At 42.0% G+C, this 72089-nt stretch overlaps 1 protein-coding gene across 1 annotated transcript; it reads right to left on the minus strand.

Moving 5' to 3' along the window:
• Positions 1 to 28427: 28427 nt before the first annotated feature.
• On the minus strand, positions 28428 to 46192 carry LOC132644055 (probable sulfate transporter 3.5). The gene is made up of 5 exons (XM_060360603.1): positions 45926 to 46192; positions 44929 to 45206; positions 44654 to 44844; positions 28749 to 28831; positions 28428 to 28441 (listed from the first exon to the last, which is right to left on the minus strand). The coding sequence occupies exons 1-5, from the start codon at positions 45984 to 45986 to the stop codon at positions 28428 to 28430; spliced, it is 627 nt and encodes a 208-aa protein (XP_060216586.1). The 5' UTR covers positions 45987 to 46192.
• Positions 46193 to 72089: the final 25897 nt, after the last annotated feature.

A 72089-nucleotide genomic window follows, 5' to 3' on the forward strand; every position in this document is an offset into this window, starting at 1 on the left:
CCGAATTCAACTCGCAAATCCGCCAAAATCTACAAATTGGTCAAGTTTACCAAACATGATTAGTGCCTTTAGAATTGAATTCTTAAATGATACTTGGCTACCGAAATTTCGGCAGCACTTCCCCTGTAAACTACTCCATCCCACCAAGTTCAACTTGGCCAATTTCAATCAACAACAATCCGGGAATTCGACCCAGCCAAACTAACAACACAATATCAACGACCATACTAAAAATTTCCATATTCATTCCAAGTTAAATTGTAACAACTCAATCAATATACTACTTCCTTCAAAACCTTCCAACTCCAATAAGAACATTAACAACATTATAATTCATATACCAACAACACCACACTAACAACATTATCTTCCATATATTCAAGAACATTATTTTCAATTTACATAATCTCTAAAGCAAGTCTCCAACTACCATGATTTCTCTAAGATCATTAAGCTTTTCATTAGCAATCTAGAATCCACAATCAACACAATTTCACTCCTTAACCATTAAATCCTTATTTTACATCATGGAACATACCATAACAACAATTACAATACTAAGTAAAATTAATTCACCACACCTTTCCATAACCCACACCATTCGGCCAACACACCCCATATACATATTTTCATGAATTTCCATATTTTATACACTTTACAACAATAACCAACACACAATATAACACAACACAACACACAACACACACACACGGCTTGACTATGCAAGTCACGGCCACACACATACACACTTCCATCACATAAATTTCATCCATTTTCATACACCACCACATACTTACTCATCCACAACACATAAGAAAAATTTCAAACCTCACCTTTTTACTTTGAACCTTCACTTGGATTACTATTGAAGACTTGTCAAGCTTTGTATTTTCCTTGCTCCAAAGAACTCATCACTATGTTAAGAACCCTTCAAGGAATTGTTTAGCTAGAAGAGGTAGATTTTTGATGAAAAATTCCCAAAGTTCTTGTTGCTCTTGTTATGGCCGAAATGGCCTTTGAAGTGTTTCTCTCTCTCTCTTATTCTTCAAGACTCTTGAAATTTCTAGAGAATTATGACAAATAAAGATGACGTAGTCATCTTTTAAATTTGTTCATTAAAGCCCCATGTGGGCTTAAGCCCACTACTAGGTGGATGGCCAAACATGGCCCAATTAGCCAAGCCCATTTTTTTTGTGTGTTTTGCACTTCATGAAAATTTATTTTTTTCCAAATTCCAAATTTACCCTTCGTCTTCCTCCGTATATCCACGAGTCATATTGCAAATTTCCCTTTATGCCCTTGACCTTCCTCATTATTTCCACTTCTAAATTTTTCATAAGCAACTCATATGCCAAACAAAATAAAATATGGCCTTGCTTGTTGTCTTCCCGCAATTGTCTTGAATTATCCGATTGCACAAAATGCGGGATATAACATCCTCCCCCCCTTTAGAACATTCGTCCTCGAATGTTAAACGGCCTCATAGTGTATTATAGTACTTCGGGGAGGTCTCTTTCGTAGATATCTCACATGTCGCTTAGCATGTCCATTTTAGGAGCTTAGATTGCCTTTATGTCGCAGGCCAATTGAGCTAGCTCCGAACGCTGGCTCTGCGCCAACAAGTCCCTTTTGTTGGTTCTTGAATCGTCATAGTCCATTTTAGGTCCAACATGTTCTCCCCTCCTTTATTAAGAGGGCCTACACACGCCTATGCCCTTTAAGCAATCGTTGTCTTCCGCGATCTTTTACAGTCGTAATTCCCTCTGCATAGGGTTTGTCACATTTATCCCCTTGTTAGATATGTTCCCGTATATCATCGCATTAGGCCGTTCTAGCCTTGTGGGTGCGGCATCGGTCTTACCCGGTGACATCCATACTCATACCCTTCATTACGTCCTTTGAATTTCATTCAGCTAGCACATTCTATGCATCGCGACACTGCTTGTTAGGGTTCTACAGTCACAGATAAGATGTCATGTTCGTATATACCTTTCCACCATTATTTTTTTTTTCTTTACAATCACTTCCAAACACTAATCAACTTTCTTTAATCCTGAAGCTCTGTCATGCTTTCTCTTCTTCTGCTAGTCTAGTCTGTCTCAGCTTACATGACTTCTGTAGGGTTTCTAATCACTCCACACACTCTCATTTACATTGGGCTACCTAATTTCACATTCGTCTCTTGTTTCCACATTTATGAAATTTTCAGCATTTTTTTCCCAGGGGGTCACCCATCTTGATATTGCTCTCACCCTAGCACGCTTAACCTTCAAACTTTGGTGCATTTTAGTGCGTGAATGCTGGTATAATTATATCGACTGCCCCGCACTACCTATATCACCTAATATGGGACAAGTTGGGGTCTTAGCAGTTTTCAAAACGTCTGCGTAACACATCTTTTCTTTTAATTAAATTCTAACCTCCGCAGTCCCCAGTATTCGTCTTTTTTCCTATGTGTATGGCTAATTTTTGTCCTAAATCTCCACATTCCCAGTAGTGCCGAAAACACCTTAGTCGCAACAGGCATAGACATCCCAGCTCGTTTGATTTAGCTCAGGTTTCCCCTCCCTAATATGTTCAGCGATTTAGGGTGCGATATCTGACACGTAGAACCTGGATCAATCGATACTTGTACATTGTAGAAAAATACTGATAATATACCTGGAACGACATCAGGGGATGGCTCAGGATCCTGTCGGCCAGCTAGTGCATAGGTATGATGCTGGGGTCCACTCGAACTTTGTGTTCCTTCTCGGCCTCTTTCGATGCCTACAGCTATCTGGAACCTTTGCATTGGAGGGTGCGCCAATGATTGTGAGTCGCGTGTTACCTCCGTGGGCTGAACCCTCCCTCTGTCACGGCGAAATGGGCAGTCGCGCATATAATGACCTGAGTTAGCACAAGTATAACAAATACCCAAACCCGCGCGACACGGCCCTGCATGGAATCTACGGCACTGAGGGCAGCGTGATACGGGTGGTCTCCACTGATTAAGCTCACCGCCACACTGTGAACCCAAAACTCCATAGCCCTGACCTGATCCGGCGGGCTGAGTTTGGTCTCTGTCGTACCTCCGTGGGCAATCACGCATCAAATGGTCAGCCCGACCACACACAAAACAGGCACCTGTATCTAAGTAACACTGCCCAGAGTGTGGCCTGCCACATCGCGCGCACCGCGGTGGGGGTAGCCCCGTGCTACTAACGTTGGCTCTATGCCGGGGCCCCGAAACCCGAGCACTATGATCTGGTCCTGAACACCCCGACTGCTGCGGTGCCTGCCTCCTTCTATACTCACTTCTCGTTCCGGAAGGTCTAGCCTTTTTTCTGCGATCCTTATTACCAGAATCTATGCCTTGTTGTTGGGCTTGAGTAGCTACTATCTGAGTTAGCAGAAGGATGGCCCGTCTCATCTCCTGAAGTGAAGCATCAGGTAGGGGAGCGGGGAGTGCTGAAACTGGAATGGAAATCCCTTCTTGCTCCCCTAATGTCTGCGGAGTGCGATCAGCACGAGAGGGGGCCTTACTATGAGATTCGCCTTCTTCAATATTTACCGGTGACTCCCATTCAGTCCGCCTTTCCGCTACCGTCTTGCCCTTCTCGGCGGCTGTCGCTTTCATCTTCGCAGGTATCGCTGAAAATATAACACCGGATTAGGAAGAAGGAAAAACCCTTACTATAGCTCTATCGCACGATCTAGAATGCAAAGAAGGTCATATTTCCTAAATGCCCCGCAGCCTCCTGCCTATAAGTGTGGCGCGCTACACACCCATAACCAGGACTCTACTGGACACGGCTCGTAGACAAACCCCTAGGACCGAACTGCTCTGATACCACTTCTGTCACGACCCGACTAGGGGCCGTGACGAGTACCCGGTACTTGTGCCGAGCACCCCTTATCTTGTCTCATATCCTTATTACTAAGTGGGCCGTATGACCTATACCATTTGTTTTTGTTACTTAACATTAACATTAGTAGCATAGTTATGAACCTAGGCGAACAACCTTTACTAACACATCATACATCGACTAGGACTTCTAAAAGTACAAAACATTTAACTGTACACATCTGTCTACAAGCCTCTAGACATAATACACATATACACAAGAAGGGCCGAGCACTGTCACGCCCGAATATATATATATATACACAAAATAGTACCAATAAACAGTGGCTCCAGAACAACTGGAGCACTCTCTATGAACCGCTGGTGGAGCTTCTAAGAACCGGATCCGTTTACCTGCTTACCTGCGCGGCATGAAACGCAGCGTCCACAAGAAGGGACGTCAGTACGAATAGTGTACCGAGTATGTAAGGCATGAAAATAGTAAAGAGAGGAATATAAATTGCAACCAATACATAATGAAATCATAGGACATATAGAGCGATAATAGAGTAACCTGTACATGTATGTTCCACCCAGGGCAGATGCCATGCATGCTAAGCTGTCTTTAAAAAAACATTTCGTGTTCATATATGAAAATAAAACATAATATATATTGCCGAGGCGTCGGCAGCCGATCCATTTAACCATGAATGTGTGTAAATATCCTGCGTCCGGGATGATATCAAGTCAAATACGGCTACATGTACCGTGTGTAACCCCGCGTCTATAGCGCTCTGCCCTGCTCCCTTCTTCCCCGTGTACATATACATATATACATATATACCATAGCATGCAAGCGATCCCAAAAATAAGCTATAACGTTATCGGAGTGACGTAAGGTCGGTAGCCTCCGATTACATTATGAAATCGTCATGGTCGTCAGGTCTTACCTTAAGGGAACAGCAATTATAAGGCGAGACTATCCATAAAGGATAACATCATGAGAGAACATAGAACAGGATCATAAGGTATCGTTTCATGTACTTTGGAATCTTTAATCATGGAATCATCATTGTCGTATTCATCATATGAACATTTCCTTCCCTGACATCATCCATGTCATTGTAGAACATACTCATCGTAATTGACAAAAAAACTTACTTTGCCACAGACTTTGTTTTGGGAAAATGCGGGCGTTTGGAAAACTTTTTGAGCTATTGGGGAGAAGATCATACCTTAGGGTCAATAGATTAGTTAAACAACTATTGTTTAGTAGTCGGAATAGTAATCTAAAAGTTCCCCTTGATTATAGTACGGAAATAAGCTAAATGGAACAATAGGAGGGAATTTGGGAATAGTGGGCCCACCTCGGGTCAACCGGGGTGGCGTATCCAAATTGCATATAATAAGGTTCATGGAGTCACTTATGAAGGTTTTATCAAAATCCGGTTTCATTTGGCAAGTTATAGAAGTAGGGGCCATTGTTTCAACAAGATATGAAAAATTTAAGTCAATTATATTGAATGAAAAAGGGTTAATTTCAATCTCGGGTTTCTAGGAATAGGATCATCCCCGAAGTTTGTATTCAAACCTATTATGTCTAAGACATGCCGAAGAAGGAAAGTGAGACCTTACATACCTCTTTCCGCTCCTTTGGCTATCCCGAATTCAACTCGCAAATCCGCCAAAATCTACAAATTGGTCAAGTTTACCAAACATGATTAGTGCCTTTAGAATTGAATTCTTAAATGATACTTGGCTACCGAAATTTCGGCAGCACTTCCCCTGTAAACTACTCCATCCCACCAAGTTCAACTTGGCCAATTTCAATCAACAACAATCCGGGAATTCGACCCGGCCAAACTAACAACACAATATCAACGACCATACTAAAAATTTCCATATTCATTCCAAGTTAAATTGTAACAACTCAATCAATATACTACTTCCTTCAAAACCTTCCAACTCCAATAAGAACATTAACAACATTATAATTCATATACCAACAACACCACACTAACAACATTATCTTCCATACATTCAAGAACATTATTTTCAATTTACATAATCTCTAAAGCAAGTCTCCAACTACCATGATTTCTCTAAGATCATTAAGCTTTTCATTAGCAACCTAGAATCCACAATCAACACAATTTCACTCCTTAACCATTAAATCCTTATTTTACATCATGGAACATACCATAACAACAATTACAATACTAAGTAAAATTAATTCACCACACCTTTCCATAACCCACACCATTCGGCCAACACACCCCATATACATATTTTCATGAATTTCCATATTTTCTACACTTTACAACAATAACCAACACACAACATAACACAACACAACACACAACACACACACACGGCTTGACTATGCAAGTCACGGCCACACACATACACACTTCCATCACATAAATTTCATCCATTTTCATACAGCACCACATACTTACGCATCCACAACACATAAGAAAAAGTTCAAACCTCACCTTTTTACTTTGAACCTTCACTTGGATTACTATTGAAGACTTGTCAAGCTTTGTATTTTCCTTGCTCCAAAGAACTCTTCACTATGTTAAGCACCCTTCAAGGAATTGTTTAGCTATAAGAGGTAGATTTTTGATGAAAAATTTCCAAAGTTCTTGTTGCTCTTGTTATGGCCGAAATGGCCTTTGAAGTGTTTCTCTCTCTCTCTTATTCTTCAAGACTCTTGAAATTTCTAGAGAATTATGACAAATAAGGATGACTTAGTCATCTTTTAAATTTGTTCATTAAATCCCCATGTGGGCTTAAGCCCACTACTAGGTGGATGGCCAAACATGGCCCAATTAGCCAAGCCCATTTTTTTTTTGTGTTTTGCACTTCATGAAAATTTATTTTTTTCCAAATTCCAAATTTACCCTTCGTCTTCCTCCGTATATCCATGAGTCATATTGCAAATTTCCCTTTATGCCCTTGACCTTCCTCATTATTTCCACTTCTAAATTTTTCATAAGCAACTCATATGCCAAACAAAATAAAATATGGCCTTGCTTGTGGTCTTCCCGCAATTGTCTTGAATTATCCGATTGCACAAAATGCGGGATTTAAGAATCATGAACTTCTAGCTTTTGAAAACAAGGAGGTTATGGAAACATTTATGGAATCATATATAGGAATCATGCCTTCAAAAGAAAGGGACAGGCCTTAACATACCTGTTCAGCCTCCAATTATCTACACTTATTCGTCCGAGCTCGCAAGTCTACACTTAAGAGGATTCACACAATCGTTAAACTCATCGTAGTATATTTGTGCTAAGCTTTCAAGTCAAACTATTTTATATCCTGCTGAAAATCGGGCAGCATCTCCCCTGTTTATATGCCTAGCCCGGAATCTCAATTCAGAAACCAACAACAACAACAACAATACCAATATCAATAACATCATTTCCAACACCAATATGTACCATAAAAGAGCCCACACACTGTTTTCCAACTTCCATAACTAACCAACTTACTACACAATTATTTAACGACTTTGTCTCCGAGAATAAGCCTTAAATAATACCAAAAGAGAAAGAGTCATACCTTACTCTTATTGAAGTAGCATATCCCCAATATTCGCTTTCAATCCATGTCATAATCCATCGCAAAACAAGACTACAATCACAACCACGCGCTATCCGGACCTAAACTAATATTCCGTCACTTGAAAATTGCTCAATTTTTTTTATATTCTCACACCCTCAGCTATTGTTCGGGAATTTTCTAGGCAAATATGATAAAAAAAAAAAAAGGGGTTACTACCCTTTATAGAAGGGTAGAATTCGGGTCGAGTCACTATAGCATTGTACTGTAGCAGTACTGTAGAAAGTCGGTACTATAGCACGCGTTTTTGCTCTGTTAGACGAACTTGTAACATCCATAATTCTCTACTCCGATATCCTATCGATGAGTGATTTGTTGCGTTGGAAACTAGACTCGACGAACTTCATTTTAGGCTTTTGAAACACCTTAAAACACTTCATATGCTAAGAGATATTCTTCCCTCAATTTGGACCAAAATCTTCTCATGAAACTTTACGCGTCCTTTCTCCAAAATCGTACTACTCCATTTCTTCCACTCATTTCCTTATAAAACCTTCCGGTATACCTTATATACATCCTTCACTTATTAAATAAACTTAATAATGCTTGCTCCTTATATTCCAAAGTGGTTTTACTTAACCCTAACTCAATGTACTTATGTTTCAAATTTGATAAGTGCTCTTCGAAGATACGGGGTGTAACATCCTCCCCCCCTTAAAAACATTCATCCTCGAATGTTGTAGTTTACAACCCACAACATCTCCGTTGGTTCGTTTCCTTCCTCTTAGAATCCGATCGCCATATTTTTATACTATACATTGGTCAGTTTCTTCCCGTGCTCTTAAATCTTTCATGGGACTCATCTATCCACTCCATCACCTCTTTGTTCTTATGTACATAATCAGATATCAACTCGTATCCCGCGCTCGCTCTATTTTCTTTATCGTAGTCTTGATTTAACATGCCATATCCCTCGTCATCTTGCAAGTACTTTGGTAATCATGCCATTTTTTCGTCCTTGTCTCCCATCTAATGGGTAGGTCCCAATTGCAGAGCCCTTTTTGTTCGTCACCCTTTCCATCGTTCTCTGTAAAATTATTTTGAAGACCTTTCTCCCTCTCTTTATTACTCTTTGGAATATGCCGAGCCTGGAAATCATATCTCACGTTCGCATGAAGTATTTCTTAATCTATCGTAATTCTTTTTTCATACCTGCTTGTGGTTTTCTTATCTTTAATTCATTTATGCTCCTTCTTAATACATTCTTGATATGCCATTACGTCCCTAGTCTTAGCCTCTTTAAGCTAACATCCTTCTTTCTTTAGACTTTTGATAATGATACACCTCCTTTCAGAATTAGATCTGCTCTTCCCCCCTTTTTAAGGGTGTTCTGACACACTAATAACTCCCGAGTACCGGTAGTCATTGGCCAACCCTAACAATCTTCCAACTCGGTTGGTCTCTCATAATACCAGAGTTCTCTCATCGTATAGCTTGACTTATTTTTGTTTCTGCTAGTCTAGGGTTTTGCATTTAAACGAAGCGTTATGCATTACAGATCCACTCTCGCTGCCTTCATTAAGGCCTTTCTACTTCCACCTTTTATTCACTTAGCTCACTTATCCGAAATTTTTCTTGACTACTTATTTCCGTCCCACCTATGCGTTGTAGTTCTTCTAACCCTACACATTCATCTTTTGTTTCCATACTACCACACTTTATTCCTTTCGCATGCCTACCTTCGAATCTCATTCAAATCGTCCCTTGCCTTGCCCATCATCCCTCTTGGAAACTTCACTCTCCCTCGTTCCTTACACTTAAGACATTCTAATCCTTTTACTTTCTATATACTCACTTTCTTCCTTTTCCTGGCGTTATGGCATTAGGACTTTCCAATTCTAACATGTAGTGAAAATAGCATCAACTTACCTTGTAGCATTTGTTACTTGAACTTCTCTACCCTGTGCGATTAATGCCTTTAGTATATAGCAACGCCGGTTGCTGGGACACACATACCAATTTGGCGCGATCACATATGGGATATCATACCTATACATATATGTGGTTACTAACCCCTCACTTACAAAGTACCTCCAAATACTATTCGAACTCATCCTAATTCTAGAGCTGTGATGCACCTTCTTTCTCACCACCGATCTAGTCCGCCTTGTCCTTCGCGACCACTTGAGGTTTCCAACCACTCCGCATACTCCAATTTCCCTTAGGCTACTCTAGCTTCTCATCTGCCCTTATCTTTGAATTTGTAAGACTTTTAGTACACTTCCCAGGGGGGTCACCCATCCTAGTATTACTCTCACCCGAGCACGCTTAACCTTGCAGTGCTAATGAGATCCGGTGCGTTACTGATGGTATGATCGCATCCACCCTATTGCGTGACCTTTATCACATAACCTAGAACAAGCTGAAATTCTAACGGATTTCGATAAATTTTCGTAGTGCATATCCCTCCAGATTAAAAGGATTCCTTACTCTTCTGACGAAGCAAATGCTATTTTAACCATTAGAACTCCCAATGACAAGCCATCAATCAACACATACAACTGCTTTCCATTCCTAAATTTTAAGATTCCTTATAGCGGTAAAACTTCTTAGCCGCAGTTATCTATAAGTACATTAGTTATCGGTGCCTTCAAAACATCCATTTGTCAACTATCAATGGTATCCTACAATAGTTGTACGCACATAAGAAGTTCCAATAAAAGACTCATATACCTGTAGCCGACCTGTCCTCCTCTCGGTCTGGAGGGCTGTAGAGTGAAGTATCCTCCTCATCGTGCTTGCACCATTCTGTTAGCCATCTCATCATGGTGATTTTTTGTATGGTTCTATGTTACATACTCTCGCAATTGATATAACTAGCAGCTTGAAATTTCACGAGGGTTCATTGTCACCAGCTCGTTTCGACCAACGCGATATCCTTGAATCCTTTTCTTGCGATCTTATCTCCATCTACTTTTATGGCTTCTCCTTGCATTTCCTTAGCTCATCTTGCTTCATAACTCCCTATTACTTTTCAATTGCCCCATTGTCGGGTGTCATAATTCCTTCAATACCTTAGTCAGTCCTTGTGCTCGAACTCAAGCTTGCTTGTTTCCACCCTTAAAGGTTTTACCTTATAGTGTTTTATTTTATTGCCATTCTCGATCGAAATTTATGGGGATACTCGAAGTAGTGATGTGCCCAACTATCTGTCCAGCTGGAATGGTACTTTTGATTCCAATAACTGATGCCCGATGTCCATTTGTGGCGTCATCTTTATTTTGTTATCCATATCAACATGTCCTATACTTTCCCTTTAATCAATCTGTAGCAATCATAGACGTATAATCTTTGTAATCTCTTAAATCCTTGGTCCTGGTGCTTAACTTTTAGGAAAATTTTGACAGAGTTTCCCCTATACTTCTTGCTATCCAAACCCTGCCCGCAGCCCAGAAAATATATGCAATGCCTCACAGGGTCAAATATATACATGCGTAACACACCTTAGCCTCACAGGGCTCTCAATATCGAACAGAAATGCAAAGATGACAAAACTTACCTCATGCGTCACAACTCGGAATATGCTTGAACTTTTATCAATCGCCCTTGTATATTTCCCTGGTCACTTTCGCTTCCATTCGTTGGCTATACATTTCAATAATACTCGCAACATTCTTACCATATATGACTTATAATCCTTTTTACCATTACTTACCTCTGTACTGTTTCCTTCAATTTCTGTCGTCTGCAATCTTACAACTGAACTTATCATTAAATTATACATGTAACTAATTCCACCTGCTTTACTGTACAATCAGCTTATCTTGACAATGACCAATTTATTCTCATAGAAGATGCACGTCTTGATGACATAATTTCAACAAAGTGACTTACCTCTGTAATCCTAATATTATCATCCTCTTCCTTTATCAACATCATTCTTCCGCTGAAATCAAGGGTTAGTACAAGAAATTTCATTTCCAATGACTTGGCTCTCCCACATGATCTAAGATGAGAAAATAAGGTCAATCATTCCTAAATGCCTTGCAGCCTTCTGTTTATAAATGTGGCCGGCTTCACACCCATAAACAGGACTCTGCTAGACGCGGCTTGCAGAAAACCATAGGACAGAACTGCTCTGATACTAATTTGTCACACCCCACCCTTGGTAAGGCGTGATTGGCACCCGGCACCTTACGGTAACTGAGCGAACCAACTTATAACTTGTATTCTCTATGTCTCGAATGACAAAATAAGGCCAAGACTAGATATGAACATAATATCATGTATAAATATATGTCCAATGGACCCACGATGCCAATAGAACGACCGACAGAACATAACGAAGCTATGCACAGGAACTATCTGCAAAGCCTCTATGAACATAACTGAAGTATACAAGTCGGGACAAGGCCCCCAACATGCCTTGAATAAAAATCATACAACATATATACATCCAGATTCGGCAGCGCTCCAGGAAGAAGTGGAGCTCACTAATCGTAACTGGTTCCTGAAGGCAGCCTACGATGAAAGATCCTCGTCTTGCCTATCTACACCTGTGGCTATGAACGCAGCGTCCACAAGAAGGGACGTCAGTATGAACGATGTACTAAGTACGTAAGGAATGAATAACAACATAATAGGAAATATAGAACATAACATGAAATAAACATAACCTGTATATCTTATTGCCTCATAAGGCAGATACCATGCATGCTTAGCTTACTTTTAAAAAAGCATTCCTCATATATATACACAAATAATAATGCTGTGGAACGTGCAGCCCGATCCATAAATAAATAATAGTGTTGTGGAACGTGCAGCCCGATCCATAAATATTTTTATATTGCTGCGGAACGTGCAGCCCGATCCATATATCATATCATCATCTTGCATATATATTGCCGCGGAACGAACGGCACGATCCATTTATCCCATATATCCGGCGTCAGGCCATCCCGCGTCCGGGACGATATCTAGCTGATCAGGTGGCTATGCGTATATAACACCTCGCCCTTTTTCCATAACCCCATATATACATATACGTACATATATATATATATACATATATACACATTTACATACATTCATACATACATACATACATATATATATATATATATATATATATATATATATATATATATATATATATATATATATATATTATAACATAAGTAGCATGCATGAGAGCCCAAAGAATGGTATGACTCTATCGTAGAGACGTAAGGTCGGTAACCTCCGATTATATTATGAAATAATCACCATCGCGTTATCTCACCTTGAAGGAACAATTATAATAAGGTGAGATCAACAACAATGAATAAAATCCAGAAAATCATGAAATAACTCAACATTCTAATAATAACATTGAAATCATCAAGTTGGAACCTTTAAACATAAAATCATAATTATCATTGTAATCATCATAGAAAAATTCTCATCTTTAACATCATGAGATGCTTTAAGAATCATGAACTTTTAGCTTTTGAAAACAAGGAGGTTATGGAAACATTTATGGAATCATACATAGGAATCATGCCTTTAAAAGAAAGGGACGAGCCTTAACATACCTGTTCAGCCTCCAATTATCTACACTTATTCGTCTGAGCTCGCAATTCTACATTCAAGAGGATTCAAGCAATCGTTAGACTCATCGTAGTATATTTTTGCTAAGCTTTCAAGTCAAACTATTTTATATCCTGCTGAAAATCGGGCAGCATCTCCCCTGTTTATATGCCTAGCTCGGAATCTAAATTCAACAACCAACAAGAACAACAACAATATCAACATCAATAACATCATTTCCAACACCAATATGTACCATAAAACAGCCCACACGCTGTTTTCCATCTTCCATAACTAACCAACTTACTACACAATTATTTAATGACTTTGTCTCCGAGAATAAGCCTCAAATAATACCAAATGAGAAAGATTCATACCTTACTCTTGTTGAAGTAGCAATATCCCCGATATCCCCTTTGAATCCACGTAGAAATCCACCGCAAAACAAGACTATAATCACAACCACGCGCTATCCGGACCTAAACTAATATTCTATCACTTGAAAATTGCTCATTCTTTTGATATTCTCACACCCTCAGCTATTTTTCTGAAATTTTCTAGGAAAATCTGATTAAAAAAAAGGGGTTATTACCCTTTATATAAGGGTCAAATTCGGGTCGAGTCACAGTAGCAATATTGTAGCACGCGTTTCTACTCTGTCAGCCGAACTTGTAACGTCCATAATTCTCTACTCCGATGTCCTATCGAGGAGCGGTTTGTTGCGTTGATAACTAGACTCGATTAAATTCATTTTAGGCGTTTGAAACATCTTAAAACACATCATATGCTAAGAGATATTCTTCCCTAAAATTGGACAAAAATCTTCTCACGAAACTTTACGCGTCCTTTGTCCAAAGTCGTGCTACTCCATTTCTTCTACTCATTTCCTTATAAATCTTCCGGTATACCTTAAATGCATCCTTCACTCATTAAATATACTTAATAATGCTTGCTCTTTATATTCCAAAGTGGTTTTACTTAACCCTAACTCAACGTACTTATGTTTCAAATTTGATAAGTGCTCTTCGAAGATACGGGGTGTAACAACTCTACTCTTAGAAGTATTAGGAGTACTTCAGTCTTTGATGTTCATGTACCCCATTTATGAGTAATCCTTCTGTTCATGGGTCCAGTCTTATGTAGCCAGTTTTGTTCATACAGTTTATTCATGCATACATTCATTATATATTTATGTACATTAACCCGTGACTAGAAGGTGTTATATACACACACATATCAGGTGTTATATATGTACACATATCAGGCATTATATACACGAATATTAGATATATGTAAACTATGAGAAGAGATATAGGCGTTATATACGCATTACTACTATGATAATGATATTGATTATGGCCACAGAAGAGCCAATATGATATGACGAGATGCCATAGAGGCTTACAGGCATTATATACGCACATACATCATGCGTTATATACGCACTCATATAGATGCACAACCATTATTGATAGGTATGAGCATGCATATTGTGTGCCCACAGAGGCATTGCCAGTTACACAGATTTATGCAGATTTAGGTACATACTAGTTCATATAAGTTCATGCAGCCAATCATTTGAGTTATGAGTTCAGATCTTATCCATGATTCTTATGTTTATATGTTATTCTTATGCCTTACATACTCAGTACATTATCCGTACTAACTCCCCATTGCTGCGGGGGCTGCGTTCGTGCCCGCAGGTACAGGGAGACAGACAGGTGGTCCTGCTCAGTAAGACCTCTAGATCTAGCAGTGGTCAGTACGCTCCATTTGATCCGGAGCTACAGTCAGTTTTGGTATGCTGCTTTTTGGATGTATATACATATGGGTATAACGGGGCCCTGTCCCGTCCTTTCTACAGCTTTATTCCAGTAGAGGTCTGTAGACAGTTGTATATAGTAGTAAGATGATGTAGCCTTATCAGCTTCTATTCTTTTGTGTACAGTATGTGTAGCAGCCTAGCTGGCTTGTACTGTTCTTCCGCATGTTGTGTGTATATATATGTTGATTGTACAGAGTTCTGATGTTTCCATTTTACGAGATTAGTTTAAGCCATTTATGGGCTTTTGATGTTCAGTATGTTTTAGTTATGTGTTTAGAGGTGTTTGGTCGCTAGAGGTCAGACTCCCGTCACGACTCATCAGTTTGGGTCGTGACAGAAGTGGTATCAGAGCAGTTTCATCCTAGGGTTGTCTACTGACTGTTTCTAGTAGAGTCTTATTTTTGGGTGTGTTGTGCACCACACTTATAAACAGGAGGTTACAGGACATTTAGGATAATGTCGTTATTTCTCTCTTAGATTGTGCGATAGAGGCCTGTGTTAAGTGTTCGCTTCTGATGAATTGTTCTGATTCCAGCGATGCCCCGCAAGAAAGCTACAGCTGCCCAGAAGGGCAAGAGAGCGGCCGGTGAGGCCACTAGTCGTACTCGACAGGCCACGAGGGCCCAGGATGAGATTCAGAGTGAGGGGTCATCTGAGACCTCGCATACCCCGCCTCCAGCACCAGCCCCAGTTCCTCTGCCGGATGCAGAGGCCCAGGATGTACAGGATGTCGTATGGTTGTTAACCAGATTAGTAGCCACCCAGGCATAGCGACAGGGAGTTGGTGTTGACTCAGCAGATAGGACCAGTACTTTGAGGGTTAAGACCTTCCTCGGGTTAGGTCCTCCTGACTTTTCTGTGGTGAAGCAAAATATGGACCCCCAGGATTTCATTGATGGTATGCAGAGGACCTTGAGGATTATGCATGCGGATGAGGTAGAGTCAGTGGTGTTGGCTTCATATAGACTCTGGGATATTTCGATACAGTGGTGTCGGGCATGGGAGTTATCTAGGGGAGAAAACGCTCCTCCAGTAGTGTGGCGAGAGTTCTCAAATGTTTTTCTTCGCCATTATCTACCTCCAAAGGTCTGACGGGCCTGAACAGACAGGTTCCTACGTATTGAGCAGGGCAGTATGAATGTGCAAGATTATTGTGTACACTTCAATTCCTTGTCTAGATATGCCCCATCTATGGTGGCGGAGATGGAGGACAGAGTTCATCGCTTCGTGATTGGGCTAGGGCCACACATGATAGATGAGTGCACGACTGCTGCATTACAGCTAGGCATGGACATCTCCCGTAGACAGACGTATGCACAGAATTTGGAGGATCGTAAATGCCAGCGGAGGATAGAGCGTGAGCGTGAGCGTGACCGGAGCCGTTGTAAGAGGGCTAGATCTTTTGATATGGTTGGTGATTTCAGGGGAGGACAGAGGCATTAGCATCCCAGATATTCTTATCAGCCGGCAGGGAGTGCACCTCCGCGGTTTCTAGGTCTGATATTTGACCAGTCTTCTTATTCCGGAGCGGGCCAGAATTATAGAGCGTCAGGCTCTCAGTACCGACCCGAGTCAGGTCAGATAAGGCCCCTTTTGTCGCGATGTACTCAGTGTGGCAAGTTACATGCAGGTCAGTGTCGGTTGGGTTCAGATGTTTGCTATGCTTGTGGACAGCCAGGCCACATAGCCATCCTTTGAAGAAAGCGTAATAGCTCACTGGTCTAGCTCGGATGAGGGAGTGCCCGATGGGGGGTGTTTCAGGTATGGTTCAGCCTACAGGGTCTGTGGCTAGCTAATCTTCTGCAGTGCGCCCTTCAGGGCAAGTTTTTCAGACACCAGCAGGGCGAGGTAGGGGGAGCAGTGGAGCATCTAGCTCGAGCGGTCCTCAGCATCGCGTGTATGCATTGGCTGGTAGACAGGATCGTGAGACGTCTCCTGATGTTGTTACAGGTATATTATCAGTTTCCACCCATGATGTTTATGCACTGATTGATCTAAGTTCCACTTTATCATATGTTACACCTTTTGTTGCGAAAAGTTTGGGATAGAGCCCGAGTTGATTAAACCTTTTGAGGTGTCTACGCCAGTTGGGGATCCGGTTATAGCTAGACGAGTATACCGAGACAGTGTTGTTATAGTTTGTGACCGCCATACCGTAGCAGATCTAATTGAGTTAGATATGATTGATTTGACGTTATTATGGGTATGGACTGGTTGGCTTCTTGTTATGCTAATGTTTATTGTAGGGCAAGGATGGTTCGATTCTAGTTTCCAGGCGAGCCAGTCCTAGAATGGAAGGCCAATGCTGCTTCGCCTAGAGGTAGATTTATTTCCTACCTTAAGGCAGAGAAGATGATTAGAAAAGGGTATATTTTTCACCTAGTTCGAGTTCAAGATGTGCAAGTAGAGTCGCAGACTCTTCAGTCTGTTCCTGTGGTTAATGAGTTCCCAGAAGTGTTTCCAGATGAGCTTCCAGGCATTCCCCCAGAGAGGGAGATTGATTTTGCTATTGAACTATTGCCAGACACTCAGTCAATATCTATCCCTCCTTATAGGATTGCGCCTGCGGAGTTGAAAGAATTGAAGGAACAGTTGAAATATTTACTTGAGAAAGACTTTATCAGGCCCAGTACATCACCGTGGGGAGCGCCGGTGTTATTTGTGAGAAAAAAGGATGGTTCTTTGCGAATGTGTATTAATTATAGGCAATTGAATAAAGTGACTATAAAGAATAAGTATCCGCTCCCGAGGATCGATGATCTATTCGATCAGTTGCAAGGCGCTAAATATTTCTCGAAGATAGACTTGAGATCGGGATATCACCAGGTCTGGGTCAAGGAAGAGGACATTTCGAAGATGGCATTCCGGACTAGATATGGCCACTATGAGTTTCGTGTTATTTAGTTCGAGCTAACTAATGCCCCAGCCGTATTCATGGATTTGATGAATCGTGTATTCAGGCCCTTTCTAGATTTGTTCGTGATTGTGTTCATAGATGATATTCTGGTTTATTCACCGTCAGAGTCCGGTCATGCAGAACATTTGCGGATAGTGCTTGGAATTCTTCGAGGTAAAGAGTGGTATGCCAAGTTTTCTAAGTGTGAGTTCTGGTTGAACTCTGTGGCTTTTCTGGGTCACATTATTTCAGAGTAAGGCATTAGAGTGGATGCCCAGAAAATTGAGGCTGTGAATAATTGGCCAAGGCCCACGGCACCAACGGAGATACGTAGTTTTTTGGGCTTGGCAGGTTATTATAGGAGGTTTGTAGAACGATTTTTTTGATTTTCAGCCCCATTGACCAAATTTACTCATAAATCGGCTAAGTTCCAATGGACAGATGCTTGTGAGCAAATTTTTCAGACGTTGAAGGATAACCTAACTTCAGCACCAATTTTGACTCTTCCAGAAGGAGCAGATGGTTGTATGGTATATTGTGATGCTTCAAGTGTAAGATCGGGCTGTGTGTTGATGCAACACGGTAAGGTTGTCGCTTATGCTTCTAGACAGTTGAAGAAGCATGAGAAGAATTATCCAACCCATGATCTTGAGTTAGCGGCAGTGATTCATGACTTGAAAATATGGAGGCACTACTTATACAGTGTCCATGTTGATATCTATACTGATCATAAGAGTCTCTAGTACATCTTTACGCAGAAGGATTTGAACTTGCGTCAGAGGCGATAGTTGGAGAGGTTAAAAGATTATGACATGGATATTCTGTATCACCCAGGAAGGCTAATGTAGTAGTCGATGCCCTCAGTCTCAAATCTATGGGTAGCTTATCGCATGTGTTGCCAGAGAGAAGAGAAATGGTCTGTGAGGTTCATCGATTGGCTAGCCTCGGAGTTCGATTGATAGATTCAGGTGATGCAGGAGTTACTGTTCAAGACACAGCGGTATAATCCTTAGTAGTAGAGATAAAGGAGCGTCAGTATGAGGATCCTATTCTAGTTCATTACCGAAATACAACCCCTCAGAAATAAAAGACACCCTTTGTGATCACAGATAATGGAGTACTCAGGTATCGAGGCAGGTTATATGTCCCTAATGTTGCAGGGCTCCATCAGCAGGTTATGGGAGAGGCACATTACTCTCGCTATTCTATTCATCCAGGCTCAATGAAGACGTACCATGATCTCAAGGAAGTTTATTGGTGGAATGGTATGAAGAGAGATATAGCAGAATTTGTTGCTCAGTGTCCAAATTGTCAGCAGGTCAAAATAGAGCACCAGAAGCCTGGAGGTCTATTGCAGGCTATGGAGATTCCAGCATGGAAGTGGGAGGTGATTAATATGGACTTTATTATAGGGTTGCCCCGTACTCAGACTCAGCGGAAGTATGATTCGATATGGGTCATAGTTGATAGGCTTACAAAGTCAGCTCACTTTCTGGCTATCAGAACTACTTATGTGGCCACGGATTATGCAAAGCTTTATCTTAAGGAGGTTATATGACTTCATGGTGTTCCTTCCGCCATTATTTCAGATAGGGGAGCACAGTTCACAGCTAAATTCTGAAAATCTTTTCAGCAGGGATTGGGGACTCAGGTGAGTCTTAGTACTGCATTTCATCCGCAGACGGATGGACAGGTGGAGCATACTATACAGACACTTGAGGATATGCTTAGAGCTTGTGTACTTGACTTTCAAGGCAGTTCGAATGATCATTTGCCTCTTATCGAGTTCGCATATAACAACAGTTACCATTCCAGTATTCAGATGGCTCCTTATGAGGCCTTATATGGACGGAGATGCAGATCGCCCATAGGATGGTTTGATGTAGAGGTGAATTAGTTAGTAGGCCCAGACTTAATTCAGCAAGCAGTTAACAAGGTAAAAATTATTAGAGAGAGGTTGATAACAGCTCAGAATCGGCAGAAATCCTACGCGGATAATCGGCGACGTAAGCTAGAGTTCGAGATAGGCGACTGGGTGTTCCTAAAAGTTTCACCTATGAAGGCAGTGATGAGGTTTGGCAAGAAGGGTAAGTTGAGCCCTCGATATATTGGGCCATATAAGATCATTCGTACAGTGGGCACGGTGGCATATGAGCTAGAGTTTCCTTCGGAGTTAGAGTCGGTACATCCAGTATCTCATGTATCAATGCTCCGTAAGTGTATCGGAGATCCTTCGAGAGTGATACCAGTGAATGACATTCAGGTGACCGAGCAGTTATCATACGAAAAAGTTCCAGTGGCTATATTGGACAGACAGGTCCGTCGGCTGTGAACTAAGGATGTAGCCTCCGTTAGAGTCTTGTGGAGGAATAAGAATGTTGAGGAGGTGAATTGGGAAGCATAAGAGGCGATGAAGATAGAGTACCCGCATTTTTTCCCAGTAGTACTGGAAGTTCAGTCTGAGACGTCATCGCCCCCAGGTATTATTTCATTTCAGTGTCGTGATTGGTCGTGTGAGGCCATGGTATTATTTGTTGTAGTATGTGGCCCTGTGTGGCATTATATTTGGTTGTTGCATGCAGGATGGATTGGTATAATTGTCGGGGAAACTCTGCCAAAATTTTTATAACCCAGGGATGTTCGAACATTCAAGGACGAATGTTCCTAGGGGGGGGGGGGGGGGGAGAATATTACACCCCTCATGTTCGTAGTGGTAGAACCTATGGTTTCCTAGTCGGGTATGCCCTTGGAATAGAGAACCGAGCTCGAGTTTGGAGTACAAAGTGCCTTACCCCGTGTATGAGGGTACCAACAAATATTCTTGGCAATTTATAGAGTTATAAGTTGAACGAATCGAATCGACGCGACCTGAACTGAATCAGAAAAATCTGCAAGACACCAGTCATGGTCGACGGGTCGTCGACCTGGTCGACAGACCGTCGAAGTACGGCATCGCAGGATCCCGCAGCCATGCATCTACAGGTGCAGGTCTACGGAGCAAGTCGACGAACCATCGACATGTCGACGGGCCGTCAACCCGCTCGTCGGACTGGACTGTCACCACCCGACTAGGCGCCATGACGGGTACCCGGGGCTAACCACCGAGCACCACTCATTCTATTACTTCTCATACTCATTAAGCGTACATTCATTAATTTATACTCAATCATAGGAAAACCATTTTTCATTTGGAAACATAATTACTTTTATATACACAAGCCCTTTTGCTATCAAAATAATAATATAGATACAATAGTAACATCGTGAGACCATACTGCCTACACATGTGTATCAACGAGCCCCTACTAGAGTACTAGACATATGGATGGGACAAGACCCCGTCGTGCCCAAAATACATATACATATATATACACAAAAGAATAAACCAAATAGCACCTCCGGAGTAATGGAGTGCTCCTGTAAATCTGCTTATAACTTCTACGAATCTGGATCACCTCCCTGTCTACCTGTGGGCATGAACACAGCGTCCAAAGAAAACGGACGTCAGTACGAACATTGTACTGAGTATGTAAGGCATGAATGAAATGAACATGATAGAGAAATCATAAGTTATAAGGTGAAGATACAACCTGCGTAACTCTTAAGGATGGATAAATTTCATACATACATCATATATATAATCATAGTACATGTATCATTATAGCGCATACATCTCGCATCGTATAAGTCATCATCGTTAACCCGCGTCCGGGTAACCATCATAAGCCGCCCACTAGTGGTGATCATGCCCGGCCCTCTAGGCTCGGTGTAAACATAGTCGCCTTAGCGGTGACATGCCCGGCCATTTAGGCACGGTGGAATCGTACGCAGCCCGCCTTCGCGGTGACATGCCCGGCCAACTAGGCACGGTGGAATCGTATCGTCATATAATCAATCATAAACTCATCATTATTACACATCTCATAGGCATAACATAATCTTATCATAACTTTACATCATCATCATACATTCATCATTAATCCTACATTAGAACTGGGAGGTCACCATGGCTATGTCGAGGTGACATAAGGTCGTGAACCCCCGACTACATTATGGAGTGATCATACTCGTCATGTCTCACCTTGGAGGAACTAGCATTTTAAGGTGAGTGTGCACAAGGAAAATCATCAATGAAACTATACTTAGGATCATTAGCTTCATGGACATCTTATATTACTCTAGGATTCGTCATACTTATATTCCTCATCATCATTATCATACTCGTGTCGTATCTCCTTTCTTTATCATGTGCGTAGGTGCCTTCTTATAGTCATGGACTCATAATTTCCGTTATTTAGGAAGATTGTGGAAAAAATAGGAAGATTCATGCCTTAGAAGGAAAGGATTAGCCTTACATGCCTCTTTTGTTTAGCTATTCTATCGTTTGATCGTTCTTCTTCGTTGCTCGCGTTTCTACCTTCAAGAAAGTTCATACTCATATTAGATAATCAATCATATAAGTGCGTTGAACTAAGCTATAGAAATTTGAGCCGCCTCTCCTTTATTTATACTACTTTCTCCATAACACATATCAACTCCCAACGTCAACAACAACACTCATGATATCATCATCAATATCTTTTACCAAATTCATCATTATCCAATTCCCCACAATTTCCTCTCACGGTCATCCATAATCATGCTCACAATACCACTTTACATTCATTCGCATCTAATGTTTCTATCATGCTCTTAACATTATTCATAACGTAATTACAATCACAACATATCAACAGTCTGATTCATTCCAACTACTACTCAAAATTTACACTATTCTCACTTTCATGACCCATTTCCTATACCCTTCCACAATCCAAGTGTTTCAACTTTTCAACACCTTAAATAACATGTAAATACCATAAAACTTACCTTTGATAGTGTGGGAATGAGCTTTATGTGGAAATACTTCATTTGAGCAAAACCCTAATTCCACTTCCCATGGAATTTCTTGACTTGGATGGACTTTGATGTGTTCCTCACACTTAGTTTTGTTGATTTGATGAAGTTCATCATTAATTTCTCTTGATTTCTTGTATATGGAGTGTGTGGAAGGTTCTAGAGAATTCTTGAGTTGTGGAGAATGAAAATGAAATGAAAATAATGAACTTGGGGTCCTTTATTTAAAAACTTAAAATCTGTCCCGACGTAATTATACAGATACTTATACAGTCCGTATAAGTGACCGTGAAATTGGTTCAGCAACCATCCCTTTCTGTGTCAATTATACGGCACATTATATGGTCCGTATAAGTGACCGTAAAATCACTCCATTCAACTACTCATTCTGTGACCATTATACGGCACATTATACGATTCGTATAATTTTATACGGTCCGTATAAGTGACCGTATAATCCCATCAGTGAGGGACCTTCACTGTGATGATTCTGCGGACCATTATACGGACCGTATAATATTATACGGACCATATAATTGGTCGTATAATCTGTCCTTTCTCCGATTTTGTTCTCGTCACTTCGTTTGATCTCAAATCCTCATGGGACCTTCTTGATACTTGTTTAACACCTCGTTAACAATCTAGGGAACATTATAACTCTTTTCCAAAACATTAGTAGCCATCATTAATTCGATACTCGTAATTGTTTCCCGACACACAACATATACCTTGCTTTCCTTAACAACTTTCATCTCCTACCTCAAATGTCTTTGAAATATTATTTAAAATCATCAAATGGTATTTCTTTCTTATCGAAACATCATATACATTGTGACCTTCGTTAGTCTACTCATTGTACGTTAACGAAAATTTTCGGGGTGTAACACGGACGCTGTAGCCTTTTTGGCTTCCAAGTATAAATAGGTGGTCCACGACCCTATTTCATATTTTTCCTCCTTTCCAAATCAGAAAAACCCTAAGATATTCTCTCCCAATAATTTTCATCATATTAGTGAAGATTTGACAAGACCCAGACCCCGTAAACCCGAGATGGTGAAGAAGAAAGTTGCTTCTAGGATTTCTTTAAGGTTGTTAAGTTAGGGAGTTGAAGTTGAAGTGATTCTTAGGATTCTTGACCTCTCAAGGTATGTAAATGATTTCTACCCTTATAATTAAGTTGGTTATCAAGAGTTTTAGTGATTCTAAGTAAAGAGGGGATAGTTGTGGAGGTGATGAGTTGATAAAAGACAAGATAGTGACTTAGGGTTATTTTAAGAGATGAGTGGAAGCAGGTCTACGTATATCTTGATATATATATGTTGTGGCATTGTTGATGTGAATATTGTAGTTGATGTGGGATCAGATGAGAAGTTGGAGAGTTGTAAGCTTACAAAGGAAATTATAGTCTATAGTTCGTTGAGCTTTATACGTATTTGAGGATGGTTAGTAAGCGAAGTAAATAGTCTAATTAAGCCCTATGTTACCTTAATTGTAGATTTACAAGTTCAAGAGGTAGAGGTTGGGAGATTGGAGATACTCCAATGTATGTTAAGGTCATTCCTTTCTTCTTTTGGCATGTTCCTATGATATGATCCAACAAGCGAGTAAGCGAGTTCCATACTACTCTACTCTTAGAAGTATTAGGAGTACTTCAGTCTTTGATGTTCATGTACCCCATTTATGAGTAATCCTTCTGTTCATGGGTCCAGTCTTATGTAGCCAGTTCTGTTCATACAGTTTATTCATGCATACATTCATTATATATTTATGTACATTGACCCGTGACTAGAAGGCGTTATATACGCACACATATCAGGCGTTATAGACGCACACATATCAGGCGTTATATACGCGAATATTAGATATATGTAAAGTATGAGAAGAGATATAGGCGTTATATACGCATTACTACTATGATGAAGATATTAATTATGGCCACAGAGGAGCCAATATGATATGACGAGATGCCATAGAGGCTTACAGGCGTTATATACGCACATACATCAGGCGTTATATATGCACTCATATAGATGCATGACCATCATTGATAGGTATGAGCATGCATATTATGTGCCCACAGTGGCATTGTCAGTTACGCAGATTTAGGTCGATACTAGTTCATACAAGTTCATGCAGTCAGTCATTTCAGTTATCAGTTCAGATCTTATCCATGATTCTTATGTTTATATGTTGTTCTTATGTCTTACATACTCGACACATTATCCGTACTGACTCCCCGTTGCTCGGGGGGCTGCGTTGATGCCCGCAGGTACAGGGAGATAGATAGGTGGTCCAGCTCAGTAGGACCTCTAGATCTAGCAGTGGTCAGTACGCTACATTTGATCCGGAGCTACAGTCAGTTTTGGTATGCCCCTTTTTGGATGTGTATACATATGGGTATGACGGGGCCCTGTCCCGTCCTTTCTACAGCTTTATTCCAATAGAGGTCTGTAGACAGCTGTATGTAGTAGTCAGATGATGTAGCCTTATCGGATTCTATTCTTTTGTGTACAATATATGTCGCGGCCTAGCTGGCTTGCACTGTTCTTCTGCAGGTTGTGTACATATATATGTTGATCGTACAGAGTTGTGATGTTTCCATCTTACGAGATTAGTTTAAGCCATTTATGGGATTTTGATGTTCAGTATGTTTCAAGTATGTGTTTTGGGGTGTTTGGTCGCTAGAGGTCAGACTCCCGTCACGGCTCATCGGTTTGGGTCGTGACACATATGTTACAGCGTGTAACCCGATCCAAATATGAATGCATGTGTTGCAGAACATGCAACCTGATCCAAAATAAGAATGCATATGCTGCGGAACGTGCAGCCCGATCCAAATATAAATGTATGTGCTGCAGAACGTGCAGCCCGATCCAAATATGAATGCTTGTGCTGCGAAACGTGCAGCCTGATCAAAATATGAATGCATATGCTGCGGAACGTGCAACCTGATCAAAATATGAATGTATATGTTGCGGAATGTTCAGCCCGATCCAAATATGAATGCATACCCTGCGGAACGTGCATCCCGATCCAAAAATAAATGCATGTGATGCGGAATGGGCAGCTCGATCCAAATATGAATACATCTGTTGCGGAACGTGCAGCCCGACCCAAATATGAATGCATATGTTGCGGAACGTGCAGCCCGATCCAAATATGAATGCATATGCTGCAGAATGTGCAGCCCGATCAAATAATAAATTCATGTGCTGCGGAACGTGTAGCCCGATCTGTATATGAATGCATCTGCTGCGTAACATGCAGCCCGCTCCAAATATGAATGCATATGCTGTGCAACGTGCAGCCCGATCCAAATATGAATGCATATGCTGCGGAACGTACAGCCCGATCCAAATATGAATGCATATGCTGCGGAACGTGGAGCCCGATCCAAATATCCCCTATAGGTACTTTTTATACACTTCTAGTGTTCATTTTTTATCTATTAGCTTCTATGCACTTCTCATAATCATTACTTATCCGTTGACGCCAACATTATTACATAAGACTTATAAGCACATTTCTAGGCCATTAGGACTTCTTCCCGATTAACTAAACCTTAACCAAATCCCGAGATACATCATAAGCATCTCTTCTAGCGTTAAATACCTCGTTAGGGATCTCATAGCTAGCATACTATTCATGTCTTACAAAACATTCCTTGAGAACACATTTCTAAATTCATCGGAGTGACGTAAGGTCGTTATACTTCCGATTATCATTATGGAGCTATCATCATGAACATATCTCACCTTGAAGGAACAATAATCATAATATGAGAACAACATCAATGATATCATAAGGGAACATCAAGAATATAAGCTTCTATCATTTCTATGAGAGGAATAATTATGGAAATCATTTGCGAAAGTTCATAACAATAGGATCATACCTTAAGAAAGAAAGGGACAGCCTTAACATACCTTGCTGATTACTTAGCCACTCAAATTCTACCTTCCGAGCCTACAAATCTACATCCAAGATAATTCATACAACAATCAGGCTATAGGAACACTTACACACTCAAACTTAGCTAGCTAATAAGTTAACAGAATTCAGGCAACATTTCCCCTATATCATCTACTTCCTCCAATCTCCAAAACAACTCCCAAACATCAATAACAACATCAATAATAATATAATCATGATACTACATGATAAACATATACAAATCCGTCCGAAACATCCTTCGAAAATCAGTCCATAAGCCAATAACATCAACATATCAAACTACGACCTTTATACTATGTCTTCCTTTGCTTTAAACCATTAAAATCCTCCAAAACAACTCAATATCAAAGTTAAGATAAAGAACATACCTTTTCTGGTCCAAAAACTCTAAATTCAAACCCTTTTTTCAAGCTTAACACCCACAACTTCAATAGCAACAATAGCTATCGCTATATACAAACCCGTTCAGCATTTCTAGGTTGGTCTTTGCTTAGGATGTTTGTGGAAGGTTTAGGATAGTTGAGAGAGCTTCTGGGGTCTAGAAGGGTCTGATTTTTGATGAATAATGAACTCAATGTCGTGCCCCTCTTATTTATAATCAAGAAACAAGTCTCCACCGCCTCAATTCGACAGCAGCACCGACGGTACCATCGTTATTCGACGAGCCCGTCGAATTGCACAGAAGGATCATAGAATGTTGTACAGGCCGTATCTTTCAGTGTATGTCTTAGATTTGCGATCTGTCAGTTGCATTGGAAAGAAGATTCTCTGAACATAGGTTACGAATTCCATAAGTCATCATATTTTAGGATATATACCTCTCTCAAGTTGGACCAAAATTTTCCTGTCCAAAATTCTGCCAAATTTTTCCAAATTTTTTACCAACTTAATTTCTTCGATTTGATTGATCCTGGAACCTTTAGAAACTTGCTTAACACTTGTTAAGAGTGTTCGTCAACCTTGTAACAGTTCCATGACCTCTTCGAGCTTATGTTAGTTTACTCACAACACAAACGACTGGAAAAATTTCGAGGTGTAATAGTAGCTTATCCAAAAGACTTCATTTGTTTGTGTGTTGTTGGCTTGCAACACTTTTTCTGGTTTATTCAGAGTAAATGGTATTTCTCATAAAATTTTATTGGAACTTTTTTTGTGAGTTTGTTGTGTCCATTTTATTTGAACTGAAAATATGTTAATATTTGAATATTAGAAAACAAAAAGTAAATTTTTAAAGCGCGGACAGATTTACTAGTTAAGTAATAATAGGAGCATTTTTTTAGCCCAACTATTGACAGCGGGGGAATTTTTGGACCAAACTATTAATGGGTGATCAATTTAGTGAATTTCGCATACATTAAAAGAATTTTTTTTATCCTTTTCCCTTTTACATATGTACGCATTTTTTCACAGATATCTAACTTAGCCAAAGCGTGCTCGTGACATGACACCCCTGCCTTATGAGGTAAATCTGTTTGTTAAGTAGTTGGTTGCTAAGAAATCTCCTTAAGGTTGTTTAACTAGTTTACGAGCTACTGACAACACTATAATTTTGTCATTAACTTGACAAACATAATCATGAAAAGAGATTATTAATCAATGCTTAAAGAAAGCAAATTGTGTATTAACCTTGGGATTCATAGAAGAACAAACAAGTCGTCAATAATAAAGGTACACATTTACGATCGAAGAAAATTTAGTACGCGCATTTTCAGCTGTCACAATGAAAATGTTAAACTATTTCAAGATTTTCACTTTTCATCTGATCCGAACATTTGAGTGAAAATTTGCAAGCATCAATTGCATCTTCAATTGTTAATAACACATATTATTTTCCAATGGTATTTATCAACTCTATCACCATTAACTTTTCCATGACTCCCAACCTCGAATTAACCAAAACCATCTACAAAAACATTGAAAATTAAGGAGAAGAAAAGTACCCATAAGTGTATGGACTTTCTATACCATGCCAAAAGTAATTAATTGGAGAGAAAAAAAGATTAAAGAGTTTGATTTTACCTTGATCCCTTTTGCTTCTACGCACCTTTGAATTTCTAATAACGTTTCAACACCCGTACGTTATATCAATCGATGTAATACCTGTTGCATCATATTGTTTTGATTCAGCAACGTTACCATTGCATTAAAACATAATAAGGAAATATACTAATTTCTCCATTTTGTTCATTAATCATAATATATACGAGTACCTCCTAATTCTAGTAACAAGTATTCAATTTCATTTCCTTTAGAATCGGTAAGTGAATGCTCATCTCTGATCCATCTAAGAATCCTGTGTAATCCATCAAAAAAGATCAAATTAACTATTATAAGGATAAGATCAATAGCATAAACACACATTTTTTTACCTCCCAATTTGGAGCATCTATAGTGTTTTCTGTTACACCTCGTAGTTTCGTCCGTTAAGATTCATTAGGCGTTAGTTGTCCTAATCGTGGAAACGGGAGTTACCTTAGGATATATGAGATTACATGTTCCCATATTATGGTTATGGGGGTTTAAGCCCATGAAATGATCTATGGAAGGATTTAAGAACAAACAAATAAAGGAATGGAGTTTGTGGGAACTTTGGTAAAACTTGGCAAAATTTTCGAACAGGATTTTGGTCCAGATTTGGGGAGGCATACCACCTAGAATATGAGGAGTTTTGGTGTGTTTCTTTTGTCCAAATTAAATTTCATCGAGTCTAGTTTCCAATGCAACAAACCGTTTGTCAATGTGACGTCTGAGTAAAACGTTATGCATGTTTTACGACAGACTGTCTGAGCAGAAAATTTCTGCGGACCATTTGACGGCCCGCACGAATTTTGAGGCCCCGCAGAAAATTCTGCGGTCTGTCAAATTGCACCAGCCCAGCGTCAAATGGTCACAGTGAACCATATTTGATTGGGCAGTTCTACGGACCATTTTGACGGTCCGTATGAATTTTTACGGCCCGTCAAAATGGGCGCAGAATTGCCTGACAAGATTTTAAGTTCCGCTTTATATATTTCGTTCCACTTCATTTGGACATTTCATTTTACCAAATCAGATCCAAAAGCTCTCTAAAAACTCACTCTTCCACTCCATAAACTAATCCAAGCCAAAATCCAAGGGAGATTAAATATCAAGAGGCAAGGATCAAGATACCCATGTGCTAGAGGTCTTGCTAGGGTTAATAAACTCCAAGAATTCTTTGGATATTCAAGATAGGGTTTTCATATAAGTTTATAGCTTGCTCTAAAGCTCATTCTTATGAGATAAAACTTTCGTTTTCATACTTGTTACATGTTATCAAAAATGTTTAGTTGTTGAACAACTTGGGTAGAAGAAGAAAGTAGAAAATGAGTTCTAAATGTAGTTTTTATGATGTTTTTGAGTAGTATGGTAACTTGAGTTATGATTCTTAGTATGATATGGATATAATCGTGCTATGGGAGGTAATAATGGTGATGAGGAAGCATTATATGAAAATGTTCTAAAATGGGTATGAAGTGGCTAGCATAAGTTAAATATAAGGATGAATTTTGAAGGCTTAACGAAGTATGATCACGTGATTATGATATTATGAGTATATTATGGATGTTATTGTGGTCGTTGGCAGTTGTTTTGTGATATGGTGGAAGTTGACGAAATAGGGGAAATGCTGCCCAATTTTCATTAGAACATGAATTATCCTAGTTTGAATTGAAGAGTATCATTAAGGCTTAACCATGGTATGAATCCTTCTAAATGTAGATTACTCAAGCTTCAACGGTGAACGTTAAATAGTTGAGGAGACGAAGAGGTTTGTAAGGCTAAACCTTCTTTCATTAAGGCATGGTTCACTAGCTATATGTATCCTTTCATGAGTTTCATAATGTCTTCCAATTGACTCTATCGCTAAGATTACCAAAGCTTACGATTCTTGATACGTTCACGATTCTATTGTATCGCTTATATGATAGTTGATCCTCTAAGGATAGATGTAATGAAAATGATGATGTCAATGATGACGATGATACTAATGAACTCCTACGTATAGGAATTTAAGTATGTATGACTATTAGGTAACACCGAGCTTATATGGCCAGGTATGATACCTATTGCGTGCGTACCACTGCAGTTGGGTACGTATAACACTGAGCCTTGGTAGGGCCAGGTATGTGTGACACCGAGCCTTGTCATGGCCGGGTATGTGAAACCACCAAACCACTATGGTCAGGTATGCTATAGATATGAACAATGATACGAATACGAATATGGATATATGTATATGTACACATGTATGTGCATGAGCACGCATTAGAAGTGGAAGGTCCCTATGAAAGACGAGTAAGTAAATATGCTCCTATTATGATGTTGCTTATGCTATCTTTTATGCTGTCTCTTATGCTTCTATTATGATGTTGACCATGCTTTACATACTCAGTACATTATTCGTACTGACGTCCTTTTGTTTGTGGACGTTGCGTCATGCCCGCAGGTGGACAGGAAGATAGGCTTGATCCGTAGACTTCTTATTCAGGGACTACATAGGGGAGCTCCATTTCATTCGGAGCTACAGGTTTTGGTATTTATTCTTTTGTGTACATACCTATGGGCATGACGGGGTCCTGTCCCGTCTATATGATGTGAAATACTCTTCTTATAGGCTCGTAGATAGTTGTGTATGGTTAGATGTCTTGTAGCCTTGTCGACTTATATTTTTGTATATCATTTTGATAGCCTCTTCGGCTTGTATATATGGATATGGGCATTATTATTGATGATGATATAAATGTGTTATTGCCCAACGAGATTAGCACTATTGATGCTTATAAATTATGAGTAAGCCATGTGGCTCACCTAGATGTGAATATGAGAGTACGATAAGAGGTGCCCGGGTGGGTTAGCACTGGGTACCCGTCATGGCCCTCCGGTTGGGCGTGACAAAAGTGGTATCAGAGCAGTTCTATCCTATGGCGTGTCTACGAGCCGTGTCTAGTAGAGTCTTGTTTATGGGTGTGTTGCGCGCCACACTTATAAATAGTAGGCTGCGGGCATTTTAGGAATGAATAACCTTTTTTATTCATAAGATCGTGCGATAGAGCCATGATATAAGGATTTATTTTTCCTCTAACTGTGAATTATGTATTTCAGAAATGCCTCTAAAGAGAAAAGCTACGGCAGCACAAAAGGGAAAGACAGTGGCAACAAACCGGGCTGAAAGACCACCGTCAACGGTTGTAGAGGAAAGTGAGTCCTAGAATGCGACTCAATCTCATTCCTCTCACTCAGTACCCATTTCTGAGGAGCATGAAGGAGCCTCAGCCCCAGCTCCAGCACCTCCAACTCCTCCACCGGATGCATCGGGCCACGATGTAAAAGAGGCCATTCATTTACTTACTCAATTGGTTGCCACCAAGACTCAGCGGCAAGGTACAGGGCAAGGTGATAGGGTTGCTAGTGCAAGGGCCCATGATTTTATTAGCTTGAATCCTCTAGAATTCTTCGGGTCGAAACCGGATGAGGACCCTTAGAATTTTATTGATAGGATGTTGAGGACACTTCGGTTAATGCATGTTTCGGACATTGAATCAGTGGAGTTAGTATCCTATAGATTGAGGGATGTCGCGATTCATTGGTACACAGTTTGAATGGCTTCACGGGGAGTCATTGCACCTCCCCCGGTATGGCAAGAATTTTTGGATGCCTTCCTCCGACATTACTTGCCCCCAGAGGTTCGACGGGTTAGAGCCGCTAAGTTCTTAAACCTTAGGCAAGGAAGTATTAGTGCTTTAAATTATAGTATCCGCTTTAACTCTTTGACTAGGTATGCTCCGGCTATGGCAGCGGATATGGGTAACCGAGTGCAACGATTTGTTAGAGGCCTAGGGCCACATTTGATGGATAGGTTCTTGACTGCGTCCCTTCAGGACAACCTGGATATTTCACGCATTCAAGCCCATGCCCAAAATTTGGAAGAAAGCCAACAACAACAAAGGAGTGAGCGTGAACATGATAGGGGGTATAACAAGAGGGCTAGATCTTCGGGTCCAACAAGTGAGTTTACAGGTGGGCCAAGACAGCAGTTTTCTAGGCATTCAGGCCATTCTATGACTAGTGCGCCTTTACGGTTTACAGGCCAGAGAATTGACAAATCTACTTATTCTGGGCCGATTCAGAGTTTCAAAGCTTCGGGTTCTCAGTTCAGGGGTGATTCGGGTCAGGCTAGGCCACCTATGCCACGATGTTCCCAGTGTGGGAAGTTACATTGGGGCCAGTGTCGACTAGGTTTAGAGGTTTGCTATATATGCAGTCAGCCAGGCCATATCATGCGTGATTGCCCCTCGGTTGGTGGTAGGGGTAGAGTCCATCCTTCAGGATCGGCAGTTGGGTCTTCATCATCCATACACCCTATGGGACAAGGTTCATAGGCGCCGATCAGCAATGGTAGAGGTAGAGGGAGAGCTCCCAGTTCCAGCGGTCCTCCGCACTGTATTTATGCCTTGGCTGGACGCCAAGATCTTGAGTCTTCTCCTGATGTTTTCACAGGTATATTATCGGTATTTTCTCATGATGTATATGCTTTGATAGATCCGAGGTCCACATTGTCATTGTTACTCCATATATTGCGGGTCGGTTTGGGGTCAAACCGGAGTCGATCAGACCTTTTGAGGTATCTACACCCGTTGGTGAACCGGTAATAGCTAGTCGAGTATATAAAAATTGTGTAGTTGTGATTTGTGACCATCATACTATGGTTGACTTACATGAGTTAAAAATGGTGGATTTTGACGTTATCATGGGTATGGATTGGTTAGCTTCTTGTTATGCCAATGTTGATTGTAGAACGAAATTGGTTCGCTTCCAGTTTCCAGGAGAACCAGTTTTAGAATGGAAAGGAAATACTGCGTCCCTAAAAGGTGGGTTTATTTTCTATCTCGAGGCAAGGAAAATGATCGCCAAAGGTTGTATTTACCATCTAGTTCGGGTTTATGATGTAGAAGCTGAATCGCCAACTCTTCAGTCTGTCTCCGTGGTGAATGTGTTTCCGGATGTATTCCCGGAAGAGCTTCCAGGTCTCCCTCCTGTATGGGAGATTGATTTTTCTATAGACGTGCTACCGAATACAAAGGCCATATCTATTCCACCTTACGGAATGGCTCCCGTAGAGTTGAAAAAATTAAAGGAGCAATTAAAGGACTTGCTTGAAAAAGGTTTTATTAGGCCTAGTTCTTCCCCGTGGGGAGCACCCGTGTTGTTTGTGCGAAAGAAATATGGCTCCTTGCGAATGTGCATTGACTATCGGTAGCTAAATAAGGTGACAATCAAGAATAAATATCCTCTTCCAAGGATTGATGATTTATTTGACCAATTGCAAGGCTCCAAATGGGTTTCAAAGATAGATTTGAGATCCAGGTATCATCAAGTGCGAGTTACGAAGAAAGATATTCCTAAGACAGCCTTCAGAACCAGATACGGCCAGTTTAAGTTCCGGATAATGTCATTTGGGCTAACTAATGCACTGATAGTATTTATGGATTTGATGAACAATGTGTTCAGGCCCTTCTTAGATTTATTTGTGATTGTGTTCATTGACGATATCCTGGTATATTCTAGGTCCGAGGCAGAACATGCGGATCATTTGCGTACCATTCTTGGAGTTCTTCAAACTCGAGAGTTATTTGCCAAATTTTCTAAGTGTGAATTTTGGTTGAACTCAGTGACCTTTTTGGGGAATATTATTTCAGTTGATGGCATTTGGATAGATACCCAAAAGATTGAGGCGATGAAGACTTAGCCAAGGCCCACAACACCTACGGAGGTCCGTAGTTTTCTGGGCTTAGCAGGATATTACAGGAGATTTGTAGAAAGCTTTTCTTCTATTTCTACACCACTCACGAAGCTGACCTAGAAATTAGCTAAGTTTCAATGGACATATGCTTGTGAACGTAATTTCCAAGAGCTAAAGGATAGATTAACTTCCGCTCCAGTCCTGACACTTCCAGAGGGATCGAAAGGTTATGTTGTCTATTGTGATGCTTCAGGCATTGGGTTAGGCTGTGTGTTGATGCAACATGGTAAGGTGATTGCGTATGCTTCAAGACAGTTGTGGAAATATGAGAAAAATTATCCGACCCATGATCTTGAATTGGATGCAGTAATTCATGCATTGAAGATGTGGAGACATTATTTGTATGGTGTCCATGTTGATATTTATACAGATCATAAGAGCCTTCAGTATATCTTCAAGCAGAAGGAATTGAATTTATGGCAACGGCGGTGGTTGGAATTGTTGAAGGACTATGATGTTGACATCCTGTATCATCCTGGAAAAGTGAATATTATGGCTGATGCTCTTCGCTGTAGATCCATGGGAAGTTTATGTGATGTTCAGCCAAGGAAAAAGAAGCTAACTCGTGAGCTCCAGCAGTTAGCTATCCTAGGAGTTCGAGTAGTGGACTCAGGTAGTATGGGAGATATCATTGAAAATGCAGCGGTCTCGTCACTAGTAGTGGAAGTGAAAGAGCGTCAATACGAAGATCCCATGCTAATTCATTACAGAAATACACTCCCTCAGAAGGAGAAGTCATCATTTGAGATTTCTGGAGATGGAGTTCTCCGATGCCGAGGCAGGTTATGTGTTCCTGATGTGGCAGGATTACGCCACCAAATATTGAGAGAAGCCCATTGTTCCCGTTATTCTGTTCACCCAGGAGCAACGAAAATGTATCATGATCTTAAATCTATATATTAGTGGAATGGTATGAAGAAAGATATAGCGGAATTCGTAGCTCAATGTCCTAACTGTCAGCAAGTGAAAATTGAGCACCAAAAGCCAGGTGGATTGTTGCAAGCTATAGAAATTCCAACTTGGAAATGGGAAGTAATTAACATGGACTTCATTACAGGCTTACCCCGTTCTCGACGTAAGTATGATTTTATATGGGTGATTGAGGATAGACTCACGAAGTCAGCTAATTTCTTACCAGTCAGAACTATATATGTGGCAAAAGATTATGCAAAGCTTTATGTTAAAGAGATAGTGCGACTTCACTGTGTTCCAATATCTATTATCTCCGATTGCGGGACTCTGTTTACATCCAACTTTTGGAAATCATTCCAAGAAGGTTTGGGGACTCAAGTGAGCCTTAGCATGACATTTCACCCACAGATGGATGGGCAAGCTGAACGTACCATTCAGACTCTTGAGGATATGTTATGAGCATTTGTATTGGATTTTGGAGGTGGTTGGGATGATCACTTACCACGTATTGAATTTGCCTATAACAATAGTTATCATTCTAGTATCCAAATGGCCCCATACGAGGCTTTATATGGGCAAAAGTGTAGATCTCCAATTGGGTGGTTCGAAGTTGGAGAGACCAAATTGATAGGACCAGACTTGGTCCAGAAAGCTATAGAGAAAGTCAAGCTCATACAATATCGATTATTAACAGCTCAGAGTCGACAGAAATCCTATGCAGATAATCGTCTAAGAGACATAGAATTCCAAGTGAAAGATTAGGTATTCTTGAAGGTGTCGCCAATGAAGGGCATCATGAGATTTGGCAAAAAGGGCAAGCTTAGTCCCCGGTACATTGGACCTTATGAGATTGTACGCAAGGTAGGCCAAGTGGCTTATGAATTAGACCTACCAACGGATTTGGAGTCAGTCCCTCCAGTTTTCCATGTATCGATGCTTCATAAGTGTATTGGAGATCCTTCTAGAATTGTGCCAATAGATGATGTCCAAGTTACTAAACAATTGTCTTATGAAGAAGTCCCCATTGCCATTTTAGGTAAGCAAGTACGAAAGCTCAGAACCAAAGAGGTAGCTTCAGTTAAAGTTTTATGGAAGAATAATAATAGAGAGGAAATGACTTGGGAAGCCGAAGAGGACATAAAATCCAGGTACCCGCATTTATTTTCACCTTCAAAAGAGATTCAGGCAGAGTCGTCATTAATCTCAGGTATGTAATGATTTTCTTGATGTTTTCTTGGTCGTGTGTGGCCATGGTTATTGCTGTGTTGTTATAGCCCTGTGAGGCGATGTATTTTTGGTTGCTGTGCAGGATGGTAGTGCCATATTATAGGGGAAACTCTGCTAAAATTTTTGTAGAATCCCCAAGAGTCTATCATTCGAGGACGAATGTTCCTAAGAGTGTTTTCTGTTACACCTCGTAGTTTCGTCCGTTGAGATTCGTTAGGCATTAGTTGTCCTAATCATGAAAACAGGAGTTACCTTAGGATATATGAGATTACATGTTCCCATATTATGGTTATGGGGGTTTAAGCCCATGAAATGATCTATGGAAGGATTTAAGAACAAACAACTAAAGGAATGGAGTTTGTGGGAACTTTGGTAAAACTTGGCAAAATTTTCGGACAGGATTTTGGTCCAGATTGGGGGAGGCATATCTCCTAGAATATGAGGATTTTTTGTATGTTTATTTTGTCCAAATTGAATTTCATCGATTCTAGTTTCCAACGCAACAAACCATTCGTCAATGTGACGTCTGAGTAAAAAGTTATGCATGTTTTACAACAGACGGTCTGAGCAGAAACTTTCTGCGGACCATTTGAAGGCCCGCAGGAATTTTGACACCCCGCAGAAAATTTTGCGGTCCGTCAAGTTGCACTAGCCCAGCGTCAAATGGTAACAGTGAACTATATTTCACTGGGCAGTTCTACGGACCATTTTGACGGTCCGTAGGAATTTTTACGGCCTGTCAAAATGGGAGCAGAATTGCCCGATGGGATTTTAAGTTCCGCTTTATATATTTCGTTCCACTTCATTTGGACATTTCATTTTACCAAATCAGATCCAAAAGTTCTCTAAAAACCCTCTCTTCCACTCCATAAACTAATCCAAGCCAAAATCCAAGGGAGATTAAATATCAAGAGGCAAGGATCAAGATACCCATGTGCTAGTGGTCTTGCTAGGGTTAATAAACTCCAAGAATTCTTTGGATATTCAAGCTAGGGTTTTCATATAAGTTGATAGATTTCTCCAAAGCTCATTCTTATGACATAAAAGGTTAGTTTTCATACTTATTACACGTTATCAAGAATGTTTAGTTGTTGAATAACTTTGGTAGAAGAAGAAAGTAGAAAATGAGTTCTAAATGTAATTTTTATGATGTTTTAGAGTAGTATGCTAACTTGAGTTATGATTCTTAGTATGATATGGATATAATCTTGCTATGGGAGGTAATAATGGTGATGAGGAAGCATTATATGAAAATGTGATAAAATGGGTATGAAATGGCTAGCATAAGTTAAATATAAGGATGAATTTTGAAGGCTTAACGAAGTGTGATCACGTGATTATGATATTATGAGTATATTATGGATGTTATTGTGGTCGTTGGGAATTGTCTTGTGATATGGTGGATGTTGAAGAAATAGGGGAAATGCTGCCCAATTTTCATTAGAACATGAATTATCCTAGTTTGAATTGAAGAGTATCATTAAGGCTTAACCACAGTATGAATCCTTCTAAATGTATATTATTCAAGCTTCAATGGTGAACGTTAAATAGTTGAGGAGATGAAGAAGTATGTAAGGCTAACCCTTCTTTCATTAAGGCATGATTCCCTTGCTATATGTATCCTTTCATGAGTTCCATAATGTCTTCCAATTGACTCTATCGCTAAGATTACCAAAGCTTACGATTCTCGATACGTTCACGATTCTATTGTCTCTCTTATATGATAGTTGATCCTCTAAGGATAGATGTAACGATAATTATGATGTCAATGATGACGACGATACTAATGAACTCCTACGTATACGGATCTAAGTATGTATGAATATTAAATAACACCGAGCTTATATGGCCGGGTATGATACCTATTGCGCGCGCACCACTGCAGTTGGGTACGTATATGTAACACCCCGTAAACTTGAACTAGGTGTGAATGTGTAAAAACATCTAGTATTAAGATGATATTATATCTATATGAATCCATTCTTGATGAATTCGGGTGGAAGATGGTCGTTTTGAAGTCAAACCAACTAGTGAAGTTCTTAAGGCCTCTTAAATTCACCTAAGTTTTGGTAGGTCTGTCTTCTGGGTGATTTGCATGAAAATGTGTCGCTAATTTGGAAAAAACTTCCTTGATGAAAGTTGTAGCTCTTTGAAATAGCTTTCCAACGGTAGGTCGCCCAGCCCAAGAAAAGTTACGTACAAAAGGTTATGCCTGTTTACTGAAGCCTATCTTCGCTAGAAATTTGTCCTGTGTTACGGTGAGACGTTACAGACTGTAACACGTGTTACGGGCCGTAACATGGCACCGTAACGTGTCAAAAAATACCAGAACTCTCTGGAAATTTTCACTAAAGGACGGTCCAAAGAACGGTCCGTAACACGAAGGACGGTCCGTCCTTCGGGAGCATCCTTTGGCCCGTTTTCACCAGAAAAATATAAATAGGACACTTGTTTTGTTTATTCCTCCACTTCCTAAACAACCCTAAGGACGAAAATCATTCCCCCAAGTCTTCAAATCAAAGGTAAGGGCATCCTTAACATTACTAATTCATTCTAACATCAAACTCATGATTCTTAACATGATTTTTGTGACCAAAACCTAGGGTTTGCAACATAATTCTTCCCAAAGTGATTCAAGCTAGGGTTTGGGTGTTCTTCATTAGAAAAATGGTTTGTTAAACCTTGTTTAACAAATTAAGGTATGTCTCTCTTTTAAAAACCTATTTTGAATGAAAATCACTTTTTGAAACTATTGTTGGAAGTATAAATTTTATTCAAGATTCTTTAATGCATGAAAGTAAAAGAAATCTTTTCATGTTTCTTGAACTCTAATTCATGTATAAATGGTGATTAATGTGTGTGAGGGGACAAATCCACATTAAACCTAGATTGTAACAAACCATATATATGTATAAGATATTATGAATGTTTTCCTCTATAAGAGATGCTTAGTAATGCTAGTTAAGAGTTGGTAATGACATTCTCATTGGTGAATTGGGACATGGAAATCTTTGTAAAAAGGTTGTGCGTTTTCAAAACATTGATTGGAATGACTTATTCTTTCGATATGCATAATGAACGTTTATGTTATTGATGGTGTGACTACTTTGAGATAATTTGTGAATCGACTTCTATGCTATGAACTTTGTTGTGGTGTTTGGCCTAGCTACTCAGGAGGAAGGGTAGCCACTATGGATCCTAGTGTGTCATTGCCTAGTCATTCGGGAGGAAGAGTGGCCACCGCTGGGTTCGCTACCCGGGGTGTGATTTATGCCTAGCTATTCGGGAGGAAGGATAGCCACCGCGTACTACATAGTCCGGTATGGTTTATGCCTAGCTATTCGGGAGGAAGGATAGCCACCGAGAATTATATATTCTGGTATGGTGCGCTATGCGCGATATGCTTGATTCTTGAGCCTATATTGGCATGTGTGACATTCTTATTCTCTTATTCTCTTATGGAATTGTTGATGACTATCTTAATTGATTAAAAAGGCATATTTGAAGTTGTAACTGGACAAGAGGCTTTATAAATGGGTTTTGATACTTATTATTGAGATACATAAACTGAATAACTGTTCTTACATCGCTCTCACCTGACTGGAAAGACTAATTTCTTTATGTATTATGTACTCTATTTTCTTATTACTCATTGTCCCCGAGGCACTCACTGAGTACGAAGTACTCAGGCATACCATTGTTGTTTTTTATGGTATGCTAGGTAACAGAGAAGAGCAGGTTCTTGATACTCCAGGCCTTTAGGAAAGACTTGTTGTTGCTGCTGATTTGGTGAGCCCACACATTCATTCGTGGGACACTCTATTTATTTATTTTAGTTTCCGGGCTGCGTCCCGATGGGTTAGACATTTACTCCTTATTCTTAGAAGCTCCTTAGTTTACATTCGAATGTGTGTAGAAAAAGAGTTGTCATTTAACTCTTTCGGGCACACTATCATGTTTTGGGTGAATCATTTAAATTATAAAGACTTCGCTGATTTAATTCAAGTATTCATGATTTGTTACATTTAATTTATAAACTGTTGGAGGCGAATGTTAAACCTGGCGGGTTCAAGTATTATTATTGTGTTGTTTAGGTTCTTCCGATGTTGTTCATGACGTCGGATGCCGGTCACGTCTAGGGTGGGTTTTGGGGCGTGACAGTATAACACTGAGCCTTGGTAGGGCCAGGTATGTATGACACCAAGCCTTGTCATGGCCGGGTATGTGAAACCACCGAACCACTATGGTCGGCTATGCTATAGATATGAACATGGATACGAATACGGATTTGAATATGAATACGAATATAGATATATGTATATGTACACATGTATGTGCACGAGCACGCATTAGAAGTGGAAGGTCCCTATGAAAGACCAGTAAGTAACTATGCTCCTATTATGATGTTGCTTATGCTATCTTTTATGTTGTCTCTTATGCTCCTATTATGATGTTGACCATGCTTTACATACTCAGTACATTATTCGTACTGCCATCCTTTTGTTTGTATACGTTGCGTCATGCCCGCAGGTGGACAGGGAGATAGGCTTGATCTATAGACTTCTTATTCAGGGACTACATAGCGGAGCTCCATTTCATCCGGAGCTACAGCTTTTGGTATTTATTCTTTTGTGTACTTACCTATGGGCATGGCGGGGTCCTGTCCCATCTATATGATGTGGCATACTCTTCTTAGAGGTTCGTAGACAGTTGTGTATGGTTAGATGTCTTGTAGCCTTGTCGGCTTACATTTTTGTATGTCATTTTGGTAGCCTCGTCGGCTTGTATATATGGATATGGGCATTGTTATTGATGATGATATAAATGTGTTGTTGCCCAACGAGATTAGCACTATTGATGCATATAAATTATGAGTAAGTCATGTGGCTCACCTAGATGTGAATATGAGAGTACGATAAGAGGTACCCGGGTGGGTTAGCACCGGGTGCCCGTCATGGCCCTCCGGTTGGGTCGTGACATTTTCCCACTTCCCCTCCAGCGTGGCTGGAACCCTGGACCTATTGATCATGGATGGAGGTGATTTACTGTTATGTCCCGTATTTTCGTATAACGAGAAATCAAGAAATAAATAAGACTTGTGTGTGTTGAGGAAATAATTTTGGTCCAAGTTGCTATGCTCATGTTGATTATGAAATCATGGATGTCAAGACCTCGGGGAAGGCCGAGGGTAAATTCGGAATTTTAGAAATTAGTTTCGGGAACTACAAAGCGGGACATATTATGAATTGGGCCAAGAGAATTTGAACAAAGTTGAGGCCCAAATTTTGTGAAGTGGCCGGCCAAGGGAGGCCCAAGCCCACTTTTAAAGAGTCATGTGCTTATATATCATGATCACTTGGTAATTATCAAGACTTTAATCAAAAAAAAAAATCCAAGAACAAAGAGAAAGGGGTTTCGGCCGAAAAAGAAAGAGAAAGAAAAAAAAAAATTCGTGGCTTGTTTCTAATCCAATCACCTAGCCTCTTTTGGAAAAATTGATGGGTTTGAGGTGCTCTTCGTGGTGGTACAACTAGTTTGACGAGAGGACGACGTTTGCGGCGAATCGGGATCTTAAGATTAAGGTAAGGTTTTGATGTTTTAATGATATGAAATGGATGTATATGTGTTAGTAATTGAATTGGCGTAAAGATTTTGGAATGGTGTTGTGTTGTGCATGGCGTGTGTGTGCAAAGAGAGTGTGTTTGGCCGTGGGTTTTGTAAGATTTAAGGCATAGGAATTTGATCTTGTTTAGCTTGAATGATGTGTTGTTGTGGTCATTATGTTGTAAAGGATTGATTAAGGAATTGAGTTGGTGTTAGAAAATAATTTTGGACGTTATCGGAAAGTGTATACCCTTGGTATATTTGTGTATATCATAGTATATATATATATGATACTAAAGACTTTAAATATGATTTATGGTTGATGATAATGAGTGTGGAATGAAACGACGCAAGTTAGAACGTTCGTCGTAACTTTTGGTGTTTTGAATGAAAATTGGAAAGTAGTGAATTTTGGGGATGTTTGTATGTGGTTTGGAACTTGTTGTTATGTAATGGAATAATCTTGAATGAATGAATACAATAATGTGGATATGAGTTGAAATTGCGGAGTTTGGAAATAGGATTACCAACTTACGAAATAAGGTGCAATTGTGAAGTTAATGTGTTTGATTGTAATTCGTATTGTGTAATGATGTTTGGGCTGTTGATGTTGTTATATTTTGAGCCGAGCTAAGTCTCGGGGGTGTTAGATTTATAGGGGAAGTGCTGCCGAAATTTCGGTAGCCAAATATAGCCCAAAGACTAAAATGTTAATTCTCATGAATAGTAACTGGTAAAAGTGACCATTTGCAGTTTCTGGGCGAAACGGGAATTGCGATTTGAGGAGCGTAAGGCGCCAACCAGGTATGTAAAGCCTACCTCTCATTCTTTTGGCATGTCCTAGACCCACTAGGAAAATTTCGGAATCTCGGGATTAACCCTGCTCTTGGAAATCGAAGTTGAAGTTCGAGCACTATTCACTCAGCGCGATTGAACCCTTTTTTTGTCACTTTTGGTTAAAAGAATGTTCGTACCTCCATAACTTGTGCTGTTGTGTCCGAAACCCTTCGAAACTTTCGTAGATGGCTCTATGGAGCCGAAAGTCTGTGATTTGTGTCCGCCGCCTCAATTTGACCCGAGGTGGGCCCGCGAGCCCCGAGGCTCCCCTTATTCGGTTTGTTTGATTCGCTTGGGTCTGTTATGATTCGCAATCTTCTGTTTATGACTCAAGGATGTGTTTGAAACTTCCTATGCCATTAATGCATGTTCCGTACTTTGGGATGATGTGAGAATTCCGGAAAAAATGACTTATGAACAGTTTTCTTACGAATTTGACAGTTTGGAACTTCGTAACCTTTATATGCCTACTTTTATCAATTCGATTCCTACTCCGAGCCTTCTGGCGTCGGTATATACCTATATGTAAACTATATGTTGAGTCCGGTAAATTATTTTTGATATGCATATGGTTTCTGCACTACTCTGTTCGTGCTGTCTGCTATGATTTCGTTCGTCGGTACCCGGGCCGACTTTGTGATCGTGCGCGCTATAATATATTCGGGAGTTATGATGTGTTACGGTTTCCGAGGCCTCGCCATAGGGCCGGTTACCGTTTATGGAGTTATGATGTGATATGGCATTTGACATGTTCTGATGATATGATGTGTGTGTGATATGATGTGTCTGGAGACTGTACGGTGATTTGAAAACTTCTGGAGTTATGATGTGTTGTGGCACCAGCGTCGGGGGGGTGACCACGTTCCTAAACCCTATACATGATTTGATTTGCATTTGTACGTTCGCCTCCCGCGCAGGTTTGCTTTGTTTGCGATGTTGGTGTGTTTGTTCTTTCTGACTCCAGCTATGTTTGGGATTTCTGTACCTTCTGCTTTACATACTCAGTACTTCTCCCGTACTGACCCCCGTTTCTTCGGGGGCTGTGTTTCATGCCCGCAGGTACAGAAGCTCGTTTGGGTGGTCCTCCAGTTTAGGCTACTCATTCTGCTGTGTTGGAAAGCTCCCCTTGATCCGGAGTCTACTTTTGGTATATATCTTTTGTTGTGTCTGTACTCTGTATATTTGGATGAGTGGGTACGGCGGGGCCCTGTCCCGTCCTATGTTCTTATGTTCTGTTTTGTCTAGAGGCCTGTAGTCAGATTTGTGGGTCGTGGGTCCGGTGTGTTTACATGTGAGTCTGTTGTACGACCTTAAGTGGCTCGTACGCTACTATGGCCAAGTCGGCCTCTGAGTTTGTATGTATGTGTATGCATTTGGGGGCGATGTGCATTCCGCCACCCTTCTGATGTGTGTGTGTGAAATTTGGCGATGTATATTCCGCCTCCTTTCTGATTTGCGATTTGTTTGATTTGTACGGGCGACTGCTTAGGATAAGTGTTCGGTAGTTGTCTGATTGCGATGTTGAGTTCGAATAACGTATGTTGAGTTTGGTCGAGTCTGATTACGATGATTTGGTGTGAGTTCGTTTGGGGTGTCCCGGAAGGGCACCAGTCGCGGCCCACGGGGCTGGGTCGTGACATTTACCAACTGAGCAACCCCCACTTGTCAACTTAATTAAACATACTAGTTTGAGAGAAAATAGAAGAAAAGGTGTACCTTTCTCTGATGTAATTGCAATTTGCAAAGTATATAAGAGAAGAAAACTTGAGAATTAAAATTCCTGGGATGCCATTTGCAGCAGGATATTGCTCTATGTCACGATACTGTCCAGCTTCTAGTATGCTTCCAAGCTTACAAGTTGTTGGCCTTGCTACATATAGAAGTGCTCTTATTGAGGCAAGTCCAACCTGGGAATTAAAGAAAAACGAAGTCATTTCTAGCAGTTTAATGTATTTCTTAGAAATATATAGTTTAGGGCTTGCATTGCTTACAAATAACATTAAGCCGATGTCCATGCTTATGAAGGCAACCCCAAAAAAAGCAGTCATACAAATGCAGAAATCAAACTTATCGGTCTTGAAGAGGTGGTAGGCCTTGTCATAGTCAATTAACCCAAGCATTGCAGACATGATGATCGCGGAGAGAGAGACAATGGGCGTGTAACTAAAGAGAGGAGCCAAGAACAACAACGTTAGCATCATGCATATTGACATTACCACGTTTGACATTGCTGTCTTGTATCTGGCGTTGAATGTTCTAGAAAATGACCCTGAAAATAAAACATACTCCATATTCTTTATTTTAAATCCACGCTTAGCTTAGCTAGTGTAAAATATTCTTTTCCAAAAAACAAGTATTCGCGAATTAGGAATTTAAAGCAACGGGTTCAAAAATATATTTTAGTTTGTTTTCATTATACTTACTTCGGCCAATAGCAAGAGATTCACAGGTAATATGTCCTGGATCGGGCTCTCTGCAGGAGATTCGCCATCAGAAGCGGTCATTATTGTTCAGTGTGGGGACAAAGTCTCACATTAATAGCTGAAAAGACTGGGAGCCAACATATAAAGTGTAGGAATCTATTAATAGTGTGAGGTCCTTGTTGAAAATATAATTTTGAATATTATAAGTTCAAGCACTTTGATGTTATCTGTGTGCATAATTTTGTGTTTATGAAATGACCAAGTTCATAATAAGAGTATGAAAACATTTAGTAGTTTTCTGTCTAGAATTATCCTTTAACACCTATATATACCCCTTTTGTAATGTTATTATGTAAGAGTGGAGTTTTAATATGATATGAAGTGAGCTTAATGCCTTTCTCCCTCTTCCGTCCTCTTTGTACCATTATGATATTGTCAAGAGCCTGCCTTATATTTCCAACAGTCCTTTGTAGAAATTAAATCGTGCGGGCTTGACCCAAAGTGAAAAATACTATATCTTGATAAATATTACTCTTAGCTTTATTTAAGTGAATAATTATATTACCGGTGGTCAAGTAGCATGAAGCAAAAGATCCAAAAATGTTCATGAGGCCAATGGCAATCATTTCCTTGTTGCCATCAACTTGTTCATTTCTAATGATGGCAAAACTCCGTCCAATGGCTATTCCTTCCTAGAAAAAATTCCATACAATCTTTAATAAACACGTTTTTTGTGATTGGCAACATAGAAGATTTTCTGATAAATGAAGCTCATATGGATAAAGGGTGTACTTACAGCTAAAGAAATAACTGTTGTGATGACTCCTGCTTTTATAGGTGCTGATATATATGTACGTCAGATCGAAATTTAAGAGATGAATGGATGAAGGATTTATTCCTTTACTCAAATGTCCAACCTGTATTATATATTCAGTAAAACACATTCCAAAATATATATGCGTCAAAGGGACTATTGTTACGTTGGAAGAGGCACCATGAGAGCGTTTTCTTTGAGAAAAAAACAAAAAACAATATAAATAAATAACGCCCAGAGCGTTGTCCGTTTTCAACAACATTATTTTTTGTCCATATCCTTCCGCGCGTGGAAACAACTTGAATGCTTTTAAGTCCAAATCTTCAAAATTGGCTCTTTTTTGTTAGGTGGAAGTCCACTCAGAAATAGATAAGCCATGTAAAAGGGATTTGTCTCAGAAATAAACTGTAACGAAACAATACCACACACCGCGATTTTTGTAGGACAAAAAAAAAAGTTGAACCAAACTAACACAAAAAAAAAAAAAACATAAGTAAGTTTCACGCACTAAATTAGTGCGTGAAAGGACCAAACTGCAAAAATAAAAGTTTAAGCTTTCACGCACGAATTATGAGGCCAACAAAAACTCATGTGTGAATAGTGTACTAAATTAGTACTAAATTGTTATTCTTCATCATAAGTTGGCAAGTCTTCTTTATTGACTTGTGCACTTATCTCCCTTGCAACAGGCTGGCCTATGGTCTCCCAATGGTTGCCACAAAAAATGGAGGCCCTGTTGATATACATAGGGTATGCTGTTGCATTTATGTCATATACTGCCTTTGATGCCTTCCATCCTGTTCTGACTAGCTTCCAACCAAATTAGATTCAAATTGATCTTCGACCTATTTGCAGGTTCTTGACAATGGTCTCTTAGTGGATCCCCATGATCAGCAGGCAATCGCTGATGCTCTTTTGAAGTTGGTTGCTGATCGATAAGCAATTGTGGGCTAAATGCAGGGCAAATGGATTTAAAACTATCCACCTTTTCTCATGGCCTGAGCACTGTAAAACTTATCTTTCCCGGATAGCTAGCTGCAAACCAAGGCAACCACGCTGGCTGAGATCCGATGATGATGATGATGAAAATTTAGAAACAGATTCACCTAGTGATTCGTTGAGAGATATTCATGATATATCTCTGAATTTGAGATTTTCATTAGACGGTGAAAAGAATGATAATAAAGAAAATGTTGATAATACATTAGACCCCGAAGCTCGAAAGAGCAAGTTAGAGAATGTTGTTTCTCCGACATCCTTGAAAGAGAAAGTTGAAAAAGATCACAAGTACACTACTTTCTCTGTCCCAATCTATATAAGAATGTTTACTGGGCACGAAGTTAAAAAAGAAATGAAAAATATTAAGTTATATTGTCTAAAATAAGTCTAAGAATTTTTTTTGTGATTAGAAATTATTTCATTAAGGATAAAATAAAAATTTTAAAGTTAAACTTTTACAAAATATTTTTTTTTTAACTGACTAAAAAGAGAAGAATATAGTATAAATTGAGATGCGGGAGTAATCTTTTCCAAACTTTGACTCAATAAAGATTGCAAATTCTTTTATTTTTCTTTTCTCCCATATGCGCCTGCCTATTCCGGTTCTAATTCTTCCTTTTTCTAGTTGGCATACGTATTCGTCAGCTTTTATTTATGTTCTATATGCACATTTCATATACTCTCTCTGTCTCAAAAAGTTTTTTTTTTTTTTTAATCTGTCTTAAAAAGATTGTCCTTCTTTTTTTTTTAGTCTGTCTCAAAAAGATTGTCACATTTCTATATTTAAAAACAATTTAACTTTATGAGATTATTTACAGCCCCACAAATATCTAAGGCTTGTTTTAGACCACACATTTCAAAAAAAATCCTTTATTGGAGCTATGGCTGAAACCCAAAATAGCTTTGGTTTCTTGTTTTTATGCAAATTGGATATATCCATTCTTTTTGTCAGTCCTTTTTGATCTATGCATGATTTGTCCCAACATTTATTTGTACACAGCATGCATACCAATATATTGGAAACTCACCACAAATTTATTGAATTGCAGGAAAATAAGGAAGATTATACCAACAACGGCACTCTCCTACTTCCACTGTTCAATAAATATAACAACTAGATAATGTATACGGTAAAAATCGGATATATGTTAAACAGGTGAGATCAAAGACCGAAGGAAGAAAAGAACAAGAACGTACATGAAGGCTCCTGTTCTGAACCGGAGGAATGTTTGGATCGGAGCAAAAGAAGGCGTCATTTGGTCCGGTTCGCCCATGACCGGGTTGATCGTTGTCATTGGTCCGTTTGGTCGAGGCCGTTAGCCCGTTTGATCGTGGCCGGTGGTCCGGGTGATCCGTTGCGCGGTTGCCACGCGTCGATAGCGTCCTGCCATGTTCAACTGCCAATTTACGGGTGTCAGATCGTACGGTCAACCTAACCCAACTCAGAACTTTTTTATTATTATTTTATTTGTTTATGTTGTTTGAAGCCCATGGGGCACTACTATAAATCTCATGGGGCACTACTATAAATAAGGGGCATTGTCCTCCTCTTAAGGGGTTGACTCCTTCTTATCAAGAATTCTTGTAATAGCAAAATATATACAAAATCTCCCTCTCATACATCAGATTCGTTCCATATTGGGTGTGTTTGTTTCTTACGTTACTTAAACCAAATACACTTGTGTATTAATAGATACACGAATCTACAACAAACTATCGATCATCACTTGCTCCTTTATAGCACGTCCATATATTTCTTTTCTCTATCAAATAAGTTCAAGATATAACCGCATATCCTATACCTCACCTACAATTTTAATTGATTATCCAAATTCGGGGTAAACAGTTTGGCGCCCATTGTGGGGCTAGGATAATAGTGGTCTTTTATCTTGATCTCTACCTTACCCATCTAAATCAAAAACACCTTTTGTTCGTCTCTAAAAAACGGACTAAATGGTTGACAGTGGGCAATCTGGTCACGTCAACAACAACGAAATCGTGGCCGAAAACGAAGGACTGCCAAACCCCGCTGATCCTAACCCCATTAATTCGAGGGAGGGCCTCAACCATCAAACACCGTGGACCAGGAGAATGCCGCCCAACCGGCTACCGACCCTTTAAATACACATAATTCGGTTACTTTGTCCCGGACTCAGGGCCGGAAAGAACCGGAAGCCCCGAATGATAATATTGACTTACGTTAAATTTTTGAAATGTTGCAGGAGCAGAAAGCGGCGATTGTCGAACAAGGAATCGCAATAGCCCGATTGCAGAACGGAAGGGATACAACGACCGCGGAGAAAACGAGCGGTGTTGCTGAACCCAGAAGGGATGAGGCACACGTTATTGAGAGCAATGGATCCGAAGCTCGTTCCTCCACCGAGGTTCTAAAAATGCTCGAAACTTTGTCAAAGCGGGTAGACTCGACCGAAAAGAGGGTCGAAACATACAACTCTCGGGTGGATCAAATCCCGGGGGCTCCGCCTTTACTGAAGGGGTCGGATTCGAAGAGGTACATCGAAAGGCCTTTTCCTCTGAGTGCAACCTCGAAATTAATCCCGAAGAGATTTAAAATGCCGGATATCCAGAAATATGACGGCACAACGGACCCACACGAACACGTGACATCATACACATGCGCCATAAAAGGTAATGATATGGAGGAGGACGAGATTGAATCGGTGTTGCTGAAAAAATTCGGGGAAACTTTGTCAAAAGGAGCATTGACATGGTATGACCATCTACCCGAACATTCGATCACCTCTTTCGAAATGCTCGCCGATACCTTCACCAAAGTTCACGCCGGTGCCAAAAAGGTACAGGCCCGTAAGGCCGACATTTTCCGTATAACCCAAAGAGATGACGAGTTACTGCGTGAATTAGTCAACCGATTCCAAAGGGAACAGATGGAACTCCCCCCGGTTCCAGAAGAATGGGTTGTACAAGCTTTCACAAAGGGGCTCAATGTTCAGAGCTCAACGACTTCGTTCAAATTAAAAGAAAGCTTGTTGGAGTACGAGGCTTTGACATGGGCTGATGTCCATAACCGATACAAGTCGAAGATTCGGGTGGAGGATGATCAATTCGAGCTTCCCCCGGGGCCAATAAATGTGAACAAAATTTTTGAGAAGCCAAGGAAGGGTTACGAAACGAAGGCTGAATCGTCGAGGGAAAGGTATCAACCATACTCCCATTCGGAGAAGCAAAGCTTTAGGCCGGAGAAATCGAGGGTGAGTCCAAGTCGTTTCTCCGATCGGGGTAATAAACGGGCCGAGCGCCCGTCGAATAGTCGGGGTCTCTCATTCAGGAGCGATTCTGGAAGCTCTGCCGGCAACAAGGGCTCACCAAAGATATCGGAGTACAACTTCAACGTCAGTACCTCGGGCCTCATCTCGGCCATCGGTCGTGTCCCAGATGAAAGATGGTTGAGACCTCTAAGGTCGGATCCGGGCCAACGGGATCCGAGCATGGTATGTGAATACCGTGGAACCCATGGTCACAGAACTGAGGATTGTCGCCAGCTGAGAGAGGAGGTAGCCCGGTTACTGAAGAATGGTCATCTCCGAGAACTGCTGAGTGAACGAGCCAAAAGTCACTACAAGGAAAGGGAGTCTCATCAAAGGGCCGAGCCAGTAGAACCCCAGCATATAATCAACATGATAGTTGGGGGTATCGATACCCCTCGGGGGCCGGTGATGAAACGGGCCAAGGTTTCTGTTGTTCGCGAAAAGCGCAGCCGCGATCATTTGCCCGAAGGTCTATCACTTTCAGCAACGAGGATGCAGAGGGCATCATTCAACCGCACAATGATGCATTGGTAATTTCTGTAACTTATCTTTAAAACTAAGGTTAAGCGTATTTTGATTGACCCAGGTAGCTCGGCCAACATCTTCCGGTGGAGAGTGGTCGAACAGCTAGGGCTGCTCGATCAGATCGTACCGGTAGCCCGGGTACTCAGCGGGTTCAACATGGCGAGCGAAATCACAAAAGGGGAGATCTCATTGCCTGTGAACATCAATGGCACTATCCAGCAAACAGTGTTCTATGTAATTGAAGGGGACATGAAGTATAATGCATTGTTGGGCAGACCCTGGATACAGAGCATGAGGGTCGTGCCCTCAACACTGCATCAGCTGCTGAAATTCCCCACCCCGAAAGGGATAAAAACTGTCCGAGGTGAACAACCCGCTGCAAGGGAGATGTTCGCAGTTGAGGAAGCAACACCTCAGCCCAGAGAATCGGTTCAGAAGGAAGAAGATCTAACCGGAGGAGAGGACACCAAATAGCAATCAAAGCACACCGGGTCGGATCCGGGGTATGAGGGGGATGATTTCGATGTACCCATATCGTTTGTCATGCCGGATGACTCGGATGCAACCAAGTCGACTGTAAAGGAGGTGGAGCAGATCATCTTGTTCAAGTACCTACAAAACAGAAAGGTATACTTGGGCACGGGGCTAAGCCTGGAGCTCAGGAACAAGTTAATTGAATTTCTTCGAGCTAACGCAAATTGTTTTGCATGGTCCATATAGATATGACAGGTATATCACTAGAAGTGGCAACTCACAAGCTTAGCCTGGACGGGAAGTTTCCCCCGATGAAGCAAAAGAGAAGGCCCATGGCGGAAGCAAAACACGCCTTCGTAAAGGACGAGGTAACAAAGCTTTTAAAAATAGGTTCTATCCGGGAGGTAAAGTACCCGGATTGGCTAGCTAACGTGGTAGTGGTGCCCAAGAAAGGTAATAAATTTCGAATGTGTGTTAATTACAAGGATTTAAATAAAGCATGCCCGAAGGATTCATTTCCGTTGCCTCACATCGACAGAATGATCGATGCAACGGCCGGACATGAGATGTTAAGTTTTCTCGATGCTTACTCCGGGTATAACCAAATTCGGATGCACCCGGAGGATCAAGAGAAAACATCCTTCATTACCCGGTATGGGACTTACTGTTACAATGTCATGCCTTTTGGATTAAAAAATGCCGGTGCAACTTATCAACGCCTAGTTAATGAGATGTTCGAAAAACAAATAGGAAAAACAATAGAAGTTTATATTGACGACATGGTATTCAAGTCCTTGGAAACAGAGGACCATTTAAAACATTTGAAGGAAACCTTCGATGTGCTCTGCAAGTATAACATGAAGCTCAACCAGGAAAAATGCGCCTTCGGGGTAAGATCCGGCAAATTTTTGGGTTTCATGGTGTCAAACCGGGGGATCGAAATCAACCCGGACAAGATCAAGGCCATCGAGGATATCGAGGTGGTGAATAACGTCAAAGGAGTACACAGGCTCACCGGGAGGATAGCGGCGTTGAGTCGCTTCATATCGAGGTCCAAGTGAAACTACATCGATTTAAAGAATGGACCATGCAACACATACCGAGGGAGCAGAACAGCGAAGCAGATGCATTGGCAAATTTGGGCTCCTCGGTCGAAGGGGAAGAAATTATCCCAGGGACTACAGTGCACTTGTTTAAAACGGCAATAGAAAACGGACACGCCGAAATAAATACAATGGGTTTAACTTGGGATTGGCGCAACAGGTACATCGACTACTTGCGTGATGGGAAGCTCCCGAATGACCCAAAACAATAACGGTCATTAAGGACCAAAGCTGCGCGTTTTTGCTTGGTAGACGGCCAATTGTATCGACGGTCTTTCTTCGGACCCCTGGCCAAGTGTTTGGGTCCCGGAGAGACAGAGTATGTGATGAGAGAGGTACACGAGGGAACCTGCGGCAATCACTCCAGTGCCGATGCTCTGGTCCGAAAGATTATCAGGGCCGGTTATTATTGGAACCGGATGGAGGAAGACTCGAAGAATTTTGTCCGTAAATGCGACGGGTGTCAGAGACATGCATCGATGATTCATCAACCCGGGGAGTTGTTGGATTCGGTGGTGTCGCCCTGGCCTTTCATGAAGTGGGGAATGGACATCATCGGTCCATTACCATAGGCACCAGGTAAAGCCCGTTTTATTCTGTTTATGACTGATTATTTCTCCAAATGGGTTGAAGCGCAGGCCTTTGAAAAAATCAGAGAGAAGGAAGTCATTGAATTCATATGGGATCACATCATCTATCGTTTCGGCATCCTCGCTGAGATAACTGTGATAACGGGCCCCAGTTCGTGGGTGGCAAAGTCAACAAATTCCTCGAAGGGTTGAAAATCAAGAAAATTGTATCAACCCCGTATTACCCGTGTGCGAACGGACAGACGGAATCCACGAACAAGACAATAATCCAAAATCTGAGGAAAAGACATGAAGCATCAAAGCATCATTGGAGAGAAATATTACCGGAGGTATTATGGGCTTACAGAACCACATCGAAATCAAGCATGGGGGAAACTCCTTTCTCGTTGGTCTAAGGGGCTGAAGCCCTTATTCCCGTGGAAGTCGGAGAACCAACCCTCCGGTTCCGATATACAAACGAGGAGTCAAACGAGGAGGCCATGGCCATAAGACTCAACCTCACGGATGAACTTAGCGAAAGCGCGTCGGTCCGTATTGCAGCCCAGAAACAGATGGTGGAAAGGTACTACAATCGGAGAACCAATTTTCGTCATTTCCAGGTTGGGGACTTGGTGCTTCGAAAGGTTACCTTGAACACCAAGAATCCTAACGAAGGAAAACTGGGTCCGAACTGGGAAGGACCGTACAAGATAACTGAGGTAACTGGTAAAGGATCATACCAGCTGGAGTCCATGGACGGGCAACGGTCTCGCAATAATTGGAATGTGGCTCATCTGAAAAGATACTACTGCTGAGGTATGAACTCCCCATGCTCTTCTATTTTGACCCTTCTTTTTTGTAGGAAACGGAGTACTGGGAAAGAAAAGAACCTTCTGAAAACATGTGTTGCACTCTTTTCCTTAGTGCGGTTTTGTCCAAAATGGGTTTTCCGACAAGGTTTTTAATGAGGCAACAAGTACAACGTGTTACTTGATAAAGATAAAGGACAAACGTCTGGATTCTCAGAGAATGGGGACTTAATAGCACTCACCCGGTCTTACAGCTCGGATGAGAGCTAGGGGACTATCACACCCACTCCGGAGTTTGCCCCGGTTAGCCGAAGCCAGAGGCCGCCCTCAACAAACAAAACCGAATCTAAAATATTAGGTTCCGATGTAAGGACCAAACGATCAAAAATGAATCGTGTCCACGCAATATTTGCTACGGAAAAACAAAGAACCGGACCTTCTGCATTAGGTTCCGATGTAAGGACCAAACGATCAGAGTGAATCGTGTCCATTTAGTACTTGCTACGGCAAAGGCAGGAGGAAAAAGTTCGTTCTCATGTATATAAATACTTGCAATGCAAAAATTATCGAAAGTTTGGATAATATTCTCGAAATGTCTTATTGGTAAAGCACTTTACCCCGAGGATTACTGTCGTATTTTGGCACTACTTCATTCATATGCCCGATACCGGGCGCTACGGTCGAAATTTGACAAAGGAAACAAGGTCATAACGAACCGAGCCAAAATTGTTAACTCCACAAACGGGGACTTTTACATCAAAATCCAGCTAAGGCTGAGATTCAGGTGTCCAAAAAATACCGGCCCTAAAAGGTAAAAATAGCCGAAAAATTCCGGCTCTAAAAAATGCCCGACGTGATTCGAAGACGTCCGAATTCACAAAGCTAATATAAGTCCCACGGGCAAAAACTCAATAAAATTCTCGGACGAAATGCACCGGATGAGAGAAAATGCCGATATATAGGCACAGTCAGAAATAATGACTCCTTAAAAACGAAACCGACAATTCGGGCGGAAACCATAACAAAACATTCAAGCAAAGTGAAGAGTCAAGGAAAATACATGTTCCATTTATAATGAAGGATTTTTACATTGAAAACTACTACAAAGGCAAAAAATAACAAAAGGCTAAGTACAGGCCCTAATCTATCCGGAATGGCTGGAGCTGGAGTGCTCGGACACTGTCCGCTCGGAGTCATCAGAGTCGGTCCTGAGGGCACCCTTTGCCTCTTCCTCGATTCTTTTAGCCTCGAGAATAAGGGCCGACAGATCCGTAAAACCATGCTCGGCTTGCTCAAGGGTGATCCTCCGAGACTTCTATTTTTTCGTATTCAGCGGCAATGGTAGCATGAGCCTCGGCGGCCTCGACGCTCTTCAAAACTTCGTCCAAATCAGCCTCGGCCTGGGCTAACTTCGCCGCTAGAGCATCCCGAGCCTCTCCAAGAACATTCTGCATTTGGATGGCCGATTGAAGCTCGGCCTGGAGAGTGTCATTTGCATCAACCGTCTCCTTAAGCTCGTTTTACAGATCATCACACATCCGGGCCCTCATCTCCGCCTTCTCCTCGAACACCCTTGCACGCTCTTGATATCGGGCACTCTCAGATTCGAGCAGCCGATTCCTATCGGCCAAAATCGCAGCATCCGACTTCACCAAATCCAGCTCCTGCCGGAGTTGGGAGAAGGTGGTTTCGAGCTCACCAAGCCTTGAGGAATTTTAAGCGTTGTCTCCGCTAAGGCCGATCTTGTCAGCTTCGAGACTCCGATTGTATTCGGCCATCGCAGCCAGCTCACTCCTTAACTGACGGTTTTCGGCCTTCGCTGCGTGAAGCTCGGGTCGGAGATTGGAAAGAGCGACTGCTCGGTTCAAATCCTCCTCATTCTCCTGAAGAAGTTGCAGATATTTCTTCGTTTCCCGGCCCTGGGCATCCAGTTGGCCCTTAAGATCGTCCATCTCTTGCTGGGCACGGATGAAGGCTTCGTTGACAAGCACCACTCTGCAAGTGAAGCAAGTTAAAAACTTGAACAAAACAAGGCTAAAATTCCCAGTAAAGTTATGCAAGGACGGCTAAAAATCTTACCCGGTTGCCCGCATGCATACCCTCGTTAATGAGGCACTGCCAAGAGACCCTAGTCATCTTCCGCTTGTCTGAATCTGAGACAAGAAGCCTCAGATAGCTCGCCACACCCACCGGGCAAGAAAGAAAGCTGCAGTCCTCGGGGACAGTGACCATAACCGATTTTGTCCTCCTCGGCTCCACGCTTGGGGCCGGAAAGATTCGCACCAAGCTGTCCCTGGCCCCAGATTCGGAGGTCCGGCTGGCCGACCTCCTGGCCCGAGGGATCGGGAGATGCCCGAATCTTGCGGCTTCGCCGGTAGTGGGAGGAGTGCTCGAGAATATATCCTCAAATTCGTCAGGCCTCAGAGCCGGAGTTCAAGAACTTGGAGCAACCTCAGCAGCTTCAACAATGAAAGGGGGCTCCGTAGTGGCAGCGGCCTCATAATCGGGCAACGGGCCAATGACCGGTGGAGCTTCGCTCTCAGGGGCCGGCTCTGTTCTTTGAGCAGCTTCAGCAGCAGCCACCCCCCAGATCTACTTGCCCGTTGCAGGGGGTCTCTTCGGAGGAAGCCTCACCTGAAATGTTGACGAAGTCAATCTACCTTAGAGGAGCCGGGTGAAGAACTTCTTCCGCACCTGTGGATAGCGCCGGGACTAAATCCCCTTCACCGGCCGAAGGAGGTGGAGAAGCGGTGACATCCTCCTCCGGAACAGGAGCCATGGCAGGGGCCGCACTGATACTTCGTAGGAGGAGCTCGGGCTCTGCTTCGTCCCGTAAAGTCCTAACGACACTCCTCGCCCTTTTCTTAGCTTTCTGCCCTTTGTCCGAGGGCCTTTTTCTCTTGGCAGCAGCAGCAGCAAGGATGCAAGATGCACCTGCTGAATCAAACTCGGGTGCTGAAGTTGTGGGTTCGGCTGCCGTCTCCGGTTTGGGATCCACCGAGCCCTTGGGCAAACCTGAAGATCAAAGACACAATGAATAAGGGTAGTAGAGGATGCAGTTAACACGGGTAAAGGCAAAGTATTACCGTGGTTCTGGGCGACCCACCGGCCGCGTGACAGGTGGCCCCACGTCCGGTCGTCGTGGATATGTTGGCTAAGGAGTATGGTGACCCATTCGTTCAGATTCCGGACGACCGGAGGAATGTATCCATTGGCTAAATATAAACAAGAAAGGCAGTGAGAAAGTGGGATCGAAGTTTGACAGAACACACAAAGGCAATTACTTAGAGTTGAGGCTTATGCTTGTTGTTCCACGCTTCCGAAAAAGGCATGTGACTATCCGGAATGACATCCGAGGTCCTCACCCGGATATATTGCTCCAACCAGCCCCTGTCTCTATCCTCCTCCATTTTCGAGAAAAATGGATTTCGGCTGCACTTGGCGAGTTTTATTATGCCACCCCGGAACACCCTCGGGGAATATAAGCGTATTAAATGGGCTAGCGTGAGCTCCTTCCCGGCATTGTTGGCCAACAACCGGAGGCATACCACGACCCTCCAAACGATTGGAACAATCTGTGCCAAGGTCACGTCGTAGGTCCGGCACATGTCCAAGATGACCGGATCGATCGGAGGGTCGAGCTTAAGGGTGAAAGGATAAGTGTACACGTATAAAAAACCTTCCCGGTGGTCGGTGACTGATTCGCTTGGCCCGGGGGCAAAGACTTGGATTGAATGGGTGTCCCATCCGCAATCAGCCCGGACTAAGTCAAGCTTTTCCTCAATAATGGATGAGGGATAACGCCTCACATCGAACCCCCTATCGGATACCGAAGAAGGTTTTTCGACCTCGAGGTCTTTGTTGAAGTTGGGCTTGGTGGGATAATATCCGAGGCAGTGGGCTCGAAGGTGCTCTTTGCTTTAGCTAGAGATGAAGGCTCGGTTCCTTGAGATGAAATCGAGGGAATATCGTGGGAAGTGGTTTCAAACATTTGAAAGTATGAAGGGAAGAAGTTGAGTGGATTCGGAAAGGAGGTGGAAAAAAAAGAGTAAGGAAACAGAGGGTTCGAGAAATGGCAGAATAAGTAGCAGCAATACTCAAACAAGAACGACGAGTGGGGAAATTGGCAGTGACGTTTCCACAGTGCAAGCAGCAGATCAGCAAGAAATGTGGGTTTTTCAAATGATTATGAGTGAAGATTATGGAATGTGTAAAGAGGCGAAAGACTTGAGGCAGAGAGTTTGGCTGAAGAGGTAAAACGTTCAAATGAGGGGTAAAAGACCTTATATAGGCATGGGGTTGTGACGGTTACAATTCCCCAGCCAACTGGGGAGCGCCACGTGTCCCCGTAATTAATGAGGAATGACTTGAAACGATGTGCGTGTGGCGGTTGTCAGAGCGGACCATCCGGGATGAGACACGTGGCCGATGGCAGAAGAACGTGGCGCAACTGTTCCCGCCAAAAATGAAAAGATAACAACGGGCGAATGGAGTCACCGGTTTCGTGATTCATCCACTTCCTGTCACTCCGACAAATCTACAATCCGGGAAGTGTGGGGACTATCTGTATACGGTAAAAATCAGATATATGTTAAACCGGTGAGATCAAAGACCGAAGGAAGAAAAGAACAAGAACGTGCATGAAGGCTCCCGTTCTGAACCGAAGGAATGTTTAGATCGGAGCAAAGGAAGGCGTCATTTGGTCTGGTTCGCCCATGACCGGGTTGATCATTGTCATTGGTCCGTTTGGTTGAGGCCGTTAGCCCGTTTGATCGTGGCCGGTGGTCCGGGGGATCCATTGCGCAGTTGTCACGCGTTGATAGCGTCCTGCCATGTTCAACTGCCAATTTACGGGTGGCAGATCGTACGGTCAACCTAACCCAACCTAACCCAACTCAGTACTTTTTTATTATTATTTTATTTGTTTATGTTGTATGAAGCCCATGGGGCACTACTATAAATCCCATGGGGCACTACTATAAATAAGAGGCATTGTCCTCCTCTTGAGGGGTTGGCTCCTTCTTATCAAGAATTCTTGTAATAGCAAAATATATACAAAATCTCCCTCTCATACATCAGATTCATTCCATATTGGGTGTGTTTGTTTCTTACGTTACTTAAACCAAATACGCTTGTGTATTAATAGATACACGAATCTACAACAAACTTTTGATCATCACTTGCTCCTTTATAGCACGTCCATATATTTCTTTTCTCTATCAAATAAGTTCAAGATATAACCGCATATCCTATACCTCACCTAAATTGAGACTGTATATATGTATATATACACATTGTAGAAATGAATAGTATATATACCTTAGCAAACCCAGAGCAGTCTAAACCAAACCAGCAAAAAGAGTGGCGGTATATATACCTTAGCAAACCTAGAGCAGTCTGAACCAAACCAGCAAAAAGAGTGGCGGTGAAGACCAAACTGAGATAGAGAGGCATATTATCGTTAGCCTTCACTTTTTCCTCAATGGTTGCTGCAATAACCAACGAGCAAGCAGCCACTGTCCCTACAGCAAGGTGCTTTGAACTTCCAAAAACCGCATAAATAAGAGGAGGAACAAAGCTCGAATCTGCATGCAAAATGCAGAGATAGACTCAATCTTGTCATTTGTGTATATCTTGATAGTTGAGAGAATTCTGAAAATACTCGCTCCGTCCCAATTTAAGTGTCTTACTTTCCATTTTAGTCTGTCCCAAAGAGAGTTTCTATATTTTTGTAAGTTGACAATTCAAACATCCTATATGACTGTTTACCCCAAATTTGGATAATCAATTAAATTTGTGAGTAGGTATAGGATATGTAGTTAAGCCTCAATCTATTTGGTGGAAAAAGATATATATGGATATGATACGAAGAAGCAACTGATAATCAGTGGTTTGCTATAGATTTTGTATCTAGTAATATATGAATATTGCTTGATCGAGCAGATCTAAAGGATGAACACGATAATCCGGACCAAAATCAGATGTTAGAGAGAGAGATTTTATATATTTTGCTATTATAAAAGTTCTTGATCTGAGAAGCTAACCCCTCAAAAGTAGGGCAATGACCCCTATTTATAATAGTTCCCTTGGGGCTTCATACAACATGAGGCTCTCAAAAATAAAGAAAAAACTCTGAATTGGATTAGGTTGGATTAGGTGGGTCCTACGGTCTGACATCCATACGATTGGAAGTTAAACATGGCAGGACGGTATCGACGCGTAGCAATCGTGTAACGGATCTCCCGGACCAATGACCACGATCAAATGGACAAACGGCCACGATCAAACGGACCAACGGCCACGATCAACTCGGCTATGTAGAAACCGGACCAAATGATGATCTTCCCTCTCTTCCTTCGATATCTGGTCTTACCGGTTTCAACATATATCGGTTTTTACTGTATACAGATAGTCCCCACACTTTCCGGACCGTATTTCTGTTGGAGTAACGGGAAGTGGATGAATCAAGAAACCGGCGTCTCAATTTATCCGTTGTTATCTTTTCATTTTGGTCGGAACAGTTGCGTCACGTCCCTCTGTCATCGACCACGTGTCTCGTCCCGGATGGTCAACTCTGACAACCGCCGTAATGCACGTCGCTTCAAGTCGTTTCTCATTAATTATGGGACACGTGGCTTCCCCCGGTTGGCTGGTGTTTGTAACCGCCTTGATCCCACGCCTATATATCGTCCTTTACCTCTCCACTTCGACATTTTTACCTCTTCATGTCTTCACTTCTTTGTTTCAAGTTCTCCACCTGTTATCCATTTCATTTCTTCACGTATAATCATCTGAATACTCACATTTCTTGTTGATTCGCTTCTTATACTATGTGAAAAGAAACGATTCTACCAACTTCTCCACTAATCGTTCTTGTGCGTTGCTGCTTCCTCTTCCCGTTCTTTACCTTTTTTGAATTCTTTGACTGTTCCCTTCACTTTCTAACTTCCTGTTTGAATTCACCCAATCTCTTTTCCATATTTCCAAATTTCTGCCAATACCGAAATCACTTCCTATGATGTCCCCTCGGTTTCTTCTCAAGGAACCGAGCCAACTTCTCCAGCTAAGGCAAAAATCACCTTCGAGCCCACTGCCTCGGATATTGTTCCATCCAAACCCAATTTCAACAAAGATTTCGAGGTTGAAAAACCTTCTCCGGTATTCGACAGAGGGTTCGATGTGAGACGATATCCCTCATCCATTACCGAGGATAAACTCGACTTAGTCCGGGCTGATTGTGGATTGGACGGCCGTTCAGTCCAAGCTTTTGCCCCCGGGCCGGACAAATCAGTCACCGACCATCGGGAAGGCCTCTTATACGTTTATACTTACCCTTTCAACCTCAAGCTCGACCCCCCGGTCGATCCGGTCATCTTAGACATGCCGGACTTACAACGTAACCTTGGCACAGATTGGCCCAATTTTTTAGAGGGTCGTGGCCTGCCTCCGGCTGTTGGCAAATAATGTAGGAAAGGAATTCACGCTGGCCCACTTAATACGGTTATAATCCCCGAGGTTGTTCCGGGGTGGTGTAATAAAACTCGCAAAGCGTAGCCGGAATCCAGTTTTCTCAAAAATGGATGAGATAGAGACCGGGGCTGGTTGGAGCAATATGTCCGGGTGCGGACCTCGGACGTTATACCGGGAAACTACATGCCTTTTCCGGAAAGGTGGAATAACAATCGTAAGTCTGAACTCTTTTAATAATTGCTCTTGTATGTTTTGTCGAACTTCAGTTCTTCCACCTTCTCACAACTTTTCTTATTTATATTAGCTGTGGGTTGGATTCCTCTGGTCGTCCGGGATCTCAACGAATGGGTTACAGCTCTCCTCAGCCAACATGTCCACAACGATCGGACGTGGGGACACCTGTCACATGGCCGATGGGTCGCCCAGAACCACGGTAATACGTTGCTTCTATCCATATTCATTGCATCTTCTACCTTCTGTAACATCTTCGATTTTCAGGTTTACCTAAGGGCTCGGTGGATCCAAGGCTGGAGTCAGTAGCTGAATCTGCAAAGTTATCACCCGAGTTTGATTCAGCGGGTGCATCTCGTATCCTTGCTGCCGCTGCCAAGAGAAAAAGGCCCTCGGACAAAGGGCAAAAATCGAAGAAGATGGCAAGGAGAGTCACTAGGACTTTAAGGGACGAAACAGAACCCGAGATCCTCGTCCGGAGGATCAGTGCGGCCCCTTCCGTGGCTCCAATTCTGGAGGAAGGTGTCACCGTGTCACCACTTCCTTCAGCAGGGGAAGAACCTTCGGCTCCGGCATTACACACAGGTGGGGAAGAAATTCATTACCCGGCTCCTTTAAGGTCGATTGAATTCGTTGATATTTCAGGTGATGCTTCTTCTGAAGAAACCCCTCTGCAAAGGATAAGAAGATCCGGGGAGGCACCTGCTGCCGGGGCCGGTCAAAGGACTGAGCCGGTCCCCGAGACCGAAGTCCCCAAGGATGTTGGTCTGACGCCCCACTATGAGATTGCCGCAACTTCGGAGATCCCTGCCTTTGCCGAAGCTACTGAAGTCCCTCCGAGTTCTCCAACTCCGGCCTCAAGACCGGATGAGTTTGATGAAATGTTCACGGACACCCTTCCTGCTACCGGCGAAGCTGCTGGTTTTGGATATCTCCCGATCCCTTGAGCCACGAGGGCGGCTAGTCGGACCACCGAGTCCGGTGCTAGAGATAGCTTAGTGCGCACCTTTTCGGCCCCAGTGTGGAACCGAGGAGGACGAGATCAGCTGTGATCACCGTTCCCGAGGATTGCAGCTTTCTTTCTCGCCCGGTGGGTATGGCAAGCTACCTGAGGCCCCTTGTCTCGGATTCAGACAAACGAAAGATGAACGGAGTCCCTTGGCAGTGCCTCATTAACGGGGGTATGCACGCGGGAAATCGAGTAAGTTTATCAGCCATCCTTGCTTGATTTCATTGGGAATTTTTATCTCGTTTATTCAAAGTGTTTAACTTGCTTCATTTTGCAGAGTGTGGTGCTCGTTAACAAAGCCTTCGTCCGTGCCCAGCAAGAGGTGGACGATCTCAAGGGCCAACTGGATGCTCAAGGCCGAGAAACGGAGAAATATCTGCACCTTCTGCAGGTGAAGGAGGATGAGTTGAACCGAACAGTTACTCTTTCCTTCCTCCAACCCGAGCTCGATGCAACAAAGTCCAAAAATCGTCAATTAAAGGGTGAGCTGGCCGAGATGGTCGAACCGGCGTCTCGAAGCGAACAAGATCGGCCTTAGCCGAGACAACACCCGTCTTTACTCAAGGCTTGGTGAGCTCGAGACCCCCATCTCTCAACTCCGGGAGGAGCTGGACTCTACCAAGTCCGATGCTACGAGCATGGCCGAGAGGCATCGGCTGCTCGAATCTGAGAGTGCCTGGTACAAAGAGCGTATGAGGGTGTTTGAGGAGAAGGCGGAGAAGAGGGCCCAGATATGTGTTGATCTAAAAACCGAGCTCGAAGAGACGGTTGATGCTATTGACACTCTCAAGGTCGAGCTCGAGTCGGCCACCCAAATGCAAAATGTCCTCGAAGAGGCTCGGGATGTTCTGGCGGCAAAGCTGGCCCAGGCCGAGGCTGATTTGGAAGAAGCTCTAAAGAGCGTGGAGGCCGCCGAGGCTCATGCCACTATTGCTGCTGAGTATGAAAAGTGGAAGTCTCGGAGAATCACCCTTGAGCAAGCCGAGCATGGCTTTACGGATCTTCCGGCCCTAATACTCGAGGCTAAAAGAGTCGAGGAAGAGGCTAAGGCTGCCCGCAGGGCTGACTCCGATGACTCCGAGCGGACAGTGTCCGAACACTCCGAATCCAGCCATACCGGATAGATTAGGGCCTGTACTTAGCCTTTTATTTTTCGCCTTTGTAGGAGTCTCTGATGTAAAATCCTTTGTATAAATAGAACATGTATTTTCCTTGATTCTTTACTTTGTTTGAATGTTTGTTATGACTTCCGCCCGAATCGTCGGTCCGTTTTAAGGAGTCATTATTTCTGGCTGTGCCTGAATATCAGCTTTTCTCTTCATCCGGTACATTTTGTCCGGGAATTTTATGGAGTTTTTGTCTGTGGGACTTATCTTATGCTTTTGTGAATTCGGACGTCTCCGAATCACGATGGGCATTTTTAGGGCCGGTATTCTTCGGACACCTGAATCTCAGCCTTAGCTAAATTTTGATGTAACAGTCCCCATTTGAGGGTTTAACAATTTTGGCTTGGTTCACTATGACCTTATTGCCTTTGTCGAATTTCGATCGTAGTTCCCGGAATAGTGTATATAAATGAAGTAATGCCAAAATACGGCGATAATCATCGGGGTAGTGTTTTAACAAGAAGACATCCGAGATATCGTTATCCGAACTTGCATTGATTTTTGTATTGCAAGTATTTGTACATACATTATGGGAGTTCTGTTTCCTTATGCTTTTGCCGTAGCAAATACTAAATGGACACGATTCATTCTGATCGTTTGGCCCTTACATCGAAACATACTGTAGAAGGTCTGGTCTTGGTTTTGCCGTAGCAAATATTGAGTGGACACGATTCATTCTGATCGTTTGGTTCTTACATCGAAACCTACTGTAGAAGGTCAGGTCTTGGTTTTACCGTAGCAAATATTGAGTGGACACGATTCATTCTGATCGTTTGGTCCTTACATCGAAACCTACTGCAGAAGGTCCGGTCTTAGTTTGTTGAGCTTCTTCGTCTTCCGTTGACCAGGGTAAACTTCGATATGGGCGTAATAGTCCCCTAGCGCTTATTCGAGCTGTAAGATCGGGTAAGCGCTATTAAGTCCCCATTCGTAGGGTGTGACCCCGTGTTCCCGAGCGTTTGTCCTTGCCTTCGTCGAGTAACACATTGTACTCGTTGCCTCATTAAAAACCTTGTCGGAAAACCCATTTTGGGACAAAACCGTACTAAGGAAAAGAGTGCAACACGTGTTTTCAGACCTAGATTCTAACTTTATCCGGTACTTGACCTCCTGCAAAAGATAAAGGTTAAAAAAAAAACACGAGGAGTCCATACCTTAGCAGTAGTATCTTTTCAGATGAGCCACATTCCAGTTATTGCGCAACCGTTGCCCGTCCATGGATTCCAACGGGTACGATCCTTTGCCCGTTATCTCGGTTATCTTGTACGGTCCTTCCCAGTTCGGACCCAGTTTTCTTCGTTGGGATTCTTGGTGTTCAAGGTAACTTTCTGAAGCACCAAGTCCCCAACTTGGAAATGCCGAAAGTTGGCTTTCCGATTGTAGTACCTTTCCATTCTCTGTTTCTGGGCTGTAATACGGACCAACGTGTTTTCACGGAGTTCATCCGTGAGGTCGAGTTTTACGGCTATGGCCTCCTTGTTTGACTCCTCGGTAGTATAGCTGAGCCGGAGAGTCGGTTCACCAACCTCTACGGGAATAAGGGCTTCGGCCCCGTAGACCAACGAGAAAGGAGTTTCCCCCGTGCTAGATTTCGATGTGGTTCTGTAGGCCCACAATACCTCCGGTTATATTTCCCTCCAGTGATGCTTTGATGCTTCGAGTCTTTTCCTCAGATTTTAGATTATCGTTTTGTTCGTGGATTCCGTCTGTCCGTTCGCACACGGGTGATATGGAGTTGACACAATTTTCTTGATTTTCAACCCTTCGAGGAAATCATTGACTTTTCCGCCCACGAACTGGGGGCCATTATCACAAGTTATCTCGGCAGGGATGCCGAAACGACAGATGATGTAGTCCCATATGAAGTCAATGACCTCCTTTTCTCTAATTTTTTCGAAGGCCTGTGCTTCAACCCATTTGGAGAAATAGCCAGTCATAAACAAAATAAATCGAGCTTTACCTGGTGCCCATGGTAATGGACCAACAATGTGCATTCCCCACTTCATGAAAGGCCACGGTGACACCACCGAATGCAGCAACTCCCCGGGCTGATGAATCATCGGTGCATGTCTCTGACACCCTTCACATTTCCGGACAAAATTCTTTGAATCCTCCTCCATCCGGTTCCAATAATAACCGACCCTGATAATCTTTTGGACCAGAGCTTCAGCACCAGAGTGGTTGCTGCAGGTTCCTTCGTGCACCTCTCTCATCACATACTCCGTTTCTCCGGGACCCAAACACTTGGCCAGGGGTCCGAAGAAAGACGGTCGATACAATTGGCCGTCTACCAAGCAGAAACGCGCAGCTTTCGTCCTTAATGACCGTGATTCTTTTGGGTCGTTCGGGAGCTTTCCCTCACGCAAGTAATCGATGTACTTGTTGCGCCAATCCCAAGTTAAACCCATTGTGTTTATTTCGGCATGTCCGTTTTCTGTCGTCGTATTCATCAACTGTACCATAGTCCCGACGTTGATTTCTTCCCCTTCGATCGAAGATCCCAAATTGGCCAATGCGTCGGCTTCACTGTTCTGCTCCCTCGGTACATGCTGTATGGTCCACTCTTTAAATCAGTGTATTATCACTTGGATTTTTTCCAGATACCTCTGCATCTGTTCGTCCTTGACCTTGAAGACGTCGTTCACTTGATTTATGACCAAGAGCGAATCGCATTTCACCTCGATTATTTCAGCCCCCATACTTCGGGCTAATTCCAAACCTGCAATCATAGCCTCATACTCGGCTTCATTGTTAGTTAATTTAAAAGTTCTAATGGATTGTCGAACGGCATCCCCGGCCGGGGTTCTAAGGACGATTCCTAGCTCGGAACCTTTGAGGTTCGAGGCCCGGTCCGTATGTAGCGACCAAATACCCGAGGCTTTCCTCGAGGTTAGCAAAAGTTCTTTCTCAACCTCAAGGACCATAGCCGGGGTGAAATCCGCCAAACAATCGGCCAAGATCTGGGACTTGATGGCCGTTCGAGGTTGGTATTCAATATCATATCCGCTAATTTCTACGGCCCACTTAGTTAGTCTACCCGATAATTCCGGTTTATGCATGATATTTTTTAAGGGGTAAGTAGTCACTACACATATCGGATGGCATTGAAAGTAGGGCTTGAGTTTTCTAGAAGCACTTACCAATGCCAATGCCAATTTTTCCAAGTGGGGATAACGGGTCTCCACAACCCCCAAAGTTCTACTTACATAATAAATAGGGAATTGCGTACCTGATTCTTCTCGGACCAAAACGCCACTTACCGCTACCTCAGAGACAGCGAGGTAGAGAAAAAGCTGCTCGTCCGCTTTTGGTGTGTACAACAGCGGTGGGCTGGACAAGTATCGCTTTAATTCTTGTAAAGCTCTTTGACACTCCGGTGTCCAAACGAAATCGTTGTTATTCCTCAGTAAGGAAAAGAAACGATGACTCTTATTTGAGGACCTCGATATGAAGCGACTCAACGCCGCTATCCTTCTGGTGAGCCTCTGCACTCCTTTGACGTTATTCACTACCTCGATGTCCTCGATGGCCTTGATCTTGTCCGGGTTGATTTCAATCCCCCGGTTTGACACCATAAAACCCAAAAATTTGCCAGACCGAACACCGAAGGAATATTTTTCCGGGTTGAGCTTCATGTTATACTTGTGTAGTATATCGAAGGTTTCTTGTAAATGTTTTAAAAGGTCCTCTGTTTCCAAGGACTTGACCACCATGTCGTCAATATAAACTTCTATTGTTTTCCCTATTTGTTCTTCGAACATCCCATTAACTAGGCGTTGGTAAGTTGCACCGGCATTTTTAAGTCCAAAAGGCATGACATTTGTCACGACCCAAGCCCGTAGGCCGTGACTAGTGCCCGAGATGGACACTCGTACATACTTACTAGCCAAAATCTACTTGCGTTTAACATGTTAAGGACTTTCATGCATACTAGACAATTTATCATTTAAATCATTACTTATGATATCGCACACAAACCGGTTAGGCTGTCGTAGAGTAGGGAAGTGCCAACGTGAACCATATTAACATAACTGAACAAATACGACCCATGACCCACATACATGTCTACAGGCCTCTAAGAGTAACAACAACATCATATGGCTGGACAAGGCCCCGCCGTACCCTGAAATAGTCATGTATATATATGTATGTACCATAGAAGGATCTGTACCAAAAGTATGGGCTCCGGAACAAGGGAGCAGCACTCCAAAGTGGCAGAATAGATGTCCTAAGCTGGCGGATCACCACAACGAGCGTCTGTACCTGCGGGCATGAAACGCAGCCCCCGAAGAAAGGGGGTCAGTACGGAATATGTACTGAGTATGTAAGGCATGAAGCACAGTATGGAGAATCATAACTAAATAGAAACTCACCAAGACAAGTATGACTGTTAAAACATCAATACGTTTGCCTTATGAAATGAAAGTCGTGCAATTCCACATCATAAATCATATACATATATATAACGTATCCCGGCCCTCTAGTGAGGGACTCGGTGAATAAAGTCATGCATGTCAACATCATATATCATCTATATGCATAACGTATCCCGGCCCTCTAATGAGGGACTCGGTGAAAGGAGTCATCATATGCCATCCTGGCCACCATCCCCGTATCATCATGTCATCATATATATATATATATATATATATAACGTATCCCGGCTCTCTAGTGAGGGACTCGGTGAACAATGCAGTGGAGTGCGCACGAGAACGTATCCTGGCCCGGGACTCAGTGAAAGATACATTGAGGCATCCACGAGCAGAGTAGTGAGAAACTATATGCACATAAATCAATTTTTAAGATTCGATGGATAAGTACACAAAATGACACTTGAAGGATCACAAACACGTTTCGGGTCAATCCGAGTTAGTATAAGAAATTTATGAACATTTTAGTACAGAAACCTCTACGAATGTTTCAGAAGCTATCTTTGGAAAATCAAAGCAATAGTCATATCAAGTACCTTTCAAATATCGCTATGGATCAAAACAAAATAGAACTTTTGGGACCACACACATGTATCAAGACATAGTAAAACAGTTTTCGGAAGTCGAGAACATTAGCCATCCTAGTGGCTCTAAGAATAGGAATTTCTTTGAAATCATACATATACATTGTCTGTTCGTTTCACAAGGATCATGCCAAAAGAAAGAAAGGGTAAGCCTTACATACCTTGCCCGCTTCCTAAGCTGATCCGAACTTAAGTCTCGGCTTTCGCAAGATCTACAACAACGTTAGTAGATACCAAACATTAGCTATAGATACTTAGAAGTCCAATCCTAAACTAACTCCTCATTTACAGAAATTTCGGAAGCATTTCCCCTGTAAATACAACTAACCCCGAGAATCCAACTCGGCCAAATTATCAACAACAATACCAACAGTCATTCTAACAATATCAACAATCAATTCAAAATGCATTCTAACGTTAGTAACTTCTTTCTACAAACTTCGACGGCGTTTCATTTACGTTCGATTCATAATTGCTCATATATCCAAGTACTAATCCGAAACCATTCGAACATGATTCAAGAACACTTCAAACAATTCACACAACATTCAAAACGGCCCAACCAACATACCACTTCACCCGAAACCTTCCAAGTGCAACAAGAGCAATAACAACACATTCCCTTCTTTCAAATTCATGAACTACACCAACAATTCACACGCTAACAACATTATTTTCCATAAATACAAGAAGTGGTATTATTGTCGCATTAGCTTCTAAAACAACTCTCCAACCATTACAACTTCAACTAGAATTATTAAACTTTCATTTTCATCATAGAATCCATAACAACAACAACCAAAATACTAAGTAAAAATTGGTTCATTATTTCTACACAACACAACATATACACGGCCAAGCACCCACCTACACGACTCAACCCCAACACACAAAATTTCATGATTTTCATTTATTTCCACACACTACAACATGTACAAAACATTCATAACATATGAAAAAGAGGATTAAACCTTACCTTTCTTCACTACACTTCTCAACTTTGCTAGGGTGGTAAAGTGCACAAATAAGTGTTTTGCTTGCTCCAACAACTACTTCACGTTAAAGAGGACCTTCCAATTGGTTGATTTGCTAGGAGAAATAATTTTTTTGATCAAGATTTTTGGACCTCAATTTTGGTCACCATGGCCGAATGGCCTTCTCCTTTCTTTTTTCCAAGGTTCTTGAATTTTCTACGGGATAAAGAGGAAAATGTGATCAATAAGTCATCTTTTATGTACATATATTATGCATCCATGTGGGCCAAGGCCCACACCACCTTGGATGTCCCACTTGGCCCTTTTGCTTCATGACTTATAACTTTCCAAAATTAACTTTCAACCCCAAATTTTCCTTAATATTTCCATGAGCCACCTTGTGAATTTCCCTTTTTACCCCTAGCCTTTCTTCATATTTCCACATCAAAAAATTTCATAAACAACTTTTGTGTTACACAAGATCAAAAATATAGCCTTGCCCTTAACTTATCGCAATTATCTTGGAATATCCGAATGTATAAAATACGGGACATAACAACATTATAACAGTAAGTCCCATATCGAGTAACAAAGGATGTTTTCTCTTGATCCTCCGGGTGCATCCGAATTTGGTTATACCCGGAGTAGGCATCGAGAAAACTTAACATCTCATGCCCGGCCGTCGCATCGATCATTCTATCGATGTGAGGCAACGGAAACGAATCTTTCAGGCATGATTTGTTTAGATCCCTGTAATCAACACACATTCGAAATTTATTACCACTACTATGTTAGCTAGCCAGTCCGGGTACTTTACCTCCCGGACAGAGCCTACATTCAAAATCTTTGTTACCTCGTCTTTTACGAAGGCGTGTTTTGCTTCTGCCATGGGCCTTCTCTTCTGCTTTACCGGGGGAAACCTCCCGTCCAAACTGAGCTTGTGAGTTGTTACTTCCGGTGGTATACCTGTCATATCTATGTGGGACCATGCAAAGCAATCGACATTAGCTCGAAAAAATTCAATTAACTTGTTCCTGAGCTCCGAGGCTAACCCCGTGCCCAGGTATACCTTTCTGTTCGGTAAATATTCGAACAAGATGATCTGCTCCAGCTTCTCTACCGTTGACTTGGTTGCATCCGAGTCATCTAGCATGACGAATGATCTGGGTACACCAAAATCATCCTCTTCATACCCCGGATCTAACCCCGACTACTTTGATTGCTATTTGGTGCCCTTTTCCCTGGTCGAATCTTCTTCCTTTTGATACGATTTTTTGGGCTGAGGTGTCGCTTCCTCGACCGCGAACATCTCCCTTGCAGCGGGTTGTTCACCTCGGATGGTTTTTATCCCCTCCGAAGTCGGGAATTTTAGCAGTTGATGCAATGTCGACGGCACGACCCTCATGCTATGTATCCAGGGTCTACCCAGTAATGCATTATACTTCATATCTCCTTCGATTACATAGAACACCGTTTGCTGGATAGTGCCATCGATGTTTACCGGCAATGAGATCTCCCCCTTTGTGGCTTCGCTTGCCATGTTGAACCCGCTGAGTATCCGGGCTACCGATACAATCTGATCGAGTAGCCTTAGCTGTTCGACCACTCTCCACCGGATGATGTTGGCCGAGCTACCTGGGTCAATCAAAATACGTTTAATTTGAGTTTTAAAGATAAGAATAGAGATTACCAATGCATCATTGTGCGGTTGAGTGATGCCTTCTGCGTCCTCGTTGTTGAAAGAGATGGAACCCTCGGGTATGTAATCCCGGTCGCGCTTTTCACGTACAGCAGAGACCTTGGTTCGTTTCATCACCAGCCCTCGTGGGGTATCGGTGCCCCCAATTATCATGTTGATTATATGCTGGGGTTCTACTGGCTCGGCCCTTTTATGGGTCTCCCTTTCCTTGTAGTGACCTTTGGCTCTTTCACTCAGCAATTCTCGGAGATGGTCATTGTTCAGTAACCGGGCTACCTCCTTTCTTAACTGGCGACAATCCTCAGTTCTGTGTCCATGGGTTCCATGATATTCACACATCATGTTCGGGTCCCGTTGGCCCGGATCTGACCTTAGAGGTCTCGGCCATCTTACATCCAGAATACGACCAATGGCCGATACGAGGTCTGAGGTGCTGACGTTGAAGTTGTACTCCGATATCCTCGGCAAATCTTTATTGCCGGCAGAGCTTCCGGCATCACTCTTGAATGAGAGACCTCGACTGTTCGACGGGCGCTCGACCCGTTTATGACCCCAACTGGAGAAATGGCTCGGGCTAACCTTGGAT

This window comes from Lycium barbarum, chromosome 6 (assembly GCF_019175385.1).
Source record: "Lycium barbarum isolate Lr01 chromosome 6, ASM1917538v2, whole genome shotgun sequence".
In the NCBI taxonomy this organism is placed as follows: domain Eukaryota; kingdom Viridiplantae; phylum Streptophyta; class Magnoliopsida; order Solanales; family Solanaceae; genus Lycium; species Lycium barbarum.

Bases quoted from the DNA above. Each gene is read 5' to 3' on its own strand.
- LOC132644055 (XM_060360603.1), bottom strand. From the start codon at position 45,986: ATGATTGCCATTGGCCTCATGAACATTTTTGGATCTTTTGCTTCATGC. The intron at 45,207-45,925 runs GTAATATAATTA...TTTTATTTTCAG, and splicing joins TTCATGCTACTTGACCACCG to GGTCATTTTCTAGAACATTC. The intron at 28,832-44,653 runs GTACACCTTTTC...TGGATTACACAG, and splicing joins TGCAATTACATCAGAGAAAG to GATTCTTAGATGGATCAGAG.